General features: G+C 40.4%; 4 protein-coding genes across 11 annotated transcripts; 3 read left to right on the top strand and 1 right to left on the bottom strand.

Annotated features, from left to right (window-relative positions):
- The first annotated feature begins 4,030 nt into the window (after window positions 1-4,030).
- Window positions 4,031-56,752, top strand: LOC109093470 (gastrula zinc finger protein XlCGF57.1-like). 8 transcript variants are annotated; one of them, XR_006154651.1, is made up of 11 exons: window positions 27,494-27,545; window positions 27,897-27,987; window positions 51,774-51,887; window positions 52,333-52,422; window positions 52,719-52,887; window positions 53,742-53,873; window positions 53,991-54,104; window positions 54,265-54,382; window positions 55,369-55,566; window positions 55,794-55,890; window positions 55,995-56,752. XR_006154651.1 is itself a non-coding variant. In XM_042722833.1 (3 exons), the coding sequence occupies exons 2-3, from the start codon at window positions 4,490-4,492 to the stop codon at window positions 37,422-37,424; spliced, it is 2,001 nt and encodes a 666-aa protein (XP_042578767.1). In that variant the 5' UTR covers window positions 4,031-4,096; window positions 4,453-4,489; the 3' UTR covers window positions 37,425-38,899. The 8 variants fall into 8 exon arrangements, 3 of the variants coding, with proteins under 3 accessions (XP_042578767.1, XP_042578766.1, XP_042578765.1); XR_006154652.1 differs by lacking the exons at window positions 27,494-27,545; window positions 27,897-27,987 and having other exon boundaries at window positions 50,655-51,887; window positions 52,780-52,887; XR_006154653.1 differs by lacking the exons at window positions 27,494-27,545; window positions 27,897-27,987; window positions 55,369-55,566 and having other exon boundaries at window positions 50,655-51,887.
- Window positions 21,288-24,207, top strand: LOC122137104 (gastrula zinc finger protein XlCGF26.1-like). The gene has a single exon (XM_042722587.1). The coding sequence runs from the start codon at window positions 21,288-21,290 to the stop codon at window positions 22,842-22,844; it is 1,557 nt and encodes a 518-aa protein (XP_042578521.1). The 3' UTR covers window positions 22,845-24,207.
- LOC122137167 (E3 SUMO-protein ligase ZBED1-like) lies at window positions 49,026-50,018 on the bottom strand. Its single transcript, XM_042722885.1, has one exon. It carries the CDS (start codon window positions 49,762-49,764, stop codon window positions 49,252-49,254), a length of 513 nt encoding a protein of 170 aa, XP_042578819.1. The 5' UTR covers window positions 49,765-50,018; the 3' UTR covers window positions 49,026-49,251.
- A 2,574-nt stretch (window positions 56,753-59,326) lies between the features above and the next one.
- LOC109086199 (gastrula zinc finger protein XlCGF8.2DB-like) lies at window positions 59,327-69,766 on the top strand. The gene is made up of 2 exons (XM_042722877.1): window positions 59,327-59,810; window positions 67,439-69,766. Exons 1-2 carry the CDS (start codon window positions 59,726-59,728, stop codon window positions 68,188-68,190), a joined length of 837 nt encoding a protein of 278 aa, XP_042578811.1. The 5' UTR covers window positions 59,327-59,725; the 3' UTR covers window positions 68,191-69,766.
- The last annotated feature ends 2,323 nt before the right edge of the window (window positions 69,767-72,089 follow it).

Here is a 72,089-nt window from a genome sequence, read left to right on the forward strand (position 1 = left end):
TCGCCACTCTGACCACAGGCGAAACTTCAGCAGTTCAATTCCAGGCTGCAGCAAAGTCCAGATTGTGCAGAGAAAAAGAATCATCTGTTTCCTGTATTGGTCTTGTCCGGTGGTGAGTCCTGAGACCAAGGTTCTTTGGGGGATCTGTCTCTGGGGCCTCCAGTCAGTCCTGGTCTCCGCTTGCCCTTTCAGGGCTGTAGGGAGTCCTTTCTGGGTGCTGATCCACCATCTGGTCTGGATGCGTACTGGATCCGGGTGACTGCAGTGACCCTCTGATCTGTGCTTACAGACTGGATCTGGTGGCTCACGGTGACCTCCGGAATAAGAGAGAGAAACAGACTAATATTGGCGTAGATGCCATTCTTCTAATGATGTAGCAAGTACATCGGGTGTTATAGGAAGTGTTCCGGTTCGGTTTACCTAATTAATGCAGGTCACCTGCAAACTTAAAACGGATCTGGATATTAGAAGTGTATTAGTATGTTATGTGTAAGCCAGGTTAAAGAGATGGGTCTTTAATCTAGATTTAAACTTGTCACTGATGAGGCCAATCACTGTGGTGTCACCTGCAAACTTAATGATGGAGTTGGATCCATGCACAGGCTTGCAGTCGTGGGTGTAGAGAGAGTAGAGGAATGGGCTCAGCACACAGCCCTGTGATGCGCCTCGGTGTTAAGTGTGATGGTGGTGGAGCAGGTGTGGCCTGACTCTAACATGCTGAGGTCTGTTGGTCCAGAAAGTCCATGATCCAGTTGCAGAGGAGGTATTAATGTCCAGGTCTCCAAGTTTTGTGGTCAGCTTGGAGGGAATGACAATGTTAAATGCTGAGCTGAAGTCAACAAACAACATCCTAACGTATGTGTTATGATTGTCCAAGTGTGTGAGTGCAGAGTGCAACACTGTGCATACTGCATCCTCTGTGCTCCTGTTTCTGCGGTAGGCAAATTGGTGTGGGTCCAGTGTGGGTGGGAGGCAGTCTTTGAGGTGTGCTAGAACCAGTCCCTCGAAGCACTTCATAATGATGGGTGTGAGTGTTACGGGGCGATAGTCATTCAGGCACATTGGGGAGGAGTGTTTTGGTACTGGCACAATGGATGTGGACTTAAAACATGTTGGCACAGTTGCTTGGGTGAGGGATAGGTTGGAAATGTCTGTGAAGACCCCTGCAAGCTGCTCTGCACATGCTCTAAGCTCGATCCAGGAATGCCGTCCGGGGCCGGCAGTCTTCGCGTGCGTTGATCCAGGCTCAATGCAGTGTGGACATCTGTGGAGGTGAGTTTGAGAGGTTGGTGATCTGCCTACTGAGTGGTTTGGATTTTTTGGTTGGGCCCGTCTCCCCTTGCTTGTCCGCCTGTTGAAGCGAGCCCCCATAAACTAGTCATTTAGGCCCGTTAAGGAAGGAAACCGAAAGTGGACCGTTGGGGAGGTGGAGTTTTTTTGACCTTTGACTTGGTAGTCCCCCACCACTGAAAGTGACCCGTGGGATCCCTGCCACCCCATGCTTCGGGGGTTTCCCCCCAAGAGGTTGGAAGTGTTTTTTCTCTGTAGCAGTACTTGGACTTTTTGATGCCCCTCCCTCAGGTTAGCCCTGGATTTGCTGTAGGCCTGAGCATCATCTGACCTGAAGGCAGTGTTGCTGGCTTTCAGCAGAAGTCGCACCTCCTTGTTCATCCATGGCTTCTCATTGAGGGGTGTGTTGTGATCTTTTTTCTGTTGAAACACTGTCAATGGTTGTGTTGATGTAATTCATTACAGAGGAGGTATAGATATCAATGTCCATGTGAGAGCCAAGGCACCCGAGAAGCAAAATACTCCAGCCATACTTTAAATCTGTCCTTAAGTAAAGAGTCTGCTCCAGATGGCCACACTTTGATGGTTCTCACTGATGGCTTCACACGGGTTGATGAGGGGTGAATACTTGGGGGTGAGAAACAAAGAAAGGTGATCAGACTGTCCCGAGGTGGGGGAGGGGTCGCGGTGTAAGCTCCATCAATGTTTGTGTAAACATGATCCAAAGTTTTGTCTCATCGGGTGTGGCAGGAAACATGCTGATGGAATTTGGGGAGCACTGTCTTTAATTTGCAGTGATTAAAATATATAAAAAATATAAAACATAAAACATATAAAACATTTGAAACACTACTGCTGCTTCTAAAGGCCTACCTACTGCATTTAGTTACATTTGATACATTCTGTTTCATAAACAAGTCTATCTCCTGCCAACAAAAAATACAACAGCAACATTTTAAGTCTTACAATTTTAATGAAATTCTTTATGCAGGAAAAAACCCTGCCTTGAATGGAACACATTTAATATTTCAAGTAGAAATGTTTCTTCAAATTCCAGAATCTGCCCGAAATTCACTTTCAGAGTAGAATTACTGGCTATAGCATTATTTGTCATAGAAACAGCTATCCTAAATATCTACACACATGTTATTTTTTGGCTTAAGAAGAGTCAAACACTTACATACAGCACCTTTTAACCTCCTCACCTGTAAATTTGAAGTTAATCCTTAATTGAGATTTAAATCTGAGTTTAAAGTTATGGAGCAGGATTAAAGTTAATCTATTTTATATATAAAATAAATCAAGGATCAAGATGACGGTTTAAATGTAAACCTGCTTATTTTTAAACAGGGTTTAAAGTTTGGTGCATTATTAAATTAAACTTGATTTAATCTAGATTTAAGCTTAATCCTTATTGGTGCAACCCACCCTCTGTGATCTCCTTACTGTCCAGCTGAACTCTCCTGATATCACACACCTTGATCCCACAAACGCCATTGAAGATGACATCTCTGAGGACATCTCAGCATTTCGTTCAGATATAAGACAGTGTTATTTTTGTTGTACTTCTTTTGTTTGAATAATTTGAAATTCAGACTTTATAATAAATAATAATAAAATACACAGTAAATGTTTATAAATAAAGATTTGACAGGTAATCTGGTGATTTTCTTTCTTTCTTCTTTTGTTCTGACTGGCAGTAACTTTTTTGATGAGTGAGAAAGTTCATTTAAAACACTGATTGCAGTAGTCCAGTTTAGAAAGGACGAGGGCCTGGACGAGAAGTTGTGTTGCATGCTCTGTTAGGAAGGGTCTGATCTTCCTGATCTTGTGTAGTGTGATCCTGCAATATTGTGCTGTTTTAGCAATATGATTGTTAAAACTTTAACACTCAATGAGACTATCATCAGTTGATGTTTGTGTCTCATTGGTGTAAATGGTGTGATTATTCCTGAATGCAGCAGCTGATCTCTATGATAATGAGTTCTACAACTGATCACATCCTTTCAGTGCTTGGTCTTCACCTGTAAGGACTGAAATGTGAATCAAACCACGGCGGTTCACTGCTTTAGTCAGACTTCATGACTGCAGTGCCACAGTTTGATCTCCATCAAGACTCTGCTGAAGATACTTCTGGGTCTCCCACAGCTGTCACTGGATAGTCTAGGTGTTTTTTACTCTCAAAACATTTTCAACTTCACTAATAACACAACATTTATTGCACACTTCTGCAACATTAAGATGTTTTCCATTTGGCCATAACTGAAGACAATTCACAAATGCAACTATATCTACAAATGCTTTGCAGTTGGTATTAGGAATTTAAGGGTTGAATGTATGAACATGAAAAAGTATGAGCATGTACAGCACTCAATACTTAGTTGGAATATACAAGTAGTATATACTTAGTTAATATACAAGTTTCACTTTTTTTGAATAGAATTAGTGAAATAAATCAACTTTTTGATGATATTCTAATTATATGACCAGCACCTGTATTGTTAGGAAATGGGTCAAGGCAATCAAGACTGCATGAAATATTGTTTATATACCAGAAAAACACAGGAACAATAGGTAGAATCTAGGTTCTCTCTCTCTCCTCGTTAATCATTTATTTATTTATTTATTTATTTTTTGGGTCGTTTCTTTCTTCCACGCCACACTCCAGATCAGTAGGTGGCAGTAATGCACCTTTTCGCTGGTTTGCCAAAACGCTAGAAGAAGAAGAAAAAGAAGACTTTTATTTTGGTTTGACGCCGTGACGTCATAAGTCTGCTCCTCGCGTCTGTGATTCGGCTGAGGAGAGGTTTGTGTTTTTAATCATCTGAAGTGTTTAAATAATTACAACCAATTTATTGTACAGATAACTATTGTTTAATTTACCTTCGTAACAGACGTTACCTAACACTAAAAAAACATTTCTTCGTGTAAGTTAAGCTTATCTGCATGAGTAACAGGACAGCTGTGTCTCATTTCTCTCCCTGAGTCCTGAATCACTAGATTGTAAACACGAATTCGCTCCCTAGCAAGTAGTGATGGAGAAACGCAGCTCTTTAAAACTAAACTGAACCCAATTTGTAGCAAAATGATTCTGTTTCAAACGGTCATACAATGAGAAATATAAAGCAGAAGTAGATGATAAACTTTGGTTTGTTTGTCTAGTGCTCGAGGAGCTGATGGACTGTCCAAGCACTGAACCATGGCATTTATTAAAGAGGAGACTGTAGACATAAGGATCGAAGAAGTCTTCTGTCTCAAACAAGAGGATTTCGAGGAACTAACAGGTTGGTTTTTCATTCTCAAAGCGTCTGATTCTTATTAAAAGCCGTCATCATGAGTTTGTTGTGACTGGATTGACAGAAAGTCCAGTAGTGTATGCTGCTCAGTCTGAAGCGACTTCGTCTACGCAGTCCAGCTGTTTCTTCTGTCAACATATCTTAATGTAAAATACCCATCAAATAACGGTAGATGAGGCCGTAAGACGTATCACTGGAGTGTAGGGGTGTAACGGTACATGTATTCAGTCTTTGGTTCAGTACACATGTGTAACTAACAAATCATTACGTTTTTCCAGGAACTCCAGACAATAAATGCTGATGTGGCGAGACCGATGGCTGTATAAACGCCTCAGTTCTAACACCTCTGTGAAGTTGACCCCCCACTCAAGGCAAAACAGTCTCAATCGTTTGTGCCTGTAATATTTTCGTTTGTGCCGCTTCCGTTTTTAAAACATTAGACACTGAATTATAGACGATGGCGTTCGCCAGACCCCCCACACGGCTCTAGATTTACCCCAGATAGTCTCAGTTGTTTTGTCATTTTTGCTACTGTCTCTTTTATAGATCGATTAAATATAACAACCTACTAAACATTACTTTAATATTTACGTAGCCTATTCCATGCCAGGGTTTCTACAGACATGAACAAGCTAAATTTAAGACTTTAAAAGACCTTTTTGATACCACAACCGCATTTGAAATTTAAGACCTAAACCTGTAATGTAAATACACATTATATTACATACATATATGTAATATTTAATGTGTCTCAATTAAAAAGAAAACAAAATATCATTGCTGTAATAAATATATATTTATTACTACGATATACAGTGAACTTTTAATGTCAGCAGACAATATTCCATACAAAATATCCCTGCAAAATAACTGCATCACTGAGATTTTGGGTGGAGTAAACAATATTTTCAGCGTTCTATCAGCTTTTACATACTTAAATCTGCATATTTTTATTTACCTTTATAAAGGTGTATTTTTAAACTTTTCAGATGTATGCATCATCTTTCATGTCAAATTATTACAATTTATCAATAAATTCAATGTACACTATAGGGCTGCTACAAGGCAGATTAAATAATTTACACTGAAAATAACAATTACAACTGCAATAAATCATGTTATGAGATTAATATTTTAAATGCATTTATGAATATACAAATAAGAAATGTTTAGGGGAAAACGCATACTTTCCAACATACTTCTGAACTAAACGACCAGTAATGCAGGCGGTCAGTCTGAGTCATTCATTCAACTTATCGAGTGTGTTATCATGCTGGTATCTTAAGGACTTTCGTGGAAAGCTGACTCCTCAAGTTTTTAATATTCTTCATATTCTGTGTGGTGGTCAGAGAAAAATTTATATTTTCCAATAAGTTTAAATAGATTTTTATCTTTTATGGGCATTTTACCTTTATAAAGCCATTTTTTTTCTGTAAGTGTGCACTATCTTTTGAGTTAATTAGAATAATAAGACAGTAATAATAATTAATTTGACAATAAGCAAATGAAATCAGTATCAACTAAATTTATCTTTGCAATCCAGACATAAACTGCACCTGAAGTGGCGTTTAGATGTATTTACACACCGTTTAATGCAGAACATGAATGCATTTAACCTGCAGTTACAAATGCATGAATAATTTGATATATTAAACATAAAATGTTGAATACTGATATTTGAAATTATTTAAAAAATGAAAATATACTTTAAATGTGAAATGAAAACCGCCAGCAGGTGGCAGCATGTCACTGTTAATAAGTGAGTCACTGCGACTGAAGCGGATCATTTAAATGGTTGATTCATTCAGGAACGAAACACCATCGTGTTGCTCAAAGACGCAGAACAGCTTGGTGGATTTGTTTGGAATTATTTTTTGGGCGAATAGTGCAAAAACAGGCAATATGATGTCTAAAATGTAAGTCTCTTAATAAAACTTCTAGTTTATTGAACTGTTGTAAAAAAAAAAAAAAAAAACAATAACACATTAGTATATGGTAATTTTTGGATGAAAAAAGGCACTGTTCCGTGTGAAATTGATGAACTATGTGAAGTGGTATAAATATACACATTTTCTGCACCTGTGTCTTAAATTTGTGATCACCATGTATTTAATTAGACTAGAAATTAAGGCATACAAAAAAACTGTAAAAAAAAAATGTGCATAAGTACTTAAATTAATGGTGCACTCTGTATTGAGTGTTTTCAATTTAATTCAAGGAAGTTTCATTATTTCAGTTGTCAGACATGCTACTTGATTAAGAACATTTTAGAATCATCTAAACATTGAGTCTAGACCTCAGTGTGTTTCTATCTGAGTTATGTGTGCCGTTAGGGCTTCAAGGATTGGGGTCTGAGTAAGATTTCAGAACGATTTACACATTAAAAAAGAGTGAGCCTGGTGGTCTCAGGCGAAATCCATGAGCCTTATATTCTGTATTCTGCTAACTTAGTGCAATTCTCTCTGATGGACGCTGTAATTTACCGCGAGGAAGAAAATCTTCACAGGGCCTGTCAATGACTGTAAGCAGTCATTAGGTCAGGTCAGACTGCTAAAATATTTTAGCGGTAATGTGACCAAAAATATTTAAGACCCATCGAACCCGAACTTAAGACATTTTAAGACGATTTACAGGCCTCTTTTAGGAGGACGTTATTTAAGGTGAGTTCATCATTTTTTAAGGATTTATCTGGAGACCACATGCATGCTCAAGCGCACACTAAGCTTGCACCAAAACACTGGCTTTAGTATTGATTAGGAAATGCATCGGGATTTTCAAGAAGCAATTGTAATTATTTATTAGGTTAACAAACTAGTGCTTTCTCTGTCAGTCGGCTGCCAAATCCAGACATTAACCGGCCATCTCCACAGTAGGCTAATGGCTTTGCTATAATAGAGAAATGCACCTTTTCAATCATCCACTACATATTTAGAGATGTTTTTTTTTCTTTCAGAAATTGGTTTGTTTAATAATAGACATTTCAATATTTCTATTAGCAAAGCTTCCAGCGGGTCCTTAAAAAGTATCTCACAAATGTTAACATTTTCCTAATAACAGGCCTAAGGTAAATTCTTAAATTCAGGCATTTCGTTAAACTGCTGCAATATCTTTTTGCTCACATTACCACTAAAATTTCTTTTTATTATATTCTCAATAATAATAATAATAATTAATAACGTAGGTTGAGCTACAGCTGACCAGCTTTCTAGCTAGTTTAATTTTTTTTTTTTTTTAAATTTACTTACCCGACCAAACAAATAGCCTGACTAAAATTTAAGTGACACAAAAATTACCAGCTGAAGCACCAATCGCAGTAATGATTCTACTGATTTTATTACATTCAATCAAGGTCACACGGAGTTGAGGCTCACTGTTTGTCTCTTTGTGAGAGACTTCAGAACAAACGAGCGTAACAGCACACACAAAGAAGCGCAGAAGAAACACACTTAGGTAAAAATTCTAAATGTTTAGTTTATTATAACATGATATAGTTAAGTAACACCTTGACAAGGGATCTATTTTGCTGAATATTTTTATAATTCCAAATGTCCCATTGGTTTTATTTCAATAAACAAGTAAAGTAGACAGGTAATTATTAAGTTACTTACATTTTAGACACAATATTTACTGTTTTTGTTCTATTTCTACAACGAAAAGAGTTCCAAACAAAGATCAAAGCAGAAGTATCACATTCTTTCCACTCGGTGGTGTTTCGTTACTGAATGATTCCATGTTTTGAACAAATCTGTTGAATGCCACAATGACTCACTCATTAAGTGACTTACTGCCACCTACTGGTGGTTTAGTATGTTTAAAAGTGCATTTTCCCCCCAACATTTCTTATTTGTATATCCAAAAATCAAACATCAATCTCATAATATTATTTATTGCAGCTGTAATTTTTCAGTGTAAATAATTTAATCTGACTGGTAGCAGCCTTATAGTGCATATTGAATTTATTGATCAATTGTAATAATTTGACACGAAAGATGATGCATAAATTTAAAAAGGTAAATTAAAAATATGCAGATTTAAGTATGTAAAAGCTGATCGAACACTAAAAATATTGCTTCAGAATAAATAGACAAAATCTCTTTTGTGAGGATATTTTGTATGGAATATTGTCTGCTAATATGAAAAGTTCTATATAAATGTTCTGTGAAAACAGTGTATCATAGTAATAAATATAATTTAGATGATGTTATGATGTTTTTTTTTTTTTATTTTTACATTAAATCTACATTAAATATTACATATACTGTATATATGCAATATAATGTGTATTTCCATTGCAGGATTAGGTCTCAATTTTCATATATGGTGGTATTAAGAAGGTCTTTTAAGAAGTCTTAAATTTAACTTGTTCATATCTGCAGAAACCTACATAGATTTCTTATGTTGTGAGCCGGTTCATTGTTGTGATGCACTCCATTCACGGAGACCGTATGAGACGACAGAAAGCACATCCAGAAATTAGTATTTTAAGTTCTTTCCACAGGAAAAAAAATTCAAGGGATTGCGCGGTCGCCTCTATCATACAGTGCTGATGATAATACTCCCACACTCCTCCTGAACTCTTGAAAGGTGCCTATATAGTGGTTTAATAATTCATATAAAAAACTAATAATAATATCCTGTTTTGGTTATATTTACTATTAATTGCCCAGCTTCTCCTATCAATGATCTAGCACAGAGACGGCTAGTTCTCAACTGAAGTGTCGGAGAAGCATTACTTCTAATTTGACCAAAGAAAACTTGTTAAAATTGAATTTTTTTTACATTAATTTGTGCATTTTTCAAATGTTTATTAAAGGTGCAAAAAGTCACAAATAATTCAGTATTTTACTTTTTTGGGCAGCTTTTTTTATGTACAGTTCTATTTTCAATTTTGGTTTTTCAGGATAGCATTTAAAAATACTACAACTGCTCTATTTTAAATTTGTTTCACCATGGTTAAAAAAGGAAAAATGAATAGATGCAAAAGTATAGGCTACACGGACTTGGAAACAGTATTGCATGTTTTATTAACGTGCACAGAAACAAAAATAGGCCTATGAATATCAAGTCTTTATTTTTTGTTTCAGTTTTGTAAAGATATAATAAAATAAGCCTAAGTAATTTTTCTTAATTAGCCTAATTGAACGAATATGGCTAATAGCAATTAAGTAATCAGGACTATTTAATGTGCTTTGGTTTGCCATTTGAATTTTACTTTATTATTTCAAATGTAGGCTATTATTAAAAAAGACAGTAGCAAAAATGAAAATACTACTGCCACAAACCAGCACAAACAAGACTATTTGGGGTAAATTTGGAGCATGTGTGGGGTTGGGGGACCTCAGAATGATCACTAAATAATATTTTAATATCTAAAAAACTGAAGCTGCAAAAACAAAAATATTACTAAGCAAACGATTGAGCCTGTTTTGGGTGAATTTGAAGCATGTTGAGGGGCTAGTGACCTATAATTGCCTATAATTCAATGTCTAAAATTTTAAAAACCGAAGCCGCAACGAATGAAACTTCTACCGGCACAAACAAAAACAAGCCAATTTTTCGTAATTTTTCGCAAGAAACTGAACCGTATTTATTTTACCATTTTTTTTTACCTCTGATTCAGGCAATGCATTACTTTGAAAACACTTCACAACACAAGTCCACAGAAGCAGGCGCGTGAGGCATCATCTTCTTCTTGTGGCTTTATGGCGGATCGCAGACTTATAAGTGCATTACCGCCACCTATCTCGAAAAGTGGACCATTGACACTCCTGATTGAGATTGTAGATAGTGTTAATGGTCCACTTGAGAGATAGGTGGCGGTAATGCGCTTATAACTCTGCGATCCGCAATAAAGCCACAAGAAGAAGAAGATGAAGGCTGCTGTGAAGCGCGTTCACAAGAGTTCTAACAGTTCGGACATTGCGTGAATCAGAGGTAAAAAAAAATGGTAAGATAAATACGGTTCAGTTCCGATCGTTTTGTGTTTTTACACATCAATGTATCGTCACGAGCCGCAGGGTTTAATTTGGAATTTTCTGTGCATGTTTTTTTCTATCTCATAGATTCTGTGATCATTTGCCGCGTTTCCACCGAAATTACCCGGAACAATTGTACCAGGAACTTTTTTACCCCAGGAACTATTTTCCCCCCGCAGACCTGTTGCTTTCAGCGTTTCCACCGCGGTCTAAAGTACTGTGAAGATTAGGCAAATAGTCTGGTGATGTAAGCCTGCGCGTGTTTCTCAGTACAAAGTACGCAAATGTCAGACTTTCATCCTCGGTAGTTCAGACTTTGCGAGTTCGACTCGGGAGTGTGATCTCCCGCAAACGAAAAGACGCAAGTCTGGTAATTCTGCAAACAGCAGCGTACTTGATAACATCGGTCAGCTCGCCTTGACTACTGCGATTTTCCTCACTGTATATTTACAATAAGACGAAATATGATATCAAATACCACTGCCTCCTTTCGTTTTCATTTAAACATAATAATAGGCACAGAAATGGGAAATGTGTATATATACAGCCTACATTACAGTAAAAACTAAATATTATATAAATTTTCCATTTTTATCTTCATTTAAACATATAGATAAATTGAATAAAGACCAAAGATTACCTGTTAGATTTACACAAAACTAATATTTTAAGTTTAACCACTAAAGAGACATCAGAGCCAGCGGCACATTTCAGAAGGACTAGCCGAAGTTGAGACTGCTCTCCGCGGATACATGAGCACTGAGTTACCGCTGATCGTGTGGAGCTGACCCGTCCCGAAATCGCCAAAACATATTTTTAAATAGGCGCTGTCTTTATAGATAATCCACAGATTTGAGTTTTCAACAACTACATTCTCGCCTGAAATACTTTTAAAACTACATTTCATGATACAAGAACAGTAATATTTTGAAAATTATCCAAATAAATGGTGGTTGAAATCACAATGCTGTGTGAACTCAACCAATCAGCATGTTTAGCGCTCAAGTCCCGCCCCCAAAAGTTCCGGACCTTTGAAAAAGTAGTACCTCGCCAGCAGGGACTTTCTGAGGGGCATTTTTCTACCCGGAACTTTATTTAGATCCTGGTTCCTGCGGTGGAAACACACCGAGTACCAGCCCAAAGTCCCTAGTTCCTGGGTAGAGTGGTCAGCAGATAAAAAACAAACTTTCAATAAGCATTGTAGACTGCAACGGCTGAAGTTAAAAATCTCTGTTTGTGTTCTACTGAAGAAACAAAGTCACCTACGTCTTGGATGCCCTGGGGGTCAGCAGATAAACATCAAATTTTCATTTTTGGGTGAACTGTCACTTTTTAATACATTCTCATTTTACAAAAATGGCTTTAAATAATCTTTGTGTGGGTATTTTCAAAGTCAAATGTAATTTGCAGTTAATTAGATTTAACTAATTGACACATGTAATTAAATTAAACATTTTAATCAACTGACGGCCATAGTGACGATAGAATGAACATCTCACGTAAAACCTAAATCAGTGTTTTAATTGCGGAAAGACATCGACAGCTTGTAAACAAAATGTCACAGAGCATTTAATTTAGACTACCTCAGGCAAGTCATCAGTGTACACATCTAGTGACGAGCATTTTTAGAGAAATAACACAATAATAAATAATTTTAATATTGTATAGTAGTTTTTCGCATGGTTGAGCGCGAGTTATGACAGCCACTGTGTAAATGATTACAAGTTATGACAGCCACTGTGTAAATGATTATATTTCAACAACAAATATAAATTGTATTATCTGTAAGTTAATTAAAAATGGCATTATGTGCAATTTACATTTTTGAATAGGCTACAAAATTTTAATTTGAATGTTGGTTATTATAGTTAAAAATAAATAGTAATTGAATTTAAGAATTTAATTTCAATACCGGTTCCTGAACAGTACTTTTTTTCGATACCAATATTATTAATCAATTTAAGATTAAAATTGTCAAAAAAACTTTTTTTTTCAGCTTGTTGACATTTACACTGAAACTCAAAGACTTAAACTTAAAATAGTTTTTCATTTTCCACATCTTCTAGGCTACAGTTACACTAGTGCATTAAATGCATAGCTCAGAATGAATCATCATTTCTATTAATTTTCCACTTATTTACTGATGAACATTAGCTGCTTCCAGTGCTTTCTGCCTGTGTTTTCTCTTCCGTGGATCACTGTTTTCGACTCGGAGGCTCTTTTTCTGAAAGCTGCTGTGGAAACACCAGTATGGATGAGGATCATTTCATTTAAAAATGCAATTTAAAAAAAAAAATGCTGTAGTGTAAACGTAGCCTTGCATTTATGGGGTTGTGATGGTTACACACTCTAAAGCCTCAGGTTGTGCGCCCGCGTTTCCTGGGTGTAACCTAGTGCTTTTTCCTTTATGCCTCCACCAAACCAATCACCAGCACTTGATATAGGCATATCAAGCATGCTTACTGGCTCACTGACAAAGCAAAATAAAAAGATTGTTCGAGATTTACATGCAACTCCTGTTTCAGTAGCCTAGTGTATATGAGGTAGGCATAAACAACATGTTGGTTTTTTAAAGGGGTAGTTCGCACCCAAAAAATGAAAATTAGGCCAGAAATTACTCACCCTGAAGTCTATCCTAGGTGCAATATCTTTCTTCTTTCAGACGAATCCAGTCGGATAGTTATTTTAAAAATTGTCTTTGATCTTTCAGCTGTTTGATGTCACTACAGCGGAGTGTTGCACTGCTTCATCAGTCCAAGAGAAGTGTCTCACACGGCTCCGGGAAGTAAACAAAGGCCTCCTGTAGCCAATTGATGCGTTTTGTGTAAGAAATTCAAAATGTTATAATCACTTGAATCTGTCCACGTGCAGCAGGTGCCTTTCCTCAGCTTCCCCTGCGTGTCTGTGTATTCGCTGTCTGTTCGGTAGCCTGTGGTCTGGGCAATCAAGCGCTGATCGTAAGCGGGGTAAAGCATGCAGATCACGAAGCTGAGTCTTCCCCACCTGTCGCTGGTTCCCCAGCTCCCTTATATATGTCTCTGCCTCTCTGTCTGTCCGCCGGAGTAGATTTGTTTTGTCTTTGCCCATGGTTTGTGTGGTGTCCAAGCTGCATTCTATTCTCACCTTCTGTTGTTCCCGTCTAAGGATCCGTAGTCGGTCGAGATCCCGTTTTCAGCGCGAGGGTCCGAGTGTGCAGGCCAGCTCGGAGATCTCATGTGTGCGCCAGAGCATTTAATTATTGTTTATGTTTATTTTGTGTTTTGTGGCTAAGAATAAAGATTCTCCTTTTCCCTCACTCTGCATCTGAGTCCTCTGTCTAGCCCCGCACCCCTGACAGAATCTACTCCCAAAAGAATGGATTCAGCAGAGGAGACGTGAGCTGCGCCCGAGCTCTCCTGCGCAAGCGCCCTATACTGGGTCAACAGCAGGAGGAAATCGCTGGGCTTCTCGGCGTATGCCTACTTCGGAAGATCTCTCTCCAACTCAACCAGCTAGCAGAACCGCTTGACCAGTCTGCAGGCCAGCCCTTCAGCAGCCCGTCCTGTCCCACCCGCGTCCCGCCACGCCGGAAACCACGACTTAATTCCGCTTTTTTCCTGCCTCCTACTCGGGCGGAGGGCCCAACTCAATGCACGGTCATTTCTGTCCCAGTGCTCTTTAAACTCTTTCACTCTCCAGCCTTCCTGTTTCTCACCGCGAGCAATCCAGGTAGCATTCGTACATCACTCTCTTAGTGGGTTCATAGCGAGGCGAGAGTGGGAAACGGCCTGGTTGGACAGCCAGCATGACTGTTGTGTCGTCGTTTGAGGCATTCTCGAAAGGAGCTATGCGCAAGCGTCATTGATCGCTCGGCAACGCGGGATTGAAGCAGCCAGAGCATTGTCGCTGCTTCAGCAGGGAGAGCACAGTCGGTGTCTAGTTACTCCATCAATTCCCGCACGTTCGTGCCACGTCCTGCGCCGGAATGAGAAGGCTCTCGGGGATCACTTTCACCACGGCCTGGCTGAGCATGTGAAGGACGAGATCTATTCTCTGGAGCTGCCGTCTGCTTGGATGCGCTTTGATCGACCCTCGGCTTATTCCGCGTCGACGACCGGATTATTCTCCGTTCTCGGCACCAAAGAGAGGGTGATTCCCCATGAACACCTCACCGGGGTCGCGTGTGGAGCAAACATGTGACACGATGTCTCAACGCCCGCCATCCTTCCGGAGGAGGAGCCTATGCAAATCTGGATGAGAACGCACGGCTGACCCTAGGAGAGCGGACTACCATGCGCCTGGACAATCAGCTGTGTCGCACTGCAGTGTGAGGCGGGTCCATGTGGTAGCGGCGTTCCCCTGTGGCGGGGCGATGCTTTTCAGTGCAGGGAGAGCGTCATTGTGAGCGTCACTGATACTCGATATGCCACCTGGTGGCCGTTTCAGAGTTTCAAGCTTCAGTACAGTTTGGGGGAGCTGTTTTGCAGATTTTCCGGTCTCTTGATTGGCTCTGGACCGGAGGGGCGGACTTCATGGATTCCAGATTTTGGCACAAGTCGTCTGGGAGTTCGGCCGTCCGTGCTGGCCGTTAACCTATTTCTGCCAGGGACCTTTCTTGGTGTTTGGCATTCCCATTCTCACTATATTACCCACAACCACCCAGTTTTGTCGCCACCGACTCTTGTTCCTGTAATCATGCGAGAGGAGATTAAATGTTCCCTTAATTCACTCGCCCAACGCTCCGGTGGGTGTCGGGTCACAACCTGGCTGGTTAAACATAACCCTCTATATTGATTTGGTCCCCGGTTTCTATTTTGCGTGGAGCCCTTTCTGGTAGTAGCTCAGTGTTTGGGTGCTGCATTTTCCCCCATCAGTCTTGTCTCATTCTGTTTTGTTGCTTAGGAGGAGCTGGTTAAATCTCTGCAGATGCACCGAGGCTTACCGCGACTTTTAGAGCGGCCAGCAACCCCAGTCCTGGCTCCCATCTCCTTAACTTTACCCGCATTGCCCAGCACTGGACTGTGCTTGGGGCTGTTGCCAGCACATTCTCCCCTAAGTGGGCATACCTCACTCTGTCGGGTCCGGGAGAGGAGGCCATGCGAGAGGTAGCACGGATGATCTCTGGTCAGCTGAAAAGGCCATCCGGTCCTCTTTCCTCTCTCCAGTCAGCCGGGGCGCGTTCTTCTCGTGGGAGAAGATGTATGATCAGCGCGCCTCTGTGGCCAACCATCGGGGCTATCGACATCACGGCAAGAACGTTATCCTTTGCCATTGACGTCATCGGCCTTCGAGCTCTTTCAGGTGGCAAACCATCTTTACGCGAAGTGAATCCCGCAGTGCTTTCATCGTACTTGGTTCTGATTAGGGGAGGTATTCACCAAGACCGCCTTTACCGACCGCACGGGGTACTTTGAGTACTTAGTTGCGCCGTTTGGTGTCTCTTTCCAACTCCCCGCGATGTCTTCAGGGCACTCGTCAAACAGACGGGCTCCTGGTACGGCCCATCGGCCTGGTTTTTTGTTTACACGCAATGACATCCTGATCTCTCCCAGGAACGCAGCAATTAAGCGTCCAGCATGTCAGGCTAGCGCTCCAGCCGCTGCTGGCGAACCTGCCATTCGTGTAAGTTGGAGAAGCGTGAGTTTTGCCGCCTTCAGCCTGTTCCGTTCCCCGGATCATTCCTCTCTCGGCTCTGAGTGGGTATCCGGACGATCTCGCCAGCGTAAAGTTTAGTTGCCGGATCAGCCCACCCCGGTAGTCGAGAGCCGGGTCCAGCACTTCTCTCTGGGGTTTGCCAATTTTACTGCGCGGCCCATTCGAACTTTAGCCATATCTGCCCTTCCTCTAATTGACCTGCCCCCGCCAAAAGAAATGATTCGCTGGTCGCCCAGGGCCGGTTGCGCTTCAGAACTCTTGGCAGTCTAATCGATGACGCCCCTATTTTAAAACGACAGCCCTGACCCCACCCGTCCGCCCATTGTGGAGAGTGATTCGCCGAGTGCGGGTTTGGGCAGCTCGGTCTCAAAGATCATCCGACCACGAAAAAGTACCATCCATGCGCGATTCTTTTCTGATCGTTTAAACCCCCTACCGGTCTTAAACCATACATCGGAATAGGTTATTAGCCGCTGCCGGTTTATGGCGGCTGCACTGGTTAGAGTGGTCGCATTTCCGCCACGCTGGATCACCGTCAGTGCGGCTCAAAATGCCTCTCAGTTTAAAAGGATCCACCCGGTTTTCCATGTTTCGAAGATCAACAAACCAGCCTTTCAGCTCCCCCCTTCAGCCCCATGAACCTCTTGACCACTCCGCCCTTTTCCTGGGCTCATCGAGGGGGTCGCCAGCCTATACTGTACGGCGGCTCATTGATGTGAGGCGTAGGGGTAGAGGTCATCAATATCTGGTAGACTGGAGGGTTATGGTCCGGAGGAGAGATGCTGGATTCCGGCTCGCGATATTCTGGATCGCGCTCTCATTGATCAATTTAATCAACGTCATGGTGAGTCCTCTCGGGGACGCCAGGAGGCGTCCCTGAGGTGGGGGGGTACTGTCACGGTGCAGGGTGCCATCTCAGCTTCCCCTGCGGTCTGTGGTTGTCCTGTCTGTTCGGGGTTAGCTCGTGGTCTGGGCAATCAGCGCTGATCGTGGCGGGGGTTTGTTTGCGCAGATCACGAGCTGAGTCTTTCCCCACCTGTCCGCTCGGCCATTTCCCCAGCTCCCTTATATGTCTCTGCCTCTCTGTCTGTCGTCGTGAGTAGATTGGTTTTGTCTTTTGCCCGTGGGGTTTGTGTGGTGTCCACTGCTGCATTCTCACCTTCTGTTTTCCCGTCCTAAGGATCCGTAGTTCGGAGATCCGACGGCCAGCGCGAGTGGTCCGCCAGTGTGCCGGCCAGCTCGGGATCTCTGTGGGCGCCAGAGCCTTTAATTATTGTTTATGTTATTTTGTGTTTTGTGGCGAGAATAAAGAAATTCTCCCTTTTCCCACTCTGCATCTGAGTCCTCTGTCTAGCCCGCAACCCCTGACAGAATCTAGCTTGCACTCACTGTTTTGTAAATGAAGCAGTTCTGGGGAAGACCATGATGTTGAAGTCAGCTTTGGGCATGCGCCGCTTCAGAAGAGATGCATGCAGAAACGCAGCGGAGCGACCAAAACAAAAACAACGGTCCACTAATTAGAAGTACAATACAAGGATTTGTAAAGAAGAATGTCGGAGGATTTCGATATAGACGCTTCTTTTGATCCGTTGAACTTTGCTAAAGTAAGGAAACTTTGCTTCTTTTGATCCGTTGAACGTTGGTTTTCACAAGACTCACCAGTGCAATGCGCAGCGCTGAGCATCCACACGTCATGCTCCCGGAGCTGCTTCTGTGTACAACTGTGTTGGCGCAAGCTAGATTCAAGTAAGCCTGGGCTAAAAATTTAGTATTGATATTTATCAACGGTACAACTTCTTCGATAACGATATAAAAAAATGTTCGATATAGGCCACGTTTGACGAGTGACGCAGACAGATCACACAAACACGAACACATGCTAGAATTGAGTGCTGTGCCTGCCTGTGATTGAGGAGATGTGTGAATAATAATAATAATAATAAAAAGATTATTAGTCAAATTTAATTTAAACATTTGCATTTGAATATTGGGAGTAGTGCGTCAGGGAGCGTCATCGGTGGCGCGAGATGCGGTAATGTAAGTGAACGTTGCATTTTAATGTTTTATTAGTCTATACTCTAGCCCACGAGATGTGCCGCTGCTGTGTTATGCATTTTAAATATTAGAGAGAAATATAGAAGCTCAATGCAGAGAAGATCTTGATTAGGTTAAACAACCAAAACCAAGCCATACACAAAGAGTGCATATTCAGTGCCAATTTTACACGGACAAATACGACTGCCTGCCACTCGTGTCTCACATTGAGATGTTCGCCATGCAAAGTTAAAACTGTGTAAACCTTAAGAAAAAACACATTGCAAATTTGTGGAGGTTTATTCCTTTTCACTGCGTCTCTTATTTTTAAAAATGCAATCTGCATAATGGGCGATTTGGCTCTTTGTATTAAGCAATGCATAAATACATGATGCTGTTTCCGAAATTATATTTGATATTTATATGAGTTCATTTATATTGTAATGCAGGTTTTTTATGGACATTTATTTCCTTGCGTTGACTATTTTAATGTGCTGTGTATTTTGCTCATTGTGCCCTCCTGTGGCCCTTGGGAGACAAGGGGGGGGGGGGGGGGGCAGAAAAAAAGTTTCCTTATGAACCATTTAATCTGCATAGAAAAACATTAGAAATTAGATGTTTAATTTTAATTGTGTTTGACTGTTAAAAAAAAAATATTTGTTGTTTGTCTCAATAATTTGGGTTAATTAAAAAAATCAGTGGTTAAATGTACAAATTTTTTTCTATTTCTCTTTGTTTTACAAAAAGGTCAAAAAATGTCAAATATCGATACCGAACGTTACGGAAACATTATACCGTTGATATTTTTTTTTTTAGTTAGCTATATCGCCCAGCCCTAGGTTCAAGTTGATTTATTAAGTTTGAATATGGATATATTTCTTACAAAAACGCATCGATTCACTAAGCAGCTTCAAAAACAAGCCCAAACCATAGTTGCCAACTCTCGCGAGACAAATAAGCAACCGCAGCTTCAAAAACAAGCCCAAAATTGTAAAATAATTTATCATCAATATTCTTTATTATCAATTATTTATTACCAATAAATGAGCCTCCACAACATTAAACTGAAATTAACCCTCTATCTGAAAAGCAAAACATAAGTTTATTTGCAAAAGCAGCAAACTGCAACAAAGCAGGAACAAAACTCATCCTCCAATCACCCTGTGAGCAGAGTAGGATTGGAGAGATGGAAAAGGCCAAATATAAAATATAAAAAAACAAATATACTCTTAGTATTAGTAGGCTATAGGCCTACTATATACTATAGGCCTACTTGTTTTTTATTACAATGATAACAAAACATTGATACAAAACATTGTAAAAAAAAAAAAAAAAATTATTAATTAGGCTGCCTTATAAAGGAAAGATAGTCATCCCACTCCTCTGCATCTACTACTATCATTGCTTGTATTACAGCGTAGCGTCCACGCACATTCTTTTTTGAAATGTTATTTTTTTATCCAAATCCTCATTGAAGAAAAACAAATCACGTTTAAAAAAAATGGCGTCTGAGAAGGGGGCAGAATATTGGCAAAATTATGCTTCAGCGCTTATATTTTTGCACTGATTGGCTATTAACTGTGAGCAGACAGAGTGTCAATCAATGCATTGGCGAATACAGTGAACATAAATGAAAAGAAACGAAGTTGCTTGTCAGGTTTTCCTAACAAGCAACCATATTTTATAAAATAAGCCCAAAAAAAATGCAACCCGCGACCCAGGGATTTTTTCACGCAACTTTACAAAAAAAAGAAGACCAAAGTTGCGTATAATACACAGACTTGGCAACTATGCCCCTCCGGAGCCGTGTGAAACTTTTTTTTTTTTTTTTTTAATGGATGCGCTTTTTATTAAAACTTCTCTTGGACTGATGCAGTGCAACACCCGCTGAGTGGCATCAGACAGCTTGAAACATCAAAGACAATTTTTCAAATAATGCCGACTGGATTCGTCTGAAAGAAGAAAGTCATATACACCTAGGATGAATTCAGGGTGAGTAATTTATGGCCTAATTTTCATTTTTGGGTGGACTAGGCTGTTGATGTTTTACGTTTAAATGTTTGTCTTTTTCTTTTTTTGCCTTAGACCTGACAGCAATTTAAGAGGAGAATGAAAGTGCTGAATGAAATGGAAGAGAAAGATCAGCATGAAAACCATGAATTCACAACTGAAGAAAAATCTTTCAATTGCTCACAGATTAAGAATACTTCCTCCAGAAAAAGAGTTAAAAAAGCGATAGGAGCTAGAAGTTGTTTTATCTGCTTTCAGTGTGGAAAGCTTTTCACTCAAAAAGGAAGCCTTAACAGGCACATGATAATTCACACTGGAGAGAAACTCTACACTCAGTGTGGAAAAAGTTTTGATCAACATAGAAACCTTGAAGTCCACATGAAAGTTCATACAGGAGAAAGGCCTTTTACCTGCCAACAGTGTGGAAAACAATTCAACCAAAAAGTAAACCTTGAATCCCACATGAGAGTACACACTGGAGAAAGGCCTTTCACTTGCCAGCAGTGTGGAAAACGTTTCACTCAAAAAGGAAGCCTTAACAGGCACATGAGAATACACACTGGAGAGAAACCTTACTCATGCCCTCAGTGTGGAGTAAGTTTCACACAAAAAGCGGTTCTCAATAGGCACATGAGAAATCATACTAGGGAAAAGCCTTACACATGCCTTCAGTGCGGAAAGTGTTTTGATCAAAGTGAAAAGCTTGAAGCACACATGAGAATTCACACTGGAGAAAGCCCTTTCACCTGCCAACAGTGTGGAAAACACTTCAATCAAAACACAAACCTTACCGCATATGAGAATTCACACTGGAGAGAAGCCTTACACATGCCTTCAGTGTGGAAGGAGCTTTCATCAACATGTAAATCTTAAAGTACACATGAGAATTCACAATCGTGAAAAACTTTATTCATGCCTGCAGTGCGGAAACAGTTTTGCTCAAGAGGGAAACCTTAACGTCCACATGAAAATTCATACAGAAGAAAACCCTTTTACCTGTCAACAGTGTGGAAAAAGTTTCAACCGAAAAGGAAACCTTAAGTACCACATGAGAATTCACACTGGAGAAAACCCTTCCACCAGCCAACAGTGTGGAGTAAGTTTCACACAAAAAGGGATTCTCAGTATGGACATGAAAATTCACACTGGAAGAGAAGCCTTACATGCATGCCCTCAGTGTGGAAAGGGTTTTCATCAACATAGAAACCTTAAACTCCACATGAAAGGTTCTCAGGGAGAAAGGCCTTTTACCTGCCAACAGTGTGGAAAACACTTCAATCAAAAAGTAAACCTTAAATATCACATGAGAGTACACACTGGAGAAAACCATTTCACCTGCCATCAGTGTGGAGTAAGTTTCACACAAAAAGCGGTTCTCAATAAGCACATGAGAAATCATACTAGAGAAAAGCCTTACACATGCCTTCAGTGTGGAAAGAGTTTTGATCAAAGTGAAAAGCTTGAAGTACACATGAGAATTCACACTGGAGAAAGCCCTTTCACCTGCCAACAGTGTGGAAAACACTTCAGTCAAAAAACAAACCTTACCAGGCATATGAGAATTCACACTGGAGAGAAGTCCTACACATGTCTGCAGTGTGGAAAGAGCTTTTATCAACATGTAAACCTTAAAGTACACATGAAAATTCACAATCGTGAAAAACCTTATTCATGCCGGCAGTGTGGGAAGAGTTTTGCTCAACAGGGAAACCTTAACGTCCACATGAAAATACATACAGAAGAAAACCCTTTCAACTGTCAACAGTGTGGAAAAAGTTTCAACCGAAAAGGAAACCTTAAGTACCACATGAGAATTCACACTGGAGAAAAGCCTTACTCATGCCCTCAGTGTGGAGTAAGTTTCACACAAAAAGCGGTTCTCAATAGGCACATGAGAAATCATACTAGGAAAAAGCCTTACACATGCCTTCAGTGCGGAAAGTGTTTTGATCAAAATGAAAAGCTTGAAGAACACATGAGAATTCACACTGGAGAAAACCCTTCCACCAGCCAACAGTGTGGAGTAAGTTTTACTCAAAATGGGATTCTCAATAGGCACATGAAAATTAAGACTGTGGAGAAGCCTTACATATGCCCTCAGTGTGGAAAGGGTTTTCATCAACATAGAAACCGTGAAGTCCACATGAAAATTCATTCAGGAGAAAGCCATTTTATCTGCCAACAGTGTGGAAAAAGATTCAAACGAAAAGGAAACCTTAAGGACCACATGAGAATTCACACTAGAGAAAGCCCTTTCACTTGCCTTCAGTGTGGAAAAAGTTTCAATCAAAAAGCACACTTTAACAGTCACACGAGAGCCCACACTGGAGAGAAGCCTTACACATGCCCTCAGTGTGGAAAGAAGTTTCATCATCAAGGAAACTTTAAAGTCCATGTGAAAATTCATACAGGTGAAAGCCCTTTTACCTGCCATCAATGTGGAAAAAGTTTTAACCGAAAAGGAAACCTTAATGACCACATGAGAGTACACACTGGAGAAAGTCCTTTCACATGCCCTCAGTGTGGAAAGAGTTTCACTCAAAGAGGAAGCCTTAACAGGCACATGAGAGCTCACACGGGAGGGGAAGTCATACACATGCCCTAAGTGTGGAAAGTGTTTCATTCAGCATGGAAACCTTAAAGTCCATGTGAGAGCTCATACCGGAGAGAGCCCATTCAACTGTCAATAGTGTGGAAAAGTTTTAACCGAAAAGGAAATCTTAATAACCACACAAGAATTTAAAAATGAAGAGAAGCCTTTTACCTGCCAACAGTGCATCCTAGGTGTATATGACTTTTTTCTTTCTGATGAATCCAGTCAGAGTTTTATTAAAAATTGTTCTGGCTATTTCAATCTCTGTCATTGCAGTCAGCGGGTGTTGCAGTTGAACAGTCCACAAGTCGTCTTAAGCTCAATCATTGAGAATACACTTAAGAAAATATCATTAAAGACAGGAAGCTAGTGAATCTTTTTTTTTTGGTTCCGGGGGATTAATAAAGGCCTTCCAAAGCGAAGCGATACGTTTGTGTAAGAAAAACAACCATATTCACAGCTTAATAAACCTTGATCTCTAACTTCCGCTAAATGTCGTATGCATGTTCACGAGAGAGTGGTGTTCAGTGGATAACGTAGGATGTAGGCAAACGTGGTGATGAATGTGGAAGCACAGAGGAGAGAGCAAAACAAAACACCAGTCACGAATTAGTAGTACAAAACAAGGATTCATATAGAAAAATGTTGGAGGATTTCAATATAAGCCAAGTGGACACTGGTTTTTCCTTTGCTGTATGCTACACCTACGTCACACATCATCCGCTGGACACCACTCTTTCATGAACTTGCAGTTGACAGTTAGCGAAAATTAGAGATGAAGGTTTAATAAGTTGTGAATATGGATATTTTTCATACACAAACGCTTCGCTTTGGATTTTGCGATCACTGAATATAACTCCCCAATTTTCGTAAAAGCTCGCAAATTTTCCACAGAATTTGGGCTTAGATGGTCCCATGACACAATCGCAATGCGCATTCAGTCAAGGAAAGGTTGTTTCTCAGTTTTAAAAATGGAATGAATGGTCTTGCATTCTCATCATGACCGATGTACAAGAGCTAACATGGAAGGAAACGTGATCATTTACGTGAGAATTCACAGTGCAGAAAGGTATTTCACAGGCCTTCAGAGTGAATAGTTTCATACATCAAAGAGACCTGAAATATTGAGGATAACTAACTGTGGCAGAAGGTTTACAAAAAGGAATTTCTGTAATCAGTTGAACATTCATACTGGAGGTAATTTGTGTAAATGTGAGACCCTATTTTGTGTTCTTTATGATGTCATTACTCATATACACTCACCTAAAGGATTATTAGGAACACCATACTAATACTGTGTTTGACCCCCTTTCACCTTCAGAACTGCCTTAATTCTACGTGGCATTGATTCAACAAGGTGCTGAAAGCATTCTTTAGAAATGTTGGCCCATATTGATAGGATAGCATCTTGCAGTTGATGGAGATTTGTGGGATGCACATCCAGGGCACGAAGCTCCCCTTCCACCACATCCCAAAGATGCTCTATTGGGTTGAGATCTGGTGACTGTGGGGACCATTTTAGTACAGTGAACTCATTGTCATGTTCAAGAAACCAATTTGAAATGATTCGAGCTTTGAAATGATTCGAGGGGCCTAAAGTGTGCCAAGAAAACATCCCCACACCATTACACCACCACCACCAGCCTGCACAGTGGTAACAAGGCATGATGGATCCATGTTCTCATTCTGTTTACGCCAAATTCTGACTCTACCATCTGAATGTCTCAACAGAAATCGAGACTCATCAGACCAGGCAACATTTTTTCCAGTCTTCAACTGTCCAATTCTGGTGAGCTCGTGCAAATTGTAGCTTCTTTTTTCTTATTTGTAGTGGAGATGAATGGTACCCCCGGTGTGGTCTTCTGCTGTTGTAGCCCATCCGCCTCAAGGTTGTGCGTGTTGTAGCTTCACAAATGCTTTGCTGCATACCTCGGTTGTAACCAGTGGTTATTTCAGTCAAAGTTGCTCTTCTATCAGCTTGAATCAGTCGGCCCATTCTCCTCTGACCTCTGGCATCAACAAGGCATTTTCGCCCACAGGACTGCCGCATACTGGATGTCTTTCCCTTTTTTTTTATAATAAAGAAAATATAGAATTGGAAAAACAATTCTGGCTACTATGGGTTCATCTTTAAAATGTAAAAAATAAAAAAATGAATTAAACAACACAATACAACTTAAGAATTTTGTCATTTAATTAAAAAACAACCCCTAATTCACAACATTCATTTCCAATATGTTGCTGGTTTTCGTCCAAGTCAGCAAGTAATTGACCAATTACCCCTCCCCCTTGTCTTTGAAGTATATTTCCTACATTATTTCTTTTATCCTTTTTTTTTTTTGTTCAGTCATTTAACAAAATGACTATATAATTATAAAATGCTATAGACTGCAAATAAGATATTAACACACACAAAATCCATATATACACAAACACACATGGGTGATGCCACCACCCATCTTGCCATCAGATGGGTGGTGGCAAGATGGCCGCCGCTGCATGTGCAGGTGCTGCAGGCAGAAGTAAAATTCGAACAAAACCTGAAATCTACCGCACAGATACAGGGAAAATGATTGTGGAAGATGAGTTTTTAAACTTTCTTTCTATTAAGATCAAAACTGTGAAACAGGACGAGATTGTTTTGATGGCTGTGGACCATTTTGGATCAGAATGGATTACAAACTCCACCAAACTGCTATTTGAACTGTGCCCAGGTACTACTCGCAAGCTTGTGGCTCATACTGGGCCGCAAAAAGATTCAAAGAATGTTAGGAATTGCCTTAGGCTTCTCAATGAAGCTGGTGAAAATGTTCCTCGGTTTGTTTCTCACCATCTTGATGAACTACCACCTGTGACTTTTAACAGCCTTGATGTTTCCTGTTTGCTTGGGAAGATGTCCGGTAGCCAAGGCATATGGTTATTATAATAATTTAATAATTAAATATTTTCTATAATAAATAATATAATAATTTCGTAATTCAAAATAAAATATTATAATGAATACATCTCTGATAATCCCGGGTTGCTATGGTCACGCAGGTTTGTTTACGCATTAAACTCGTGGCCACGAGAAAAACATGTCGTTCCCTCAACATAACATCTCGAGGCCACGACATAAGGAGGTCATCGTGAAACATTGAGATGATGTAAATGAAACTTCATAATGTTTCACCTGATTATACATTTAGTCAAGAATTATATTTTGGAAAAAGTCTAACTAGTAAAATGTGTACAAGTTATATGAAAATTAATACAAGTAGATTAATAATAAAGAGGACTAACTCATGTTTATCTCTGCTGGGTCAAGCCTTCGTTCATCTTTCTGAGGTGATCTAAATCTTATTCCTCTCAGCACGAGGTGAACAGTAACATAAGGATCAGCGCAGACCAAGGCTGCAGACAGCACTCCTTGTTTGTTTTCTTTATTTTATAAATGTACAAAGTTTTGTTGTTATCAAGTGTGTATACAAATAAAAGTAGACCCTTTACAGATTTGATTGATGTATTGCTCTTATCTGTACAGTTCTTTTCTGGGTTATCAGGAGAAGATGCCTCAACATGCGTATCCGCGTTTGTCGACTCCAGAGGGATAACAAAGAATTACAAAACTGTAGAATCCTGTCTGGTGCTCTCTCGTGTTTTCTTTGTTGTATTTTGTAATTGTTTCTATGTTCTTCCTGTCAGGTTTGTGTCTTTTGAGTTATTTGATTGCCGGTGAGTTATCCTGGTCAGTGGTTATTGGACGCTTAGCTAGCGGTCCGTTTATAACAACTCTTCTGCTATCCAGAAGTGAGCTGGTGTGACTTTGTGCCGTTCCAGACTCTGAGTCAGCCACCAGACCAAAGACCTCAGTCAGTGTTTCTAGAAGTTGTTTCATACCTACGTGGTCTACGTAGGAGAGAACTGCTCTTGTGTTTGAAACTATTCTCTCAGTTTTTGTTAAGAGTAGGTAGGTAAGGTTCTTAGTACTGTTATTTCATTTATTTGTCTTGTTAGGTTAACTATATTGATATATTTTTTCTTGGGCCTTGGGGTTCTCTGAAGCCCAGTGCCACTCAATGACTGTTTTTCCTCATCTCTTAAATGAATATAAACCATCAGTTTACGGTGTTTTCGTTTGTTTCATTCTTGGTCTGACGGCTTGATGAGAGTCTCTATTATCCAGAAGGACCAATTCTGCCTTTTGAAAACTACTGCATTATAGGTCCTTTTACAGCCTATAGCTTATCTGAAATAATCTACATGTGTGAAAAATAATTTACACATGAGAAAAAAAGCAAAACTGTAAACAGTTTATTTGTTTACACTCACGATCAAATACAATACTGTGCTTTAATTTGAAGTATTAATAAAAACAGGATGCTTTTTTTTTTTAAGCTCTCTTGGTTCTTTTTAATACATTTCCTCTGACTGTAATATGAACATTTTAATCCAGGATAAAGTTATCAGTGACACAAATGCTTTGCAGTTGATTTTTATGAATTGTGAGCACTTCACACTTACATTTAGAGACAAACTAGAAGCGTTTGAAAAAAAAAGTTACTTAGTATTGATAGCTTTAGGAATCTGCTAGCCGGTTTTTTTTTTAAATTATTATTATTATTATTATTATGTGAATTTTCGTGGTTCTTGTGGACAAGACCTTTATTCTGGTCTGTCGACGTGACGTCATAAGGCTGCGCCGCGCTCCTGTCGTCTGTGATCTGAGGAAAGGTTTGTGTTTTCATTCATTTAACGCATTTAAATCATTAACTATTGTTTATGTTAACATCGTGATACTTTGAAACGAAAGAACGTTATCTGGTGTAAATTAAGCGCATGCACGGACGAGTAAGAGTGAAGTTGCGTCTCGTTTCGCTTCCTATAAATCGTGACTCAGTTCAGTAATAATTCCGTCTCTGGCAAGCAGTGATGCAGAAAAGGAGCTTTACATGTATAATGTGTAAATAAATCTGAACTCTGTATATAAAGCCAGGTTGAAGCCTGTTTTTGGTCACCACTCTGATTTAGTTTGCGTGTGTTTTTCTTTAATGTTGTTAATTATTCTCTTCTTGATCACGACAGAGTGTCATGGCGTTTATTAAAGAGGAAAGTGAAGACTTCAGGATCGAAGAGGTTTTCAGTGTCAAACTAGAAGATTTCCAGGAGCAAACAGGTCGGTTTTCATTCTTATTAAACCACTTCAGCTCTGCTTTTGGAGAATTATTCATATCTGAATCTAAAAGAGCGCCCTACCCACATACACTGGAGAAGAATGATAAAAATGGTCTCAACTTACAGAAAACCCTCTGAATTTTAGCACAGAGGTGGAATATTAAATATATGTTATTGTACACAATTTTATAATAAATACAGATAAAAAGTCAGATTTGTATTAATTTTTCAATCAAGTGTTTTTAGATAACGTAATTTAGGACCCGTTTGGATTCTTTCCCTGCTGGTGGATTCTTTTGAATCATCTCTATGCCAGTAAAAAGATCATTTTTTAAAAATGTTTTTATATTCTTCTTCACAAAAGTTATTTATTTTCTGAAACCTCCCATTTTCATCCATAAGTTATTCAAAGTGCAAAAACAAGCGTATTAGCTGTAAAACACTGCTTTTACTGTGTTACACTTGACAAGAGAATGATCCAACTCTTTATCACCTATCTTGACCCATGTTGTGTATTATAGACTCAAGCTAAACGAGGGTAAGTAGCTGTTCTTGCATTTTATTATGCACGATAATAAACTCCAAGAAAAAACAAATGTATAAAGAGAAATGTGCAAAAAGTAGTGCAAAAACACAATATACAAATCTAATATGTAAAATAACTTTAAACAGCTCGCAACTATAAAAAAAGTAAAGTTGCTATTGAAAAAAATAAAAAATCGAGGCCAACTTTTAGTTTTTGTACGTTGCTTTGTCAATAGTTTTCATCGGTTGCAAACTTTCAAGAGTGTCCATCAGTGTGCCATTTTCTAAAACAGTTTCTAGATGGCACCAAGCACAAGGGTACACTGCACTTTGTACAGTACATGGCAGTCTTCATTTTGAGGCCTGAAAGTTTGCACAAAGCACAAACTCTCCTCCCTCTTGCGGCATCTGACCCAAAGTACTCTGGACAGCATGTGGATGGCTCTGGGACGTCTGAGGTGCTGGACTGTGTGGCCAGCTCAGACACAAGTCTCTCTTGAAATTCTTTCTGGCTCAGAGGACTTTTGTTCTGAGCTCTGGAGAGATGCTGGTGGAGAATGAAACTGTTTACCACTATATATATATATATATGATTCCAGTCATCTTATATTTGTAAAATGACACAGCTTCTTAAATCTTAGCGTCTTAATCATTCAGTCAAGCATTATATTATGATATTAAGCACTATTTAATGATAGAACTTTAGTGATTATAACTAAAACTTGGTAACCATGTATGAATGCATATTTGTCATTTGAACTGAACTTAAGACTGGTGGGGATGCTTAAGATATTGTTGCTCATTCAGGGTTTCTGCAAAAAAAATAAAATAAAATAATTATTATTAAAAGATAACACTACTACTAATTCTACTGTACTAACAATATACAATGCACTACGGACTGATGAGCTGCTGGGTTCATGAATATTAGTCACGTTGTCTGCGTTCGGTCGAACTGATTTGCTGAAATCAAAACAGGGACGGTAATAGATGAGCGCCAGCCAATGAAATTGCATTAGCTCCGCACACTACCGGAGAAACCAGCATATCTTCTGCTTGTTCTAAAAAGCTGAATAATTCTAAATGAACTCCATTATTTTGACAGGAAAATACAACAAAGAATATAGTTTACATGTAGCGTGTTGATTCAACGTGGTAAGACTTTCTCTCTTTTTGCATGTGTGAGAAACAGCGCTATCAGCAAAGCGACTGCGAGTCGTGCGCCTTCACAGAGTTTACAGTTTGGCAGATACAGGTGCGATGTGTGTCCACTGAGATGAATTGAAAAAGTACAGATTGCTTGATGGAGAGCGAAACTGTGGAGCGCTCAGTCAGTGTTCAGCGAGTGAAAATGTATCTCTGCTAATCTTATAATAGTCTCGAAAACACACTGGCGAGTAAAATCTAAGAATTTATTAGCCATTAACTAACGATAGACATCATTTAGTCACACTGAGTAAAATTTGGTCGCATATGCGACTAGAGTCATTTTGTGGTTTTGTGCAGGACAGTATAGTACCCAATTAGGGCATCTGACAGGTCCACACCTCCCATATATTTTCAAAGTGCAAAAACAAGCGTATTAGCTGTAAAACACTACTTTTACTGTGTTACACTTGACAAAAGAATGATCCAACTCTTTATCACCTATCTTGACCCATGTTGTGTATTATTTACTCAAGCAAAAAGGGTAAATAGCAGTTCTTATATTTTATTATGCACGATAATAAACTCCAAGAAAAAACAAATGTATAAAGAGAAATGTGCAAAAAGTAGTGCAAAAACACAATATACAAATCTAGTATGTAAAATAACTTTAAACAGCTCGCAACTATAAAAAAAAAGTCGTTGCTATTGAAAAAAATAAAAAATGGAGGCCAACTTTTAGTTTTTGTTCGTTGCTTTGTCAATAGTTTTCATCGGTTGCAAACTTTTAAGAGTGTCATTTTCTAAAACAGTTTCTAGATGGCACCAAGCACAGGGGTACACTGCACTTTGTACAGTCTTCATTTTGAGGCCTGAAAGTTTGCACAAAGCACAAACTCTCCTCCCTCTTGCGGCATCTGACCCAAAGTACTCTGGACAGCATGTCTATTACAGTCCTTCACTGCTGCTGGAATCGGGATTCTGCGTCTTTCCCATTCACTCTCTGGATTCTTGACACGCCGCGGGACTGTATCACCATTATATGCCTTGTGCATTGTCGAACACACTGTATGTGCGTGCCAAAAAATACATGAGCACATGCTTAGCAAAAGCACCTTTTATTATTTGAATCATAGTGTGCATGTGTGCATGGTTTGTACTACTATTTTTTGCACACACATGAATTTGTTACAAAAATAATCTCAAATAAACATGCAAAATAATATTAGCACATGTATGTGCGTGCCAAAAAATAAATGAGCACATGCTTAGCAAAAGCCCCTTTTATTATTTGAATCATAGCGTGCATGGTTTGTCCTAATATTTTTTGCACGCACATGTATTTGCTACAAATATAATCTCAAATAAACATGCAACAGACATGCACAAATACATGTGTGTGCCCAAAAGAAATGAGCACATGCTTAGCAAAAGCACTCATGATTATTTGAATTATCGCGTGCGTGTGCATTATGTTGTGACCATATATTTTTGCACGCACATGTAATTCTGTATGTCCGTTGCATGTATAATTGCATGCATTTGCTCATGAAATGCACAAATACAACGTTTATAAGTTCGAAATGTGCACTTACTCAAACTCAGGATCTTCTCCAGCGTCGTGAGCAGCTTTGCTGATCGAGTCGAAGCTATCATTGCTGCAAGTTTCAGTGTCACTCAGATGATCAAGCTCCTCCAAAACCGCCTCCACACCAACAAAAACCTTTCTTGAAGCCATTGTCCAAAGACTAATCACTCCAACCAGTTATGAAAAGCACACAATAACTCGGAAAAAAAAAAACACTGTCCAAACTCTCTGACTACTCACAATCAACTCCTAACACATGTGCAATTGATGAACGCAGCCGCGTGAATTTGTGCTTAGTAGCCACACCTCCTCAACTTTAGAACCTCAGATCTCAGGCTCTGAATGGACTAGAGTCATGATCCACATGTCTATGGATAGCTATGATCGTCAGCTTTCTTGGCTGCATTGCATGTTTTGATCTGCACATCTGAGACATATTACAGTGTCGTTTGGCCATGCATGCTCACAGACATGTGAAAATAGTCTCATTTTGAAGAAAACAACCGAAAGAATTAGCTGATATACCGTTTAGGGCTAGTAGCTACACATGGAAGTAGTGATCGGAGCAGGAATATGACTCATGTGCTCGCTTGTTCAGAGGAGTCATTTCCATCTTTATGAATCTTTTGATAATTATGTTAATTTAAAGTGTATAATCGGTAAAATAAACTGCATATTGATATTCTTGAGAGTGACAGCTTTCATTAGAAATGTGACTTGTCTATGTTTGGTGAGTTTGTGTGATATAAATATGAAATTTATTATTATTTATATGATTTTCTCAAGGTTGGGGGGGGGTCAAATTCAGACCTTATAATGTTCTTTCATGTAACATAAATGCAAAATTGATTAGGTTTTTATGGAAGCTGAGGTTCTGAGCTTTTAAAATATACCATATATGTCTAGTTTTGTGCTCCACAGCTTATAGATTTTTTTAACATAATTATGATGATGCAATATTGGGTCACACGTGGGTCAACTGAGGCCGCAGAGTTGAAGTGGTTAAAATGTCATCATGAAAGTCTAGCGGTGTATGATCCTCAGTCATTTAGTGTGTGATGCCCAGCAAAGTGGGTAAGCATATGATGCCTAGTTTTTTAAAAAAAATTTATTTTAAAAGTGTATTCCAGTTTAGAGAAGTTAAACACATTTTACCAGACAGATTCCCTGAACACATCTACCTATGCAATCTTGATCATATTCTTTAATTAGAAAATTATTGTATTGTAACCAAAGATAAGTTACATTTAGTAATTTAGCAGATGCTTTTATCCAAGGTGACTTACAAATGAGGACAATGAAAGCAATCAAAATCAACAAAAGGGCAATGATATACAAGTGCTATAACAAGTCTCAGTTAGCTTAAATGCAGTACACATAGCAAGGGCTTTTAAATACTATAATAAATAAAAAGAAAACAGAATAGAAAAAGAATAGAGCAAGGTAGTGTTAGAGGTCTTTTTTTTATAATTGTATAATAAATGAAAAAAAAACATAGAATTCAAAAAGATTAGAGAAGAGTTTTTTAAAGAATAGAATTAGAATAGTGAGTACTAAAGTTAGAGAGTCAAATAAAGATGGAAGAGATGTGTTTTTAGCCGATTCTTGAAGATGGCTAAAGGTGGGCGTACACGGTGCGAATTCGGATGGTCGGAGGATCGTATGTCCACGCACACGTCACGAGTGAGTTTATCTAAAAATCGTACGGACGAGGTGGTATACGACACGATATTACGACCTGCCAATTTCCGAAGCAATCGCACGAAGTTGATAGGCGCATTCAACTTGAAGCAGCGCTGCACAGAATGATCACTGTATGACATCAAAGTACCGCGAGAGCGATAAGAGAGCACACGGATCCAATTCATTCGAATCGCTCTCGCGGTACTTTAATGTCACACAGTGATCATTCTGTGCAGTGCTGCTTCAAGTCGAACGCGCCTAATATAACTGCTCTTCCTCTCTCATAACTGCATATAAAATATTGATACGAGCCGTGACTGTTTCCCACACATACAGGTTATTTTTCAGCGAAACCGGGACGTCTGGTCACCTTAGTGTGTGTGTGTTCTTGTATATGGTTTATGGGGTCACATATGTCTATAATGACATGGGTATTACAACGTAAACATGGTTTATGAGGACACTTCCTATGCCCTCTTAAACCAAATGGCTTAAAAAAAATACCAAACGGTGTTTAATTGAAATTTTAAACATGCATTTTTTCCGTGATGGATATAGGTATGGGGATAGAATATACAGTTTGTACAGTATAGAAAACCGTTACGTCTAAACTACATATTCGTGTGTGTGTGTGTGAGAGAGAGAGAGAGAGAGAGAGAATTAAAAAGCATGGTACACACTGCTAGAAACATCATACAGCGCTCGCTGTTCCTGCCAGAGTTCAGCGAGTTTTTCATCTTGGTCAGTAGTCCACGTTCGCTGTGGCGCTGCCGTCTTCGTCTTTCTTCTGTGGTTTTCCTAGTTCGTGATTGGTCAACTTCAGATAGATAAACAAATCGGCTCGTTCAACCGCACACATGTCACGAATTCAAACCGATAGCTCACGAACTTTTTAGACATGTTTAAAAATGATCGGGAGGTCGGGAAGTGCTCGTAAGGCACTCTGCTCGGCTCGTAATTCCTCGCACATGATACGAGCCGCGACCATACGAGCATACACGATTTCCACACGATGGAAAAAAATCGCATGCGAACTCGTACGACAGCAAAAATCGCACCGTGTACGCCCGCCTTAAGGACTCAGCTGCTCTGATTGAGTTGGGCAGGTCATTCCACCAGGAGCAATATTTAACTTAATAGTCTGTAAAAGTGACTTTGTGCTTCTTTGGGATGGCACAATCAAGCGACGTTCACTTGCAGAACGCAAACTTCTAGATGGCACATAACTCTGAAGTAATGAATTTAGGTAAAGGGGTGCAGAGCCAGTGGTGGTTTTGTATGCAAACATCAATTCCTTGAATTTTATGCTAGCAGCTATTGGTAGCCAGAGCAAATTTATAAACAGAGGTGTGACATGTATTCTTTCAGCTCATTAAAAATGAATCTTGCTGCCGTGTTCTGGATTAATTGTAAAGGTTTGATAGAACTGCCAAGAGAGCATTGCATTAGTCCAGCCTGGACAGAACAAGAGCTTGAACAAGGAGTTGTGCAGCATGTCCTGAAAGAAAGATCTTCTTGATGTTGAATAAAGCAAATTTGCAGGAACGGACAGTTTTAGCAATGTGGTCTGAGAAAGTTAGCTGATCATCAGTCATAACTCCAAGGTTTCTGGCTGTTTTTCGAAGGAGTTATGGTTGATGTGCCTAACTTTATGGTGAAATTGTGATGAAACGATGGGTTTACTGGAACCACAAGCAGTTCTGTTTGGCAAGGTTGAGTTGAAGGTGATGGTCCTTCATCCAGCAAGAAATGTCTGGTAGACAAGCTGAGATGCGAGCAGCTACCATCGGATCATCAGGATGGAATGAGAGGTAGAGTTGAGTGTCATTGGCATAGCAGTGATATGAAAAGCCAAGTTTCTGAATGACAGAACCTAGTGATGCCATGTAGACAGAGAAGAGAAGTGGTCCAAGAACTGAGCCCTGAGGCACCCCAGTAGCTAGATGTTGCGACTTGGACACCTCACCTCTCCAAGATACACTGAAGGACCTATCTGAGAGGTAAGACTCAAACCACTGGCGTGCGGTTCCTGAGATGCCCTTTGTCAGTAGGGTTGACAGGAGGATCTGGTGATTAACCGTGTCAAAAGCAGCAGATAGATCAAGCAAGATAAGTATTGAAGATTTTGATTCCGCTCTTGCCAGTCTTAGGGCTTCAACAACTGAAAGCAAGGCAGTCTCAGTTGAATGTTCACTTCTGAAGCCAGATTGGTTGCTGTCAAGGAGGTTGTTCTGTGTGAGAAAGGCAGAGACTTGGTTGAACGGCTCATTCAAAAGATTTACAATGAAAGGAAGAAGGGAAATGGGTCTGTAGTTCTCTAAAAGAGATGGGTTGAGGGTGTGTTTCTTAAGTAGTGGAGTTATACAAGCCTGTCTAAATGTTGAGGAAAAAACACCAGTGTGGAGGAAGTTATGAGGAACTTATTTGATTACCAAATCTTTAATTCATCACATGACGTATGCAAAAACTAGGGCCTTATACGTTTTGTTTCCTAGTTTTTGCTGTCATGTATTACTCATGTTGTTTATGTTGTACTTGTTTAAAATATATTTGATATGTTTTTTTTGTTTTTTACCTTAGACCTGACAGCATTTAAAGAGGAGAATGAAGTGCTGAATGAAATGGAAGAGAAAGATCAGTATGAGAGCCATCGTGATTTCATTATTGAAGAAAAATCTTTTAATTGCTCACAGACTAAAAAGACTTCCTCACGAAAAAGAGTTAAAAAAGGGATAGGAACTAGAAGTTGTTTAACCTGCTTTCAGTGTGGAAAGCTTTTCACTCAAAAAGGAAGCCTTAACAGGCACATGAGAATTCACACTGGAGAGAAACCTTACTCATGCCCTCAGTGTGGAAAGTGTTTCATACAGCATGGAAATCTTAAAGTCCACATGAGAAGTCACACTGGAGAGAAACCCTACAAGTGCCTGCAGTGTGGAAAATGTTTTGATCAATATGGAAACTTCAAAATCCACATGAAAATTCATACAGGTGAAAGCCTTTTTACGTGTCAACAGTGTGGAGTAAGTTTCAGAAAGAAATGGATTCTCAACAGGCATATGAGAATTCACACTGGAGAGAAGCCTTACACATGCCTTCAGTGTGGAAAGAGTTTTCATCAACATGGAAACCTTAAACTCCACATGAGTATTCATACAGGAGAAAGGCCTTTTACCTGCCAACAGTGTGGAAAGAGTTTTGATCAAAATGAAAAGCTTCAAGTACACATGAGAATTCACGTTGGAGAAAACCCTTTCACTTGTCAACAGTGTGGAGAAAGTTTCAGAAAGAAATGGATTCTCAACAGGCATATGAGAATTCACACTGGAGAGAAGCCTTACACATGCCATCAGTGTGGAAAGAGTTTTCATCAACATGGTAACCTTAAACTCCACATGAGTATTCATACAGGAGAAAGGCCTTTTACCTGCCAACAGTGTGGAAAGCATTTCAAACGAAAAGGAAGCCTTAATTATCACATGAGAATTCACTCCAGGGAGGAAAAGCCTTACATATGCCATCAGTGTGGAAAGAGTTTCGATCAAAATGAAAAGCTTGAAGAACACATGACAATTCACACTGGAGAAAACCCTTTCACCAGCCAACAGTGTGGAGTAAGTTTCACTCAAAAAGGGATTCTCAATATGGACATGAAAATTCAGACTGGGGAGAAGCCTTACACATGCCCTCAGTGTGGAAAGGGTTTTCATCAACATAGAAACCTTAAACTCCACATGAAAGTTCATACAGGAGAAAGACCTTTTACCTGCCAACAGTGTGGAAAACGTTTCAAACGAAAAGGAAACCTTAATTATCACATGAGTGTACACACTGGAGAAAACCATTTCACCTGCCAGCAGTGTGGACTAAGTTTCACTCAAAAAGGAAGCCTTAACAGGCATATGCGGATCCACACTGGAGAGAAACCTTACTCATGCCCTCGGTGTGGAAAGTGTTTCGATCAGCATGGAAATCTTAAAGTCCACATGAGAATTCACACTGGTGAGAAACCATACACATGTCCCCAGTGTGGAAAAAGTTTTGATCAACATGGAAACTTTAAAATCCACATGAAAATTCATACAGCAGAAAGGCCTTTTACCTGCCAACAGTGTGGAAAGCATTTCAAACGAAAAGGAAGCCTTAATTATCACATGAGAATTCACTCCAGGGAGGAAAAGCCTTACACATGCCATCAGTGTGGAAAGAGTTTCGATCAAAATGAAAAGCTTGAAGAACACATGAGAATTCACACCAGAGAAAACCCTTTCACCAGCCAACAGTGTGGAGTAAGTTTCACTCAAAAAGGGATTCTCAGTATGGACATGAAAATTCAGACTGTGGAGAAGCCTTACACATGCCCTCAGTGTGGAAAGGGTTTTCATCAACATAGAAACCTTAAACTCCACATGAAAGTTCATACAGGAGAAAGGCTTTTACCTGCCAACAGTGTGGAAAACGTTTCAAACGAAAAGGAAACCTTAATTATCACATGAGTGTACACACTGGAGAAAACCATTTCACTTGCCAGCAGTGTGGACTAAGTTTCACTCAAAAAGGAAGCCTTAACAGGCATATGCGGATACACACTGGAGAGAAACCTTACTCATGCCCTCGGTGTGGAAAGAGTTTCGATCAGCATGGAAATCTTAAAGTCCACATGAGAATTCACACTGGAGAAAAGCCTTACAAGTGTACTCAGTGTGGAAAGAGTTTTGATCAACATGGAAACCTTAAAGTCCATATGAGAGTTCACACTGGAGAGAGCCCTTTCAACTGTCAACAGTGTGGGAAAAGATTCAACCGAAAAGGAAACCTTAATTATCACATGAGAATTCATACTGGAGAGAAGCCTTTCATCTGCAAACAGTGTGGAAAGGGCTTCACTCAAAAAGAGATTCTCAACAGACACATGAAAATTCACACTGAAGTTCAGATGAGAAATCATACTGAAGAGACCCCTTTATCTGCCAACAGTGTGGAACTTTCGGCAGAAGTTAAGTTTGAAAATGAATCCATATCTTGCTAATGAATACTCAGAACAGTTAGAAGCCATTTACATGTGATTAGTGTGGAGTTTCAGATTAAATGTTACCCTTAAGCTCACTCCTTGAGTATTCACTTAAGAGAGAATGTCATCAAATTGTTTCCTCTCTGTGAAACTCCTACCACTTTGGAGTCATTTAATAACGCTCATCTGACAGAAGTCTTAAATGTCATTTCACTCGAAAAGCCTTGCAGAAACAAAGCAAATCTTGAGGTTCACACTGGAGATAAACCTTTCATTTTCCCCCAGTGTTGGAAGAGTTTCAACCTTAAAGGAAATGTTAACATTCACATGAGACTTCACATTAAAGAAAGAAAGTATTTCACGTCTTTAGTGTGAGGAGTTATATCAAAGAGCCCTGAAATGTGGAGTGCTACTCAAGTGTGGCAAAAGGTTTACAAAAAAAGAGCAATTTCAGTAATCAGTTGTGCATTCATTCTGGAGGAAGACAATATTAGATGTGAGAAATGTGAGACCCTATTTGTGTTATTTGTGATGTCATTACTAATGAAAATACACATTGTTAGTTATTTATATTTAAAAATGTGTTTTCACTAGTTGTTACACCCCACGTTTGGGACCAGTTTAAGACTTGCAAAATGAAAAAAATTTTTTTGCAATGGCCAGGGGAAAAAGATAAACAAGAATGAATATGAACACATTTTTACATTCAGGGCATAATATTATTTGTTTTTGTTTTATATTTTGATCACCATACTATGTATTTACAGTTGCAATCAGAAATATTCAACCCCCTCAACTCAAAATACATTATAGTGATATCGATGAACAATCATGACAATAAATGACAAAAAAACTTTATAAAAAAATTATTTATTGATACACATTTAAAGGGTTAGTTCACCCAAATATTAAAATTATGTTATTAATGACTCACCCTCATGCCGTTACAAACCCGTAAGACCTCCGTTCATCTTCTGAACACAGTTTAAGATAATTTAGATTTAGTCCGAGAGCTTTCTGTCCCTCCGTTGAAAATGTATGTACGGTATACTGTCCATGTCCAGAAAGGTAATAAAAACATCATCAAAGTAGTCCATGTGACATCAGAGGGTCCGTTAGAATTTGTTGAAGCATCGAAAATACATTTTGCTCCAAAAATAACAAAAATTATGACTTTATTCAGGATTGTCTTCTCTTCCGGGTCTGTTGTGAACGCGACCGCTGTGACTGTTGACATACGATACTGCTGACGTGTTTTCTGGTGCGCCCAATAACAAAGATAACACGTCAGCAGCGTCACTGCAGTGTTGTGAACGCGCTCACAACAGACCCCGAAGAGAAGAAAATGTTGAATAAAGTCGTAATTTTTGTTACTTTTGGACCAAAACGTATTTTCGATGCTTCAACAAATTCTAACGGACCCTCTGATGTCACATGGACTACTTTGATGATGTTTTTATTACCTTCCTGGACCTGGACAGTATACCGTACATACATTTTCAAAGGATGGACAGAAAGCTCTCGGACTAAATCTAAAATATCTTAAACTGTGTTCAGAAGATGAACGGAGATCTTACGGAGTCATTAATGACATAATTTTAATATTTGGGTGAACTAACCCTTTAAGTTAATTTGACAACAGAAGTTAACTTAACTTTGAAGTTCAAATGAAAAATGTAAAAATGTTAACAAGTGCATATTCAGTATTGTTCAGCCCTCAGCTTCAGTACTTTGTGGAGCATCCTTTAGCTTTTATAACTTCTAACAAATGTTTTCGATAAGTGCTGACAAGCTTCTTACACCTCACGATCAGAATCTTTGCCCATTCTTCACGTGCAAAACCTCTAACTTAGTAATGCTTGATGCCTCTGTGCTGCAACTACACTCTTTAAAGTGCCCCTATTATGCCATTTCCAGTATTGCCTTTACTGCAGTGTGTAATGTAGCTGTATATGAATGTAAACGATCTGCAAAGTTGTAAAGCTGAAAGTACACGATAAATAAAGTTGTGTCCCAATATAAAGAATTGGCTCTGTACAGCTGAAACAAGTCGTTAGTAATTCGAATCCCATTTCCGTGATGACTACACAACAGGGGGTTACACATTTGCATGCCAGAAATACTGCTGGTTTATGTCAAACCAAAACTCTGAAGTCTTATTCAAATTCCTCCTGGCATATTCTAGTGGATTTTTGATGTTCCGAGTGCGTCTTGGAGTCCAGCCATGAAGTCATTGTTTATTCAGTGAATATCTTATAGTTGCTCCTGAAGGAATTGTTCCAGTCTTCATTAGCTCATCCTGTAGGTGTCTTGTAGTCACACAGGGGTTTTTCTTAGTTATCCTGACTAATGCCGCTTTTCCACTGCATGGTACGACTTGGCTCGGCTTGCGTTTCCACAGCAGTTTAGTACCGCAGTAGAGTGGGTGGGATTATTCATGTCGTTGTGAAAAAACTTTTTCATTCCGCATCACCCTGTCAAGCTCTCGCTGGATCCACTCCTCTCAACGAGGGGAAAGTCTGTACTTCCTCAACAGACAACGAAACAGTAATTTTTTTGGTTGTTAAAAAAGGTGTGCTCGTTCAAAACAGTTGCATACCCAGTAGAAATCCCCCCAAAAGTGAACCGTACCATGCAGTGGAAAAGCGCCATAAGTTGTTATGGGCCCTTGATAACATGTTGGGCTTTCTTCCATGGCCAGGCATGTTTGCAGCTGTTCCATAAGTTTTAAATTTCGTTATAATGCTCCCAACGGTGTCTCTTAAAATGTATTTTTGTTTTTAAATCTTCTTATACCCAAGGCCCTACAGGTGTGATGAAATAATCTCCTCTCTCAGGTTTTGTGGAAGCTCCTTTGTCTTTCCCATGATTGCAAATCGCCTTAAATACCTTCATGTGTGGGGTTTATATATGCATCAACACTGAAGCAAGTCAAGGTTTATTATACAACTCCCAAAGGCTTAATCTTGTTTCAGCTCCACTTTAGGCCGTAAAAACTGTCAGGAAACTTTAAAAACAACATTATATATTGAATATTTATGATTGCAACTGTGCATGTTGTTGTGCATATCCTGTGTGTGAGTGGGTCTCGCTCACTCTTTTTTTTTTCCCCATTCTCTTATGTTGAGAATTGTAAATACATGCCACAATTTTGCTTGGAACTTTTGTGTAAGCTTGTCTTCTTTCCTTTATTACTTTTCTCATAATTAATTCTTCCCCAACCCTAAACTGGGAATAGGATGTTACAATTGGGGGCTTGTCTATTAACAACAATTGGAAACTTATCCTACATTTTATTGATAACGAGGGGTGGGCTTACCAAGTTTTTGTTATTCAGAGGTAAGTGTGTTTGCTTGCATGGAGGTCATGTTGGTGAGATATGGATTTGGATTTAGTAATGTTTAAACTATGTTCTGTTGTAGTAGTGTTTAATTATCATTTTCATTTAAAACACATTGTATTTTATCACATTTGAAAGTGTAGATACTAAGCCATGGGGGTCCAAACTTGGTGATGGAGGGCCACTGTCCTGCAGAGTTTAGCTCCAACCTGCCCCAAAACACATGTCTGAAAGTTTCTAATATGCCTAGTAAGACCTTGATTAGCTGCTTCAGGTGTGTTTAATTGGGGTTGAAGTTAAACTCTGCAGGACAGTGACCCTCCAGGACCAAGTCTGTACACCCCTGTGCTAAGCTAAACTAGAGTTACAGTCTTAAAGAGCTAGACTCTTACAAATAATTCACAACTATCATAACATTTAAAACTGCAAGTCTGAAAGGAGACATTTCCACCAGTATAGTTGTTTCCCAGTAAGAGACTGTTGTGACTTAATGGCCATTTCTTACTACCAGTTGAAAAGGACTGGAAACTATCAGATTCTAAAGGGGTCACGGACTGCCTTGGTTTTTTGTTTGTACTGTTCTCTAAGGGTCACTTATAATGTTATCAATATTTTTAAATGAAAAAAACGTCTTTTAGTTTAAAGCTTTCTGAAAATCCTGTAAATGAATCTGCAAATGATGTCTTAATTAAAAATAAAGTTAATTCACCCTTTCCTATGTTAGGATCAGAAGGAAGGCAATGAAAAGACTTCTTCCACAACTTTCCACTGCATAGCATCTTGTCTTCAGAGTCAACTTAATAATTTGTGTTCGCCTCTATTTTTAATTATTTACACTACATGCGAATCTGTGGTCGGGGCTAAGCAGGCAGTAATGTAGAAGCAGGAGCTGATCTTCTTCTGCCTTAGCCACACTACTACCTCATAGAGTAGAACATCCACAAGCTTGCAGGATGTTTTTATAGTACAATGACCTCTTGTATGTCAAAAGATCAAGGTAATTTTGTTTTCTCAGTGCATGACTCCTTTAAATTTACTCTTCAAGAACTAGAGTTTTGAAGAGTTACAGGAGTTAGTTCTACAGGAGCATTTCAAAAATTGTATTCCTGAAAATGTTGTTTACCTAAATGAACAAAGAGTTACAAGACAATAGGATGTGGCTGTCCTCGTCATTGAGTTTCTCACTGTACTGTTTTCAGGTAAGTAACAAAACTCCTTCAGTAAATCTTAGTGCACATCACATGCACATCTAGGGATTGGAATGGCCACAATGACATGCCTTTAGATGCTTACTGATTCCAGAATAAGTTCTTCAGCATATATCAATTTGACAAATGACACCTTAAAGGTGCAGTAGGAGATCTTGGAAAATGCTAACATTAGCTTGATAGAACTGAAAGTGAATGTCCCACACTCCCTGCAAATCACCGTCCAAAGCCCCGCCCCCTGAACGCATAGATGCTCACAGACCAGAATACCAGAGACAACATTACTACAATAGGCTACATCAGCGGTTCCCAATTCCAGCCCATGTTCTGAAGTGAAGTAAACTTCAACAGATTCCCCTGCTCAGGGAGAAGGGAGCAATGAACACCGTGTAGGGATCATATCGATCAGTACACAGTTCATGCACGTAGCTCACTTCTAACGAGCTGGTTATTTGAATCGGGTGTGTTAACTAAGCGAGACATACAAAAGAGCGGGGGGCGCGAGGACTGTAATCGGGAACCGCTGGGCTACATCGTGTCATTCACCGGTGAGAAAACTTTAAAAGTACTACAATACCAGGAAGGAAGATCGGGTTGTTGATGTTTGTCTGCCATTCTTGCTCTGTCTGTACAGCATGCGTGAACGCGTTGATGATGTATTCTGTCTGCGTGAACAGGCTGCACAGAGGTATGCAGATACATACGTTGACAGGCAGGTAGGAAAGCGAATTAAAATACTCGGACCGAGCATTTTGATTGGACGAAAATTTCTTGGTCCTACGCCTTCCACAGAATATATAAATATAGATAAATCCATTTATACCACTTTGAACAAGAATAACAAAAAAATTTCTGAAGACATTCACCTATTGCACCTTTAAATGAGAAATTAGTGACTATTTTAAATTAGATGCTTGACATTTAAAATATAACATCGTAGGCCATTTTGCTTAAATGGGACTCAGTAAGTAAGTTTGCACTCAGCTCCCTAATCTGTGGTTTATCCAACATCAACAAAGTAAATTGTTGTCTGAATTAAGGTGGAGTATCATACACCACATTAAAGGGGTCCTATTATGCTCTTTTACAAAGTCTTAATTTTTTTTAGTTTGGGGGTGTACTAGAACAGGCTCTCACACTAGGTTGTTCGAAAAACATTATTTTTCTCATATTTTACATTATTACAGTACCTCTCTCCCCAGTCTGGCATTAACGGCTCGAATAGTTCCTGTATGAAGGCCTGCCTTCTGCAATGCTGCGATTGGTTAGCTGGGCCAGTCTGTGCTGTGATTGGTTAGCTGGGCCAGTGTGTGCTGCGATTGGTTAGCTGGGCCAGTGTGTGCTGCGATTGGTTAGGTGGGCCAGTCTGTGCTGTGATTGGTTAGCTGGGCTAGTGTGTGCTGCGATTGGTTTGCTGAGCCAGTGTTTGCTGCGATTGGTTTGCTGGGCCAGTGTGTGCTGCGATTGGTTAGCTGGGCCAGTGTGTGCTGCGATTGGTTAGCTGGGCCAGTGTGTGTTGCGATTGGTTAGCTGGGCCAGTGTGTGCTGCGATTGGTTAGATGGGCCAGTGTGTGTTGCGATTGGTTAGCTGGGCCAGTGTGTGCTGCGATTGGTTAGATGGGCCAGTGTGTTGCGATTGGTTAGCTGGGCCAGCGTGTGTTGCAATTGGTTATCTGGGCCAGAGTGTGCTGTGATTGGCATCACTCGGAGCCTGGTCAGGAAATGTCATGCCCCTTACCATGCAGCCACTTGCTGCGAGCTTCAGTGTAAATATTGTGTCAAAATCAAATCAATTTGAGCGTGATTTAAACCCGGATGATTGTAACCACTCTAAGTTTGTCTGCCTTTGGAACACTAACGTGTCTCTGACATAGTGATAACACTCGTTGCCTTCTCTAGTGCAGCTCAACCAGGTCTCATCCTATTCATCGATCTTTGTGATATCACAAATCCCAGAAAATATGCGCTGTAGGCCAAACGTTCGTTGTAGTTTTTGAAAAGTGATTTCTGTTAAATAAAATATCTCCTTTTACAGTGGACTTTAAGCTTTGTAACCTTGCAGATCTTTTTTATGCTCAAACAGCAACATTACAGACTAACTATAAAGTTGAAAAACATAAAAAATCAAAAAGCATAATAGGACCCCTTTAAAAGTTAAGTGAGCTTTAAATAGTTCATCGAATGCATTTGACTGTAGTGATGGAAAGTTCGGATCATTTTACCAACTCTTACATTTGAGTCTCATTCAGCAAAATGAACAAACCTTTTTTCGAGTCATTGCGTTTATTTTAGCAAAATATAATTAAAATGTTATGTGTTACTTCCCTAACACATCTACTGGGGTAGTCGTGGCCTAGTGGTTAGAGAGTTTGACTCCTAACCCTAAGGTTGTGGGTTCGAGTCTCGGGCAGGCAATAACACGACTGAGGTGCCCTTGAGCAAGGCACTGAACCACCAACTGCTCCCCGGGTGCCACTTTGGATAGGTAAAATGCAGAGCATGAATTCTGAGTAAGGGTCACCATACCTGGCTGTATGTCACTTCACTTTCTCTTACTACTTATGCAAATGTTGATCACACTACAAACAATTGAAAACTATAAGAAACAGAAAAATTAATTCATTGTTTACCTGGGTCTTCAGTCTATGATTAGCTCACTTATGATTAGCTCTTATCTGACAATAGGTTCTATACAGGAATTAGTCAAGAAGGTCACCTGTTTCAAGTCTTCAGGTTTTTTTGAGTCCTTCATTCATCACGTGACAGACCGTCTCGGTTACGTATGGTAATCCTCGTTCCCTGAAGGAGGGAACGTAGACGCCACGTCGGTGACCGACGAAAATGGGATATCGCTATGATAGACCAATCTACTTCGAGTGTAAACTAAACGACCCAATGCACATTAGCATGCAATTATTGCATCCAGCTGCCGCTGATCACAGCGTGAGTATAATAAGGCAGCAGGTGCAATGCATACCAGGTTTTCGCTGAGGAGCCGAGCCGGAGACCCGGCGGCTCAGCGGTGGTACAGCAACCATGGCGACGGGACGTGGCGTCTCCGTTCCCTCCTTCAGGGAACGAGGGTTACCATACGTAACCCAGACGTTCCCTTTCAGTCGGTCACTCTCGACGCCATGTCGGTGACCTACGAAAATGGCATCCCTACCAAAGCGCCATGGGTGCTGCCCCTTCCAGTGCCCTCTGCGAGCCGACTGCACCCCTATTAGGTGTAGGCCGGGGCTCGGAACAAGTAGTTCCACTCACCATTGTCAAAGCACTACCTCACTGGGTGAGATTAGATAACACTGCGAAAACGTACCCGTTCCACTTGGAACAGGGACGCTGCGGAAGCCCCATCCTTCCCGAAGGAGGTCTCGGGAGCAAATACACATATAACATCCGTTTAGGTGTATATGGAGAAATTTGAAGTGATTCAAACACTCTTGGAAAGGCAGAAGTCTGCCGGGGAAACACGGGCGCTAAGGCTATACCGTGGACTATACGCATATGAGTACCGCTTAGGTCTCAATATGGAACCCAGCCTTCCATGGTTCTCACGGATTCATCATGAAGGCCTGGCGCCGGACTGCAGCGCTTGCAGGTTCACCATTTGGTCTTTGAAGGGTGTAGTGGGAACCTTGGGCACGTAGCTGGGCCGGGGCCTCACGATTACCTGGGAGTCAGCCGGCCCAAACTCTAGGCACAAATCGTCGACCAAAAATGCGTGCAGGTCCCCTACCCTCTTGATGGAGGCCAGTGCAAGCAGGAGCATAGTTTTCAATGAAAGAAACTTTGGCTCGACTGAATGCAAAGGCTCGAATGGGCCCTGCTGTAGTGATTTCAGCACCAGAGTCAGGTCCCAAGAGGGTATGGAGGGGGGCCGGGAAGGATTTAACCTCCTGGCCCCTCTAAGGAACCTGATGACGAGGTCATGCTTACCTAAAGACTTCCCATTCACGGGGTCATGTTACACAGCAATAGCGGCAACCTGGACTTTGAGGGTGGAGGGAGACAGCCTTCGCTCCAGCCCTTGCTGCAGAAAGGAAAGCACGACTGCAATCGGGCATCTTCGGGGGTCTTCTCGGCGAGAACAACACCACTCGACAAACAGGTTCCACTTCAAGGCGTAAGCGTGTCTCGTAGACGGTGCTCTTGCCGAAGTAATGGTGTTCACTACCTCCTGGGGTAGGTCACCTAGAACCTCCGCGTCCCGTCCAGGGACCAGACATGGAGTTTCCAAAGGTCTGGACGCAGGTGCCAAACGGTGCCCCGTCTGTGAGTCAGTAGATCCTTCCTCAGAGGAATCGGTCAAGGAGGGGCTGTCGCGAAGAGCACTAGTTCGGGGAACCAGGTCCGAGTGGGCCAATACGGCACCACTAGCAAGACTCGCTCCTCGTCCTCCCGGACTTTGCACAGTGTTTGTGCGAGAAGGCTCACTGGGGGAAACGCATATTTGCGTAGGCCCCGCGGCCAGCTGTGTGCCAGTGCGTCCGTGCCGAGAGAACAACTGGCAGTGAGCGGTCTCTGGAGAAGCAAACAGGTCTACCTGAGCGGCTCCGAACCGTCTCCAAATCAGCTGGACCGTCAGGGGATGGAGTCGCCATTCTCCCGGGAGCATTGCTCGACACAGCTCGTCGGCTGTACGGTTGAGCAGGCCCGGAATGTGAACGGCACAAAGCGACCTCAGAACCTCAGAACCTAGAAACCGTACAAGCGGGACCAGCGGAACCACAGCCGTACCCGCAGTGGGGCAGCGAGGTGGAACATAGGGACCCATCTCGGGCGGCTTGTGAGCAGGCCTGAGTGTGGTGTGAGTGTGGGGTGCAGGGCTCACCTGGTTCCACGGGTTGGCAGAGGGTGCATGAGTAGGGCCTTTGTTGACGCTCTCGAACCGCCCACTGCTGCCATCTGGCGAAGGCGGAGTGTTTGGCCGTCCGCAACTCTCCGTGCCCTCCTGGGACCCAGAGACAGAGAAAACCGCTCTCTCGTCGAGATTTCCAGATTCTCCCCCGGCCCTCCTCCAGGGGAGGTGCTTTCACCATCCCCCAGAAAGCGGCTACCTCTCTCTGGGCCACCCGTCCCGGGGCCTCTTGCTCTTCCGCTCACCGCCAGGTTTGACAGGGGCCAGGACGGGTGGGGCGGCCTGCCTACACCCAGCTCTACGGCGCCACTTGCTGGAGGCTGCTGCGGATGTGGTGCAGGAGCGGGGTGGACGCAGGGGGCCGCCCTCGACGACGAGCAGGCTGTGGCGCTGCAACCGGCGGACGGGTGGAGGCAGCAGCTGCCTGCCGGGCAGAAGGTTGGACCGCCTCAGTCTGCTCCCGTGCAGCCGAGAACTGCTGGGCCAGGTTCTCGACTACGTCACCGAAGAGGCCGGTTTGGGACACAGGCATTAAGGAACTGATTTTTGCCGACATCCCTCATTTCAACCAGACTCAGCCAGAGATGGCGCTCCTGGACCACAAGCATGGACATCACACGACCAGAGAACGCGCGGTGACCTTCGTCACTCGGAGCGCAAGGTCTAGTGGTGGTTCTGAGTTCTTTCAAAACTTCTGGATTGTGACCACCCTCGTGCAGGTCCTTCAGTGCCTTGGGCTGGTGCACCTGCAGTAACGCCACAGCGTGTAAGGCAGAAGCAGCTTCCCCGCAAGCCATACAGGCACCGCCGGTTAGACCAGACGAATGCCTATAGGCCCGGAAAGGAAGCACCAGGTCTCCCCGCCAGCAGGAGGCAGACTTAGGACACAGTTGCATCGCTACCACCCGCTCCACTGGGGGAATCACCGAATACCCCTTCGCTGCACCGCCATCGAGGGTGGTGAGGGAGGAGGAGCCCACCAGCCGGTTTCTGGCAGTAAAAGGTGCCATCCTGGCTGGGCAATATGGCCTTTTATAAATACCGCGATATTTTTAGGCCATGTCACGATACGCGATATATATCTCGATATTTTGCCTTAGCCTTGAATTAAAACTTTGATGCATACAATCACACAAGTATGATGATTCTATATGTCTACATTAAAAAATTATTGTTCATACTGCATTAATATATGCTAATTTTAAACTTTCATGCAAAAAAGGGGATATCACAACTAAGTCAAAGTTAACATAATTGTATTTATTAAACAGTGAGTGGCACAAACATAAAATTGTCAACAGAAAGTGCATGTTTTGTGCAAAATTGTCAGAGACAACATTTCAAAACAAGACATTAGGGCACGCTTGTGCATGCTGTAACTCACATGTTTCAAAACACAAAATTAAATAAAACTCACACATAAATAAACCAAAAAAAATAAAAAAAAACAAATAAAAAAGTGCCCTTTTGTGAATGTGATCATTAAGATGACATTTCAAAACAACACTAAATTTAAGTGCACCTGTTGTGCATAATGCCACTAGGATATTTAAAACAAATATATATAATGCGCTTTTGTGCAGGATGTCAGGTAATTTCAAAATCAGTAAAATAAAAAATAGCTGCATAATAGGAAATCAAATGTTGGAAAGAAATTGTATTTATAAAAATGACCCTCCTTTTAGTTTTTTAATAAACAATCCTATGGTTTCAAACACAATACCTAAACATAAAACAATTCACAAAAGGTGAATCTGGTCCATTATGGAAAAGTTTGCAGCTTTAGTTTTGGTTTCTTCTGCATGAAATATATGGCACAAATAAAAAGTAAAAAAATATGTAGTTGTATTTCGTGCATACTATGTTGTCCCTTTGTAACAACAACCAGGGAATACCAGGTTGTTTAGAGGTTTTGTGCCAAAAACACAAGCCTATCAACGGCGTCTGGTTTGAGAGATGCTCGATGGCATGTAACTATATTACCACTGGTACTAAATACCCTTTCCGATGGGGAACTGGTGGCGGGCACACACAGATATTTTTTTGCCACATTTTTCAGGTTTGGGAACATTTCCTCATGGTCGTTCCACCACTGCAATGGATTTGCTTCACTGTCAACATTAACAGACTGCAAGTAGGCAGACAACTCTTTTTCAATAAGCTCTCTCTGCGACAGTGTGGCGGAAGATGTTGCTGCAGTTTTAAAGAAGCTGCCCAGGGATTTCTTCCTTAGTGGCTCTTCTGGCTGTGATACCGTTGTTGCATCTTGAGGCAGTGAAGCAGCCAACTCAGCTGTGCCCTGGTCAGTCTCATAGAGCATTGCCTCCATCTCGGTTATGGCTCTGCTCTTGATGGCATCCACCTTTTTTTCTGTGCAGTATGTTATCTTGGACCTGGGATCCACTAAGCCTGCCATGTCCAGCAGGTCGTTAGTGGAAGGATCAGAATACTTCTCCCTCAGGTAATCCAGGATGGAGACTTTGATAGACTGGGTCAGTGGGGTGTCATTCTCCTGACCTGCTCCAGTACCCACTCAATCATCTTCTCTCGGGATCCCCACCTGGTAGGAGACTCACTGATGAGCTGGTGTGCCGCGAGATTTAGCTCTTGCTGCGCTGTGGCCAGGTCTCTCCTCCTCTTCCAACTGAAAGAGAAGCTGCTCACTACCTTCTTTCACACAGCAACAGCACGGTCAATACGGGGGTCCTTCATGCTTCTCTCTGAGAATGAAAACAAACATTTAAAATGTTATAATAATTTAAAAGGGTATAGCAATTGTGAAGAAATCCACTCAGCCTAACACTAAACTAATTCTTGGTAATTATTTATTTATATAGTACTGTGTAAAAGTGAAGATGCTATCAAAAAATATAAGTTTCAAAATATAAAAAAATGCACAATAAAGAGCAGTCTACTGACACACTAATGCAGAAAAAGAAAGAACATGTAACTCTAAGGTGCCTAAGCTAGTATAGTACAGTATGTACTTTTTTGAAAAATCACTCGCATTCATTCTCTCTCTCTCTCTCTCTAATATTCAATACAGCTTTATTGGCATGGGAAACATATGTTAACATTAAATTCTGTGTTATGACCATGCAGTAGGCTATTATAGCATTGCTCATAGGGCTGGGCGATATATCGCATGCGATTGTTATGCGCATCTCGTCAGTAAAGCCGGTTCCTTGATTAGTAGTAAATCGCCATCACCTGCTTTCAGATGGAGTGGCATTTACAAAACACTAAAATAGATAACACAAAAAATCAGACAAACCAAAAAAATTATTCAAAAACAAAAAAATAGGGCTGTCACTTTTAGTTCGAAAATCGATTGCACAATCGATCGGACCAACCAAAAAAAGTTTTGAAAATGAAAATAGGGAATCGATTTTAACCAAATATGTACACTATTAATTTTAAAAGAATGAAAGAATTATAAAGAATTCCGAAAGTGCAGTATGCGTTGCGAAAGCTAGGCAGAAAATACCAGCAATTTTACGCACCTATAAGACCCATTGACGTTGAAAGCGACCTCTTATGCTGCGTTCACACCAAACGCGAATAGAGCGTCTGGCACAAGTCATGTCACCTGCAACTTCTGAAACATCTGTAAAACAATGGCATATAGACACCATATTATGCAGTGCTACAGTTTCATGTGTGGGTCTTTAAGTCACAACAAAGAGATCCAAAGTGGTCTGATAGGGCTCCCACTTTTCACAGAGCTGTATGTACCGGCCAGGGTCACGGTTGAGGGTACCACTTATAGATCAGGCATAATGCTGTTTATGTCTTATGACACAGATGGGGACCCTCAGTTTGGGCTTTTAAAAACCATTTTGGTTCTGAAGCAAATGGGCAGGTCAAGAATAAAGCTTGTTGTGCAGAAGTGGGAAACACTGGGGTTTGAAAAACATCTTTTTGCGTACAGTGTGATCCCCACTAAGGATTTGTTAGCTACTGATGTGGAAGAGCTACTTGATCATCACCCATTACATGCAGTCAAGTCATACAGAGAACATGATGACACTTCTTACATCTCTGTGCGCTATTAGACTGCAGTTAAGCATGTGAACAGCCACTGCCACTATTTACACTGCTTTGTTGACATGAGAACACACCAACCAAATTAAGTTAGTCTTAAGTAATACTGCTTCAGTGGAAGAGGGTCAATATCACCACAATCACTCAATGAATGACATAAATATTTGGAAAACTTGGAGGGGACACTACTTGGACTTGGTACTGAGATTTGATAAATTGGATTATAAGTAAAAGTGTTTTTTTGATATGATGCACTGGTCACTTAAGACAAGAGTGTACTGCTGACAAAGTAATATTTTTTTACTTTGTGCCTGTACACAGGTAGCCAAACCCATTGAATCTTAAGCTCAAAATATTATTTATATACTTTCTTTTCTGCAGAAGGGTTCTAATCCTCCGCCAGCTGCTGCGTCACCTCAACCTTCGGCTTCTAATGAATCCAGAAGCCATAATGCTCCCCCCATATGCCCCCTGGAAGAATCGGAGGCAGATCAGGTGTTGGTGTTAGAAGCAGTTCCATCACTTGGGGTTTTTTTTTTTTTCTTCTCTGTTTAAACATTGGCACTCACGGTAGCTAATTGTTCTGAACCTGTAAACTGACTCACACAACAAACCACACAGCCTGAAACTGAGTCTTAGCAGGTCCTCTAGAATAATATTCAATATTTTAAACATATTTATAAGTCTGAAAAACTGGAAAGCACAGTAGGTCCCCTTTAAAGCTAGGCAACAGACTTAAACATAAGAGTTTTGTGTTCAGGTTCTCTGTCAATGCTTGCAAAAGTGTTAAGTTGAGTATTTGAAATTCAATGTCTCTGATATTTTCAGGTTATCTGACTTCTGGAAATATTTAAATATCTGGACATTTAAATGTATAGGCTGTACATTTGTGTGTCACTTGTTTGTTTATTTACTGAAAGTGTTTTTTTTACATTTACAGGCCATCCACATATCCAACATAAAAGAGGCCCTGGTGCTATCACTGGTGCAGATATTCCCGGCCCTGAATGATGGATCAGACAGTGGCTATGTGAGTTTAATTATCTTGGTTCATATGGAAATTGATGCTGATTTAAAACTTACAAAAAATTTTTTTTTTTTTTTTTTTTTTACAAAGATGTGAATGCACTTAATAAGCAATGGTGTCTAATGAGATGAATGGGTCATACAAGACATAATATATTGTATGTGTACATGTATCATTTTCTTTAATTTTGCTAATTGTTCCTTATCTGTACCTGATGTGTGTCTCTACTGCAAAACTTTGTAAAAGATTAAAAATGTCCCTATTGGATAAGGAAAGTTCTATCTTTTTTTTTCTTCCAGGAAATATGGTACACAAAAGCCAGGAAGGTAATGAAGGATGGAGGAGTGATCCACTACCCAGCCACAAGCTTCCTCGAAGAAAGACTATGGAACGTTAGAAAGAGGTCAAACCGTGGGTCCACCCAACAAATGCCTGAAGCCACCCAGTCACCAAGGGCATACATACCAGGTGACACAGGCTCCCAAAAGTCTATTTACATTATCAATGACAGAAAATGTATGGCGTTGTAGGAGTGAAAGAATCAGATTTGTATCTTCGTCTCTTTCTGAATCTTGAATTTGTCAGATAAAGAAAAAGTGAAAATAGCTGACGCCACAACAACAAGCACTTTGCATTTTTTGACACTCCTCCCTTATGCATATTGAAAAGGTTTTCAAAATTTCCATTATTGAACTTGTGCCGATACCATGTATCAGTTTAACAGTGAAAACTTTCCTAAGCGCACGTTCAGACAGGGACGGGAAAGCCGGCAACCGGTGGTGGTGGGGGGTGAGGGGAGCATAGGTGGGTTGCCGGAGCTCGCTCACTGTTATGTTTCTCTCTCTCTCTCTCTCTCTCTCTCATCATCGGACACAAATCAAATTAAACTTCTTCATTTCATTATTTTGTGGCGTAAATTGCGAGTCAGACTCAGATTTAGAAGTTAGCACATCAAATGAACACACACACAGGTAGATTATCAGAGTTTAGTCCGTGAATCCACCTGGATGGTCTCTGTTTCTGAGACATTGAAGGTTGTCTGTGGAGGTTTGATCGATCTGAGTGTCTGATTGGCAGCGGAGCATGTCGTGGGGCTCCAGCTTCCCAAAAGTTGAATCTGGCTCAACTTCTCTCGTCAGATGCAGGCGGCATTTTTTTGCGGCAACCTCTACGTTGGGGGCTGCTGGCGCGGAAACGCATGACCCCCACTGAAATGAATTGAAAAAACGTTGCCAGCGTCCGGCTTCCCTGTCCCTGTCTGAACACACGCTACAGGAAGAAAACTCATTAACTTATTTGTAATTTCTTGTGTTTCTCTGGAGAATCAACCGTTCCAGAAGAAAGGGCCCTCCAACAGAAGGAATGGCTGAAACACAATTCAGAGCCTTTCACCCAAGTGCAGTCCTACATGAAGGACACAGTGTTATGCAGAGCCAGCTGGATCCGGGCTAATGGTATGGTTCCACTGGAACATATAGTAGCAATACCTTATTTACATTTTGTATTAAAGGAGCGGATATCACATTTTTTCCTTTGTATCCTGTGTTTTTTTTGGATTGCTGCATGGTAAGGCTGCACCTAAATTATTTGAGACCTGGATCCCTGAATATGCTAAAAAACGTTCCTGTACTTGGCCAAGCAGGACAATAAACTCCCTTCACTTACTGTTGAGGACATGACACTGGGTAAGTTAAAACTGACCTTTTGTGTGTTCTATGGCAAGGTTTCCTTTTGGTCACATTTGTCTTTATGTTGAGACACAAATATCTGTTCATTTACATATTTCTATACAGTCATTTTATTTTCCACACACATACTGATACCTAGAATATTGTTAATGTACAGATGCCAAAGGGGAACTAGCTCTAACACTGCTATCCACCATGGTGCCACAGGCCCTCTACAGGGTTGGGAAGAAGACTCCGCTGAAGAGTCCCGGACAGCGTTCATACACCAAATGCCTGTAAGTACAATGGACCAGTTTCTCAGCACCACTCTGAGAGAGAATAGTCTTAATTCTAACTATACTGTACAGGTGAAAGAAGGCAATCCAAGTGACATGTTTCATGTGAAAGCTAAAGGGTGAATCCTGATTTCAAAAAAACAACTCCAAGGTTCCTCACAGTTGTATTTCAGTTTTGGGCGATGCCACCCAAGGTAGCAATCTGACTAGAAAGTGAAGTTAAAGATGTTAAGTTTTATCAATAAGTGGTTCTCAACCCACATTTTCTTGTACACATTCATGACCCACTCAAAATGAACACAACAGTTAAGAACCACAGCTCATTTGGCTTCCTTGTACAGTTAGTATCAGCATTATAACACAACACAGGTGTGTTATAGGCCTTTATCACAGTGCGCGTGACGTCACTTCCAATGGCGAATAGTAGCGTAAACCGTCTTCCGGTCTAGTCTGACTGTAGCAATGGCGCGTAGGTTTTCAATATCACTGCGGGATCTTCCCCCAAATCACCAACGTTTACACGATTGTGGAAAATCATTCACAAACGAAAGTATCCAAATTTGAGAAGGGATATAAATTCTTCTATGAAAACTACATCTTCAATTATGAAGGTAAGTTTAATTTTAATGTTTGTTTATTCTCTCGAAATGGCTAACATGCTAAATTTTTTGTGCAATAGTATCTGATGTTGTAGATAGTGAGGTGATTATCAGGGCACAGTGTTACCGGTCCATGAAGAAAAACGAAGAGACACACTCTCTTCAGGTTACCTATTCAGGACGAACTGTAGTTAGGTCCAGTTCGAGGACACAAATTTGTTTGTGTTTATAGTTTTTTTTACGGTTGTAGCGTGTTAGACTGCGGTTGCAGTTTGTTTTGAAAAAGTGTGCAAATGAAAAAATGTTAGACTGCTGTTGCAGACAAATTATGTTAATGTTTCATTTGTATTCTAATTTTAAACCGTATATAATTTTTTATTTATTAAGATTTCATTTAAAGTCGACGAGAATCCTCCTGTCATCAGCACTTTTTGCTGTTCCTGTGTGGCTGGGAAAGAGCTATGCAACCATTTAGTTGGCTTGCTGTTTCAGAGTGCACACTACAGCATGATGAAACTAAAGACGGTACCACCCACTATACCCAGCACAAGCACTCTACAGACTTGGCACAGGCCCAGGACTCGGGTATAGTAAACAGCTATTAACTATTTTCTGCATGAATTATGACAACCTCAGACAGTATTTTTGTCCTATGTGTTTTCATAGCTCCAGGGACATGAAAAAACAAGTTTTGACTTTCTAGCTGTCCACTGCTGCAAACTCTAAACATAAAAGGATTTATTTAGAAAAATTAAGCTTTTAAAGTTTATAAACATGCTCTCAGTAATAACATAATTTTTATTTTTTAACAGGGAATCCATCCTGAAGCAGTGGATCGATTACTTGTGAGGAAGCCAAAAACCTCTAGCAGAAGTGGTATTAAGTCCACTCTTTACAGGGCCTACACAGGTGATTACATTTACATTATTATATGTCTAGCAAAAAGATTTACAAACTAAAGGGCTTTTAAAAGTATTGTTTCTATTCTCTTTTTTTTTTTGCTTTGTTTTTAGGTCTCCTTCCCAATAATTTGCTGCTCTCTTCTGTGGAGTCTTTAGGCCTCAGCCACTGATCTGCAAGGATCTGCATGGCTTGTCGGAGTTGAATCTGGTGGAGTCTAAGTTTGGCCTGGTACCAAAAGGTTCTTTGCTGTCCTATCAGTGCCCTGCTGAGTCATCAAGGGATGCTGTCAAACATGCAGAAGCCCCTGCTTTCCCTACGCTTCCTCTGGATTGGTATACATTTGAAGGAAGATTTAAATTTCTCCTGAATTTCCATGATATGTTATTCTTAGAAAGCTTGGCAGTCACTCAAGAACTAAGCACAATAATTGAAAAAGACACACGGCACCAGTCAGAGTCTGCTCTGTGGTACCAAATGCGTACACCACGCTTTACATCCAGTAGATTCTGTGAGGTGTGTCCTGTCAGAGGAGAGTCGACCAGCCAGGCACTAGCTGTCCGAATCATCAAAGGGGTTCGTCAGACTTCTGCAATGAAGCGCGGACTGGATCTTGAGCCTGAAGTGCTATTTCAGTACTCTAGTATGATGAATGTCAATGTTTTACAGTGTGGGTTTGTTGTACATCCTGATGCGCCACACCTTGGCACAAGCCCTGATGGCAGAGTCTACGACCCTACTGAGAACCTCCCTTTGGAGGTAAAATGCCCTGACGTTGATGACATTTCTCAGGTGACACACATAAAATTTGTCAGCGGTCAAGCAAAGCTAAAGGAAAGCCACAAATACTACTGGCAAGTTCAGTTACATCTATCAGTAACAAAACACAATCGTTGCCAAAATATAACAAAAACAAAAAAATATATAACCATTCAGCGCATCTGGAGAGATGAGAGTTTAATTGTCTTGATGAGGGACAAAGAAGACATTTTTTTCTTTAATACATACATGAATGTGTATTTTAACTCTAGGAGTTGTTAAACTAATACTGGTGGTGATTGATTGTTTGTTTGTTTATTGTTAAAAGAATAAGTCACCCAAACATGAAATGTATGCAATAATTTACTCACCCTCGTGCCATCCTACATGATGCACGATATATATATATATATATATATATATATATATATATATATATATATATATATATATATATATAATCTCTCTCTCTCTATATATATATATATATATAGATAGATATATGAATATAGATCAATAGATATATATAGATATATGAACTCTTAAGAGTGCTGATGTGCTTAAACTAGTGCTGATGTTGATTTATTGTTTACTGTTACATGAATAGTTTACCCAAAAATTATATTCATGCCACAAATGATGGCATAAATTTCATTTTTGGGTAAACTACTCTTAAAGATTCTTCAAATGTCTATTTTGGTTGAGCATCTGTTTGTCTTAGTTATGAATAGGCACTATTAAAAATTTAAGTTCACTGTAAATTCTTAATGAATAAAGAGAAATTGTAACAACTTTTTAATTGTCACAATGCAGGCAATACTTGCATATATGTATAAAAGTGGTGCACTAAAAAAAAAATCCAATTTTTAAGTTTGCGACTTTCAAGCTCATTTACTAAAAACATATTCCAACATTAAAGGCAAGTTTTCACAATTCAATATTTCTGTACATATAAAACAGACATTTGATTGGTGGCAACTTAAATCATGTTTCTTTTCTGTATAAACGTTTTATACAACATCATGATTTACATCAAGTGGGCCTTGGTAATTAGCCATTAAACAGCAGTTTGCCCATATTTGGTTCACTGTGCCTGTCAGGGTGAGAGGAATGGCAGAGTCCCAGATGTGGTTTTCTCTGATTCGTCAAATCACTCTTTCCACCACCTTAGACGGGCTATTGATTGTGTACGTTTCGTCTCCTCTTTTGTAAATTGGGCTGCTCTTTTGAATGGAGGGATAACAAGCCTGGCTCCCATATTCTCCAGCAGTCGCTCTATGGTAAAGCCTTTATCTGCCATACAACAGTCTCCAGGCTCGAGCAGTTCCAAAAGTCCAGACTGTTTTGTTATCTCCCTGTCTGAGATAGATCCAGTGAACAGCTGTGAAACAAAGGTTATAGCCCCACATGGAGCAACACCAACCTTTGAAGGTAGGGTAGTTTTTGTAATGTGAAAACATCTCCGACTGTAGTGTAAGTGCTGTGGGGTTTTCACATCTGATCTCAGTACAGTCTAAAATTTTGCTGGCATGACTTGCTCTTTGGTCATCCAAATAGGCAAGGAACCCAAAACAAGGTACAGAAAATTTGCCCATGTTATGATAACTCGACTGACCGTTGTTGTACTCACATTGAAGATATCTGCCAAGACCTTCTCTCGTGGCGAACACTCCCCCAGTTGTTCCATTCGAACCTGGACGGTATAACTCCACGTTTCAAGCGTTTACGATCGGCTGTTGACGAGTAGTCAGATTCTGTGAAGTGTTGCCCGCATACGGACGTACTCCCTTTTAAAACTGCAAAACTTTTGCCTTCATCCCGCCGAATAGCATGAACCCACATTTTCTTTGCATTTTCATCAGTTGGAAAAGAATGGAAACTGAGATACAGCTGTTTAGTAGAACTACTAGAACATTTAGGCTGTACTCGCCGCCTTTGCTACAGACAAGACCGGAAGTAGGTTTACGCTACTATTCGCCGTTGGAAGTGACGTCAAGCGCACTGTGATAAAGGCCTATTAACACTTTTGAAACCTTTCTTTGGGTTATTTCCTATTGCAATACACAGGACACAACACAATGGAGAAACAGGACAACATGGAATAAGATAATTCTTCTGCTTTTTAAAGTAAGTCTAAGAAATTCAGAGACATAACTTCAGTTTACAGTAGGGGTGTAATGGTAATTTTCAGTCCGGGCTTTTGGTTTGGTACGCGTGTGCTCTGTGCACCGTGACGTTAAAATCGAGGAACGTACCAAACTGTCATATTTGTGTACCGTTACACCCCTAGACAGACATGACATTATACAATAAAACAGGCATTAACTCGGTCAGTGACTGGATAGTAGCCTAACTGTGAAAGGTCTTTTAGTTCACACAAACCACAGCAATCATCCTTTGAATCTATCGTATAAAAAAGGGAGTAAATAAATAAAGTAACATTATTGCACTTCAATATTTCACTTCTGTTGTGTGAAAAGCGTACAGTACACATTTTCTCATCACACTCCCTGAGGCTGAAAGCACGTGTGTAAGGCATTGATGTCAAAGACATCAGGAATATCTGGAAATTGTGCATTTGTCAGTTTTGCCATCTGTAGCATTTAAAATAAATCCTTCTTGGAAAGACTTGCATCACAAACACCCCACAACTGGTCTCATCCTTTTAAAAATGATTCAGTGATTCGAATCACCACACGCTGACGTCACCTGCTGCTCAAAACAGTGTACGTGCAGCGAGAAAAACAAACGTAATGACAATCTTACAAAAAACATTGCAAGTGTAATATTAAAATATAATTTAATAACTATTAAATACTGAATTTGAACAAAAAAAGTGAGTCTGTAAATTTTCCCCCCATTCTTCTAAATTAAATTGGCCTTGTTTTTAGAATTGGGTGATTTAATGCTGTTAACTGAGATTAACTCCCTTACCAGTGTGCTGATTATTGAACTAGGGCGCTGATCGGGACACATCCAGAGATTTAGTTTGCATTTATTTTTCTTTCTGTTAATTCTTCTCATCTTGAACACAGATAAACTCAACTGAGATCCACGTGTCACCCTGTGATAAACCGTTATAAAGATGGCGTTTATTAAAGTCGAGAGTGAAGAGCTGACGATTGAAGAAGCATTCAGAGTCAAACATGAAGATACTGAGACACTAACAGGTTGGTTTTCATTCTCAAAGCTGAACTAATTCATTTGATTCCTAATCTAAAATCTCCAGCTCCACAGAAATGAAGGATGTTTTTTAAGAATGTAATATGACTTTCCTAAGAGATCACATGATCAGACAAATATTAATGCTGCCTTCCATCACAGATCCTGCATACAAGTTTTGTCTTACATTCATGCTTTAACATCCGGACTAAGAAAAAAGTTATTTGCAGTTCTTATTTTGTTGGGGCAATACTAAGATGTTTTTCGTATTGCCCCTACTAAATAAAAATGCAATGCAAAAACAAAAAAAATGTCTGAAGTCACTTTATGATAAGTGTAAATGCATTGCAGATAATAGTTATAAACCACAAAGCCTTCAAACTGTCTTCTGCATTATCTGTTTATGGAGCGACACCTTATGTTTACAGGGTGTATTCCAGGAGCATTGTAGCCAATCACAGACATGTCTGTTAAACACATAAACACAATGGCCAATCAGACGTGTTCAAGTCCAAACAGTTCAGGGCTTGTTTATTGACCGAGTTCTGCATGTTTAGAAATAGAGCTGTGCAGTTAATCGAAATGCAGTTTCTATTTCGGCCTCCAACGATTACGAAAATACAATAATCAAGAAAAAACGATTATCACGCAACATTCAGCCCCCCTTTCCAGCTTTTGCTCCTCCATAAAAGCCCAGTTTCACGTGCAAATCAGTAAAATCATGTAACGTTAAAATTATTGAAGTTGGTTACATTTATTCATGTTTTTAAAACATGAAAGAGAACTTGCGCTGTTCCTCAGAAGGATTTCTTAAAGTCAGCATGGACCCATAAAGTCAACTGTTAGCTCAAGGTCAACCCTCTACGGACACCTTGGCAATTGATTCGCCATTGGCTAGTAAATTTTTTCGTTTACTCCCCAGACTGATTTTTTTAACAGTTTTTTTAAATATCTGAAAGTACACTCTTAACATCAGTCAGTCAAGCATTTATAGCATTATTTAATAATAGATCTTTAATAATTAATAATAAACTTGATAACCATGTTTGAATGCATATTATTCATTTTAACTGAACATTTTAACTGGACTGGTGGTGCTGCTTTTTTGATCTATACTAAAATACTGATAGGATAATAATGATACGAATTCTACTAATAAGAACTATAAAACGCACTAAGGAATACTAAGGATTAATGAGCTGCTGGATTCATGAATATTAATCAGGTTTTGTGCGTTCGCTCAAACTGATTTGTTGAAATCAAAACAGGGACGATAATAGGTGAGCCCCAGCCAATGAGATTGCCGTTTGCGCATTGGCTCCGCCCACTACAGGAAAACCCAGCAGTTCTTAAAAGCTGAAGAATTCCAAAGGAACGCTGTTATTTTGACAGGAAAATACATCAAAGAATATCGTTTACATGTAGTGCATCAATTCACTCTCTCTCTCTCTCTCTCTGCATGTGTGTGAGACAAAGCGACGATGAGTCATGCGCATTCACACTAGAGTTTACAGTACGTCGAATACAGGTGCGTTGCTCATCCATTCAGATGAACTGAAAAACAGCACAGATCGCTTGAGGGGTCTGAAGTGCTCAGTCAGAGCATTCGGCGATTGAAAATATATCTGAGCTAAACCAAAATGCAACGCTTGGTGATTAATCACATAATCCCTCATCGGTTATGTAATAAATGAACTTAACAGTGTAACAGTAAATTGGATCTGTGTTGGTCTTAAAGTGACAGCAGGCTATATTCTTGTTGCCGACGGTGTTTAATACTAATCAGTGTTGTTGCCAGCAGGCCCAGCTCCACGTGGGGGCCAGGGTGGGCCTGGCCCACCCAATCAGAGGCTTGGCCCACCCTGGCCCCACACCACATAACAGCCAATCACAAAATTAGTGTGATATTCAATTCAGCTCCAGACACGTTATTTTCTAATTTCTGCCCAACCCCCTCTTTTTTTCCCTCCGAGACAGACAGACTTAGCTCATTCACTTCGCAACCTTTGAGGTAAACGGACGTGCTGAATTATAAAGCAATAAAACGACAGTAACAGCCAATTCATTTTATTAGAACTGTTAGTGAACTCAATAACCACACTATAGTAGCCTAATAAAATACAACATGTACAGATTTCTTGTTCCGAAAGGACAAAAGAAAACCATTTTAGCTCACCAGGACACAGCTACCACCTCCTCATCCATTTGCGGCAATGAGGTCGGAGAAATGGAGATCATCATCAGCTTCCGATGGTGTCAAAAGCACAAATACACCCACTCAAAAATGCAGCAATTCTGTCCCAAATGATTTAAACAGGGCGAATCCTTACCAGCCGGTTCTGAAATCATACCCCCGAACTCTTTTTGGAGGGAGAGAGAGAGATGTTTTTTCGGCCCGATTGGTGGTATCAGTCACGGCCGTGGCTTGAATATTCTGTAGATCGCGATGCATGCCTTTGTTTTCCGTGTCGAGTGTTTGGTGTTGCTTTCTCTGAAAATGACACGTTCGTTTCGACAGGTTTTCGAAACTGGAAAGCAGCATTAGAACGTGACCGTGGTCTTCAAAAACATGCCTGCAGCCAAGCTCATTTACAAGTCTCGACCTCATGGACAGAGTTTTGCCACCGATCGGTGTCAGGGGAGACCGTAGCATGTTTGCTCGGCCCCCAACAGATAGAAAAGAATCGCTATTACATAAAAAGCATGGCAGGTGTTGTGACGTTTTTAGCAGTCAATGAGCTTCCACTACACGGGGATTGTAAAACATGTGACAGTGAGGAAGATTACATAGCTGCGGGGCTTTTTGCCAAGTTGTTTAAATACACGTTGGAAAAAGATAAATACCTGGCTGACATTACATCAGGTATCCCACAAAATGCAAAGTACACTTCCAAAACCATCCAGAATGAAGTGATTGAAATTTTGGCATCCATGGTTCTGAAAAAAATAAAACAGAAATATGACACTGCTGATTCAGCTGCATTCTGTTTGAAAAGTGATGGCACAAGGGATCGGTGTAACACTGAAAATTTGTCCGTTATAATTCGTTTTGTGTGCTTGTTAGAACTCCAGCAGCTTGATGCAGATTACATCACTACTGAAATATTACAACACTTGTCTGAATCAAGATACAGTGCTGATAATATAATGAGCCAGTGTTATGATGGAGCATCAGTGATGAGTGGGGTGCGAGGTGGTGTTCATGCTTTATTACAACAAAGGTTGGGCAGGCATATCCCCTACATCCACTGCTATAACCACCAGCTTCACCTCACTGTCATACATGCGATTCAAAGTGAACCTTGTGCTAAAATATTCTTTGACTTGTCAGGCTCCCTGCACTCTTTTTTTCAGGCATCATTTTGTCTCTCAGAGATACAATTGCCCGTATCTCAAAAGACTGTTGAAAATCCGCTGGACAAGTCATTATGAAGTCACAAAATGTGTGGTGGATAATGAGGAAGTCATTCTTGACATTCTTTTTAAGGTTTCCAATGATGATAATGCATCAGTTGACCTTGCAAAAGAATCATCCGGGCTTCTCTCTCAGCTGAAGCGACGCCTTTTTTAAAAATTGGCAAATTTCTGATACATCTTCTCGCCATTTTAAAACCAGCTAATGCCATCCTACAGTCTCAGCATGTTGATTTGTGCAGTGCAGCTGAAGTTGTGCAGGGATGTCTTGGTGCACTGAAAAATCTCAGAGAAAATGACATTGAATTTCAGCAGTACTGCGCTGACATATCTACTGTTGAGCCCTCACCAAAACGTCTAAGGACTGTGAATCCCTCCTATGGTTACTCTTTTATTTTATCACCTTTAGGGCAAGAAGGGCAGTCAGTTTCTGAATGTGCCACTGCAGCTCTAAGACGACAGATGTTGAACATACTAGATACAGCTCTATCAGAGATAGAAAACAGGTTTTCCACAAAGAATTTACAGCTGATGCAAGCCCTCTCAGGTTTAATGCCAAAATCCAACAAATTTCTTGACATCCAGTTGCTTGAACCTCTCTGTAGTCTTGCAGGGGTTGCAAAAACTGAACTCCAGAATAAAATTCTTGTTGCCAGACCAATGCTGTCCAAAAAACTTCCATCTGATGCTGAATGTTCTGCTGTTTGCAAACCCTTGCAGGAACACAAAGATGCATTTGCAGGTCTTCATAAATTGTATGTATCTGCTATGGTCATGGGTGTCTCTACTGCTTCATGTGAGAGCTCATTCTCTACTCTGGCAAGAATTTTGACACCATTCCGCCAAACAATGCTTCATGAGAGGAAAAAAAACCTTGTGCTTTTAGCACATGAAAAAGCAATAACACATGAACTGGACATGGATGAGTTTGTAACAGAATTCTCTAAAATGAGTTGTAATTTTATACTATATTATGAGAATAATTCTTAAGAAAAACAGCATTTCAGATAAAATTAACATTTTTAGTTTGTAACAAGTTTGTTTTAGTTGATGTAAATAGTTATTTTAAAAGAACTGCCCCTTTTTATCAAATCTAAAGTTACTTAATTGATACAAGATCTGTTAAGGGGTCAAAAAAAATTACAAATGCAAAAAGAGAATGTAAAAATAAACATGTGAACCTTTTTTATCTATATATATATACAGTTACTAAATAGTTCCAAAATATGTACAAAACATTAAAAATGAAGAAAACACAAACACAACAATAACAAACAACCCTAACAATTGCCTTATCTATAAAAATAGACATGTGAGATTAAAGCATTAAAGATGCCAAAGGATTGTAGTGGTTTGAAAGGAGGGCTCTTCAGAGCCCTCAACACTGTGGGCAGGTCCCATGTAGGGACAGTGAAAGGGCAAGGCAGGTTGAGCCTAGGTTGTTCCTGCCCACCGACTGGCCAGCTATAGGAGTGTGTGAAGCTGTTATGGCTGCTACATAGATCGTGAGTGTGGAAGGGGAGTGACCCTTATCTAACAACTCCTGCAGGAAGGACAATACCAGAGATATGTCACAGGAAATTAGGTCTGCGCCGCGGGTCATGCACCGGGTGGAGAAGACAGACCATTTAAGGGGATAGGCCTTGTAGAGGGTTCTGTAGCCTGAGATATTGTGTTTAGCACGCTCTCAGGGAGGTCCGCAGGCTCCCATCGAGAGGCCAGAGGTGCAGAGCCCACAGCTCGGGCTGGAGGTGCCATATCATTCTTTTCGCCTGAGAGAGGAGGTCTCATCTCAGGGCAATGGGCCACGGGGCTGCCGAGACAGCTCTACGAACTAGTGTTGGTTCCTCCAGAGCGTGGCCACCAACAGAACCTTGTGCTTCTGTTTCCTGATTCGCCTGATTACCTGTGGGATCAGGGCGATCGGGAGGAATGCGTGAAGGAGGAGGTCATTCTTGGGCCAATGCATCCTTGTTCTTCAAAAAGTAAATTGGGCAGTGAGAGTTGTCTTCTTAGGTGAAGAGGTCAACCTCTGCCTTGCCAAATATCTCCCAGATTCTTTGAACTGTATGTGGGTGGAGCATCCACTCTTCCGAGGGGACATGCGAAGGCCCAAACATACTGCCAGCATTTCCAGACAGTTGATGTGAAGCCGACTCTCCTCCTTCCACCAATGGCTGAAAGCCGGTTTGCCATCGCTCAGAGCTCCCCAACATGTGCTGGAAGCGTCTGTCAAGACCACATTCCTTCTGCAGACCATTCCCAGGGGCACACCCCATTCCATCCACTGAGAGTCTTTACGCAGGCCTGGTTCATCTTGACACGTGTGGGACGGAACTCGTGGTTTCAGCCATTACTGAAGGGGCCCCATGCTAAACAGGCCCAGCTGAAGTACTGGAGACACAGAGGCCATGAGGCCCAACATCTTCTGAAACCCCTTTAGAAGGCTAAAGGCTCCAACTTTGAATGAGGCCGCGATCTACCAAATAGCCAGTGCATGATCTGGCGTGACTACCGCCCTCATTCGGGCTGAGTCAAGGACTGTTCTCAGGAACGATATCCGTTGGCTGAGGGATAGCGCACTCTTGGCGAAATTGACCCTGAGTCCCAGGCACTCTAAGGGTTTCAAGGTAATCATTCTGAACGGCCGTTTCATGAGTGCGCGGTTCGGGTGCCAGAGCCTCAGGCCAACATCCTTTTTGGGGATGAGCTTTTCGAAAAACGAGCCTGACAGCTCCTCCGCATCTGAAGCACCCAGAGACACATTGTTGTCCATGGTGTCGCACTCGCTCCCACAGAACGAGACCAGATCGCCAGGTGAGAGAAGAGGATGGGAAAACCTCTCTATGTGGAAAGAGTGACGCACGCAGGGGCTCAGACGGCGTGGGCTCACTCATCACTGAACGTTGAGATCTTCTGCCCCGCCCCTTTTTCCTTACAGGTTGCTGGGAGGGAGCGAGGGGCAGAGTCGCTTTCTGAAAAGAAAGCTATCCGCAAGCGCAGGGAGGCGAGACTCATATCCACACAATGAGTACATTCCGTCTCAGTAAGTGCAGCTTCAGCGTGAGCAGTGCCCAAGCATGAAACGCATTCGCCGTGACCATCAGCGGCGTGCAGGGTAGCCCTGCACAAGCGACAGTAGAGGCACGGCATTTACAACAACGCCAGAAATTTGCTCAGAAAATTTGCTCTTATAGTCGCCGGATAGCGGCAGGGGACCAGGAACACCACAGCTGCTGCAGACGCCCTAAAAAAACATTTTAAGTTATTAATTATAAAGCTTTCATGTCTATAGTTATTCAAACGGCACATCATTTATATATATAAAAAAAGCAAGTAAAGAACATTTACATTATCAAGCAACATGACTGACTTCAGTCTAGTGTGAGTTTAAGCATGCTCAAAAAACTTCCCTGTTCAATAAAGCTACCTACAATGTCAACGGAATCTCTTACATTGTATGTACATTTCCACTTTGTTGTTTATAATGAGAGAGAATTCAGTCAGCGTATGTGCGCTCAACACAACTCTGGCATTTCAGTGATTACTTATCTGAATGCCTCTGATTGGCCATTGCATTCATAAGCTCAACAGAATCATGTGTGATTGGATATAATGCAGAATGCTGTAAAAACGCATAATTTGATGCACAACTAGCAGATCTAAATTTAATGGTGCAATTGACACTTTTCATTTTCTCTTTATTTGTGACATCCTTAATGGATTGTTTAATTGTGCATGGACATATGTGACCCTGACATACATTTTTCTTTTATGTCACAACAAAAACTTAATTCTTGATTAGTAATATGCATTGCTAAGAACTTTATTTGGACAACTTTAAAAACGATTTTCTGTATTTTTATTTTTTTGCAGCCTAAGATTCCAGATTTTCAAATTGTCCTATCCTAACAAACCACACATCAATGCAAAGATTATTTTTACAGTTTTCAGAAGATATATAAATATAAATTTGCGAAAATTGACACTTAAGACTGGTTTTGCGGTCCAGGGTCACATATTTGTCCGATTTGGTGACATTTTGTCCCTAATTTTTAGACCCGTGGCCAGGGGAAGGCTAAGCCTTCCTTTCCCAGCCTTACACACACCCTGCCTATGGGTTTAACTGGTATAGGATCTAGTAGTATGTTGGTTTTGATGTCTGTTGCTTTGTGCCATTAACTTAAAGGGGTTAACTTTTATTTGTGTTTCCTTGCCTTAGACCTGATGGCACTGAAAGAAGAGAACGAAGTACTGAATGAAATCAAAAAAGAAGATCAATACACGAATCACCATGATTTCAAAACTGAAGAACAATCTTTTAGTTGTTCACAGACTGAAACAACTTCCATACAGGAAAGGGCTCAAAAGTCAGAAAATATAAGTTATTTCAACTGCCAAGATTGTGGAAAAAGTTTCACTCATAAAGGAAGCATTAACAGGCACATGAAAATTCACACTGGAGAGAAGCCTTACTCATGCCCTCAGTGTGGAAAGGATTTTCAACAACATGGAGGCCTTAAAGTCCACATGAGTATTCATACAGGAGAAAGGCCTTTTACCTGCCAACAGTGTGGAAAAAGATTCAAACGAATAGTAAACCTTGATTACCACATGAGAGTACATGCTGGAAAAAGCCCTTTCACCTGCCATCAGTGTGGAAAAAATTTTTGCCGAAAAGGAACCCTTGATTACCACATGAGAGTGCACACTGAGAGACCGTACACATGCCCTCACTGTACAAAGAGTTTCAGCCAAAAAGGAAAATTTGAATACCACATAAGAAATCACACTAGAGAGAAACCCTACATATGCCCACAGTGTGGAAATGGTTTCATTCAAAAAGGACACGTTATAGACCACATAAGAATTCACACCGGAGAGAAGCCTTTTACCTGTCAGCAATGTGGAAATAGTTTCCGCCAAAAAGGATGCCTTAACAGGCACATGAAAACACACATTGGAGAGAAGTAATTTGTATGCGGTCACTTGGAATGAGTTTTAGAAGTGAAACAGCCCTTAAATACCACCTGAAGATTCACATATGAGAAAACTGCTGTATATTATCACAGTGTGGAAGAAGTTTAACAGACCTGAAACACCTGAGGAATCATGTAATAACTCACACTGGAGAGAAGCCTTACATGTGCCATCACTGTGGAAAGACTTGCAAAGCCAAAGCAAACCTTGAGGTTTATACGGAGCCCGGGAACTCACCTGTAGGAGAAAAAAAAAAAAAAAAACGTGTGGCAACAGTTTTGCAATTTGTCCCCTCAGTTTATAAACCGTACTCACAAATTCTTAAACCGTTCCCTCGGTTTAACAAATCGTGCCCATGGATCAATAAACTGTACCCACAACTTTCCAATCCGTTCCCTCAGATTTTGTAAACCGTACCTTCAGTTTTTGAATCTGTACCCACAAATTCATAATCCATGCACATGCCTATGCAATCCGTTCCCACAGGTTTGTAAACTCACGGATTTGTGGCCCCGCCCCCAGACTGTACCGGCATTTCAACCAGGCCATCTGTTTAGGTTCGGCATTGTATTGTGTTTATTAAACTTTATTTTTCATAGTATATGAGACCGTGATTCACACTCACAAAATAGTCTTCTTTTTTGCGTTTATTTTACATTAATCACCAATAGGATAAACCACCGCCGCCTGTGTTTTATCCTATAGCCTAAAGTAAAATAAACGCTAAAAAGAAGAATAGAAAATTTCTTTAAAAAACGAGCAATACAAAACAAATAATGTACGGGTTATGTTATGTTGTGCTTCCTTTGCTCGCTAACTGAATGCAATGTTATTTAATAATAACATTAACAGTGAAGCATGCATCTAACTCTGGGAGGAAAATGTAGTATAATAAAATAAGTCTTTATGTTCTGAATGAAAAGTACATAAACACATTTCTATACCTGTAAAAGGTTATTTTAAAAAGAAATCATTCATGAATCATTTTATGATAAACTTTTTTCTCTCTAACGTGCACTCATTTATTTAGCCTGTAAATTAAAATAATAATAATTACGATTATTCTTAATATTGCTATTATTACATTTAGGCTACATATGCATTTAAAAGAAGCTTTTATCTAAAACGACTTACAAAAGAAGAACAATTTAGTCAAAAGTCAGCCATAACACAATGCCAGGTTTATTATACAATAATAATAAAGTGTTAAAGATATAATAAATAAACACAAGATTTTGGCGCAACTCTTGCTTATTAAATCGTAGGCTATGACACCTTGTAGGCCTACCCGCTACAATTGATAGAGAATCACTTAAGACAATTTGATATAGGCTTATTCCACATGATAATATGTGATAAAACAATATACAATATGATTAACACAGGCTACCTTGGAGCTTGCTGTTCTTCTAAAATTAATCCGTAAGTAGAGTTTACAAATCCGTGGAAATAGATTGAGAAAGCGTGCGCACGGATTAAAAACCGAAGGTACGGTTTACAACATGATGAATATGTAAATATGTGCTGGGGATTTTCCTTTCAATAACAAAATAAAAGTGGAGAGAAAACAGCATTGGAGTGTTGGAGTGGATCTATGCAGTGTATGGGTATTATTTCAGTTGTGGCAGGAGAAGGGCCAGATTTAATAAATAGGGCAAATTAGAGTGAGACAATTCCAAAAGCACTGATGGGAGTGACAAGTTCTCATGATCTACTGACGATGCTCAAATTAAAGAACACAGCAGCTCATTTCCATAATGATGAACACAATCTACCAAGAGCAGCTCAAATTACAAATAACAGTGCTTGGATATTCTGATAACGCCTCTCTGTTCTCTTCTTACAGCAACTATTGCTGCTTGTATAAATAAGTAAGACATGCTTTTTGGAGCATTAAATTATTGCACAAATACCAATAAATTGACTTCTGCAAATAGAGTTGCCAACAGTCCTGTATCATCAAAGTGTTCCGTATGAAAGCTATATGGAATGTAGTTTGTCCCATATTTGCAGGTATATGCCATATGACCACCAGACCTTACAAATAATAAATTCTCAATTGATAATCATTCTTTTTGGACAAATCATTGTCGAGGAAGACTTCAAGACCAAGCAGAATCTTCTGACAGCTGGTCGCTCCCGCTTCACAGCGATACCAGCACACTGCACCAGCAGTTCCATTCACAATCTGTGTTTTAATTTTGGCAAATCAGTTTGGGCGAATGAAAACAACATGATTATTGAACATCCAGAAAACCCATCTATCTGAGTTAAGGCGTCTTACACTATTGTGAGTTAATTGAAAGAAAAAAGGCTAATTTTAAAAATTTTAACATCTATTCCAGGGGTGGTGAACTCCGGTCCTGGAGAGCCACAGTCCTGCAGAGTTCAGCTCCAACCCTAATTAAAACTCACCTGCCTGTAGCTTTCTAGTAACCCTTCTGACCTTGATTAGCTCGTTCAGGTGTGTTTGATTAGGGTTGAAGCAAAACTCTCCAGGACCGACGTTCGCCACTCCTGATCTATTGTATTTTTAAACTTTAAACAAATTCAAGCACTAAACAGAAAAGCCACACTCTTTAATTTCTCCTTGATTAAAAAAATGCATTTTCAATAATTCATAGGCTATATGTCTGCAGTAACATTTTAGTTCAAAAACTGGACATTGATAAAATAATGCTTTATTGACTGGCTTTAGATTTTTAGTTGTTATGCTTTCAAATTTTATGTCATATATGTAGGCAATGTGCTCTTCGATAGCACTGTTAGTAAAACGGAGGACTGTAGAGGTGAATCTATTGAAAATCCTCAGGTCACTGGTTCAAATCTGACTCAAAGGAGGAAACTTTTGGGGCAGTTGTGGCCGGATGGTTAGAGTCGGACTTGTTACCCAAAGGTTGCGGGTTACCGGTACCGCTACGGAGTAGCACGGTACCTATGTGATTCGTCCAAGACATAAACATAGACTTTAAAAAAAGATGGACGACGCGTCTCCAGTTCCTTCCACTATGGAAAAGTGAAGCCAAAACATTCTTAGTATGACCGCTGTCATCTTGTGAAAATTATGTCATTTGGAGCCAGAGTCTGTGCGGTAGTGATTGTGGGGTGGAGCCGCGGTATCAAAGTCCAGCCCAAAATCATGACACCACACCCCATTTTTATAGCATCAAGTAATTAGTTAAAAGCTAGCTTAAGAAAAATGAACACTTGTACGTACATCAGCATGGTAAGAACTACCTAAAATGACAAAGTAATTTATTTAGTTTGTCTTACGTCCCATTTGATTATATGGAGAGGGCAGGGTTTATGACCTAAACTGCAGCCAGCCACCAGGAGGCGATCGAGACGCGATGGCTTCAGTTTTGAGGACTCATCGTGCATGCTTGGACATAAACAGAGGCTGCGTCCGAAATGGCATATTTCCCTACTATATAGTATGCAAAAAGCAGTAGGTGAGCGAATGAATATGTTTGAATCCTCCGTGTTCATAAAAGAGTAGGTGAGAATTGCACTAATTCTCGCGAGATTTGGACATACGGTACTTAATTTGTATTCTAATATGCCTACTTACCTAATATATAGTATGGGAAAAAAAGAGTATGTGAAGAAAGAAGTATGTTCGAAAACCTCAGTATTCATGAAACAGTAGGCGAGAAATCCCCGGATGTCCTACTGTTTCAGCCCAGATTCTGGTGTTTTCATCTGTGGATACTTTTCAATCCCAGGATGCCATACGTCATCATCGAACGTGAAGGAGAGCAGCTACGAGGGTGTTTACAAATGTGAGTATTATAAACCAAAACATGGTTCCCGTGTGTTAAAATCATATTTGCTGAGCTACTGTAGAGTAAACTGTTGATTTGTTAAGATGTAGAGACACTAGCCAGTAACGT

Source organism: Cyprinus carpio, chromosome B4 (assembly GCF_018340385.1).
Source record: "Cyprinus carpio isolate SPL01 chromosome B4, ASM1834038v1, whole genome shotgun sequence".
Lineage (NCBI taxonomy): Eukaryota > Metazoa > Chordata > Actinopteri > Cypriniformes > Cyprinidae > Cyprinus > Cyprinus carpio.

Coding starts and splice junctions, on each gene's coding strand:
- LOC109093470 (XM_042722833.1), top strand. CDS start 4,490: ATGGCATTTATTAAAGAGGAGACTGTAGACATAAGGATCGAAGAAGTC. Junction 4,575..35,508: donor GGATTTCGAGGAACTAACAG/GTTGGTTTTTCA, acceptor TTTTTACCTTAG/ACCTGACAGCATTTAAAGAG.
- LOC122137104 (XM_042722587.1), top strand. CDS start 21,288: ATGAGAATTCACACTGGAGAAAACCCTTCCACCAGCCAACAGTGTGGA.
- LOC122137167 (XM_042722885.1), bottom strand. CDS start 49,764: ATGGCAGGCTTAGTGGATCCCAGGTCCAAGATAACATACTGCACAGAA.
- LOC109086199 (XM_042722877.1), top strand. CDS start 59,726: ATGGCGTTTATTAAAGTCGAGAGTGAAGAGCTGACGATTGAAGAAGCA. Junction 59,811..67,438: donor AGATACTGAGACACTAACAG/GTTGGTTTTCAT, acceptor TCCTTGCCTTAG/ACCTGATGGCACTGAAAGAA.